The sequence below is a fragment of the Schistocerca gregaria genome, chromosome 9, assembly GCF_023897955.1.
Source record: "Schistocerca gregaria isolate iqSchGreg1 chromosome 9, iqSchGreg1.2, whole genome shotgun sequence".
Lineage (NCBI taxonomy): Eukaryota > Metazoa > Arthropoda > Insecta > Orthoptera > Acrididae > Schistocerca > Schistocerca gregaria.
In genome coordinates, this window is record NC_064928.1 from 50,311,096 (window position 1) to 50,383,184 (window position 72,089).

The window sequence follows — 72,089 nt, forward strand, 5'->3', positions numbered from 1 at the left end:
CTCATTGTAGACAATTATACAGCACCTGAGGTAACAAACACATCTCGAGAACCATTGTGCACTACATTATTTATGCCAACTCAGTGCCTCGCTCTTTACTACTGTGTACCAATCTTGTCGTCCAACTGCAAAACACTGGGCCACAACAAGTTTCCGCGTCTCCATTGCACTGCGCATACTACGAAACGCTCCCCAAACTTGGCACTCACCCTCGCAGCCGACTTTTCCGACTTTCCACGACGCTCACGCTAGTGACAGCATTATTTATAGTTCGACGTCGCGCCAAAGCGAATGAGTACATTTCGCCTACGGCTTAGGCCGCCCTCCTAGTGTGGCTGCTCGGTGTCTGCAGGCAGCGAGGGTCTGCAAGCTTCCTGTGTTCGCACCTATGTCACCTGTGCTTGCTTGTCAGAGACAGACTATCGCAAAACATACAACTCACTCCATGAATTGATTGCTACGGCATCTGTTATCAGCAGTCACAACTAGCAACACCAGTAGCAGCTGACTGCACGCAAAGAATAGGAATGTGCAGTGGGATTTACGTGAACTCGGCGCAAGGCAGATCTTTCCGACATAGGCTTGAAAATCTTACGGGAACACTTGTACTGTTTCTAAATTAAGTGTAGGCGTGGGAGGAGGGTGCTTCCTGCGCACAAATAACAGCACGCTTGTCAATTGTGGATGCTAATCATTCGCTTGTATCTTCCTAGACACATCTGCTGGTCGTGAATTATTCCACTTGCATATCAAGGTGCGCATGTAGGTGTGTTAAAAATTCTGGAGGCACTGGGTATTGATCCCAGTACCTCTCGCATACTAAGCGAGCGCTCTACCATCTGAGCTACGCCCGCCCCCCCGAAGACTAATGGTGCTACATACAGCCATATAGACGACACAGACCCTTGCACTCCCATTATTCAGCAGACAAACACTACTCTCTATGTATCCGTTAGGGTGTCTTTCAGGTTTCGTGCATTCTGTATCGAATCGTAGTTGCCAAAATGAAAGTGGCACGTATAACGTCGAAAATAGAATTCGGACACCGCTCTGAGTAAGACCAACGTGTTGTCCACCCTCTAGACTTCAATGAGGTTAAGCCGCGATACCTAAGACAGATCTGCACTCGATGACACCTCGATAACAGCCGGTCCCCACACTTACATCTTGCTCTCCTTACGTCAGTATACATCATATCAGTCTGTGACGCTGGCTTTGCAAGATCTTGCGTGCCTTTAGGTTCGCCGCGACCAACACTTACCATGCACTGACCACAAAAAATGGAGGCGCCGCGGCTTGAACCCTGGACCTTTCACATGCCAAGCAAACGCTCTACCAACTGAGCTACGCCCCATGCACGAGCAAACGGCGCTATTCCCCATTCTTTGCGACTCAGATGCGCACGGACACGATGGTTGGTTGGTTTGTAGCGGTGAAGGGAGCAGAGTACAAAGGCGTGGACCCGTTCATATACACAAAAGTTCCAAGTAGTTTCGATGCTCTGGTATTACAAATGCAAATTCCGTCTGTTTTTAACGTCTTAAATTGAAAGAGCCGTCACAAATTGCTCCGTTTTCACTCATTGTAGACAATTATACAGCACCTGAGGTAACAAACACATCTCGAGAACCATTGTGCACTACATTATTTATGCCAACTCAGTGCCTCGCTCTTTACTACTGTGTACCAATCTTGTCGTCCAACTGCAAAACACTGGGCCACAACAAGTTTCCGCGTCTCCATTGCACTGCGCATACTACGAAACGCTCCCCAAACTTGGCACTCACCCTCGCAGCCGACTTTTCCGACTTTCCACGACGCTCACGCTAGTGACAGCATTATTTATAGTTCGACGTCGCGCCAAAGCGAATGAGTACATTTCGCCTACGGCTTAGGCCGCCCTCCTAGTGTGGCTGCTCGGTGTCTGCAGGCAGCGAGGGTCTGCAAGCTTCCTGTGTTCGCACCTATGTCACCTGTGCTTGCTTGTCAGAGACAGACTATCGCAAAACATACAACTCACTCCATGAATTGATTGCTACGGCATCTGTTATCAGCAGTCACAACTAGCAACACCAGTAGCAGCTGACTGCACGCAAAGAATAGGAATGTGCAGTGGGATTTACGTGAACTCGGCGCAAGGCAGATCTTTCCGACATAGGCTTGAGAATCTTACGGGAACACTTGTACTGTTTCTAAATTAAGTGTAGGCGTGGGAGGAGGGTGCTTCCTGCGCACAAATAACAGCACGCTTGTCAATTGTGGATGCTAATCATTCGCTTGTATCTTCCTAGACACATCTGCTGGTCGTGAATTATTCCACTTGCATATCAAGGTGCGCATGTAGGTGTGTTAAAAATTCTGGAGGCACTGGGTATTGATCCCAGTACCTCTCGCATACTAAGCGAGCGCTCTACCATCTGAGCTACGCCCGCCCTCCCGAAGACTAATGGTGCTACATACAGCCATATAGACGACACAGACCCTTGCACTCCCATTATTCAGCAGACAAACACTACTCTCTATGTATCCGTTAGGGTGTCTTTCAGGTTTCGTGCATTCTGTATCGAATCGTAGTTGGCCACAATGAAAGTGGCACGTATAACGTCGAAAATAGAATTCGGACACCGCTCTGAGTAAGACCAACGTGTTGTCCACCCTCTAGACTTCAATGAGGTTAAGCCGCGATACCTAAGACAGATCTGCACTCGATGACACCTCGATAACAGCCGGTCCCCACACTTACATCTTGCTCTCCTTACGTCAGTATACATCATATCAGTCTGTGACGCTGGCTTTGCAACATCTTGCGTGCCTTTAGGTTCGCCGCGACCAACACTTACCATGCACTGACCACAAAAAATGGAGGCGCCGCGGCTTGAACCCTGGACCTTTCACATGCCAAGCGAACGCTCTACCAACTGAGCTACGCCCCATGCACGAGCAAACTGCGCTATTCCCCATTGTTTGCGACTCAGATGCGCACGGACACGATGGTTGGTTGGTTTGTAGCGGTGAAGGGAGCAGAGTACAAAGGCGCGGACCCGTTCATATACACAAAAGTTCCAAGTAGTTTCGATGCTCTGGTATTGCAAATGCAAATTCCGTCTGTTTTTAACGTCTTAAATTGAAAGAGCCGTCACAAATTGCTCCGTTTTCACTCATTGTAGACAATTATACAGCACCTGAGGTAACAAACACATCTCGAGAACCATTGTGCACTACATTATTTATGCCAACTCAGTGCCTCGCTCTTTACTACTGTGTACCAATCTTGTCGTCCAACTGCAAAACACTGGGCCACAACAAGTTTCCGCGTCTCCATTGCACTGCGCATACTACGAAACGCTCCCCAAACTTGGCACTCACCCTCGCAGCCGACTTTTCCGACTTTCCACGACGCTCACGCAACGCTCACGCTAGTGACAGCATTATTTATAGTTCGACGTCGCGCCAAAGCGAATGAGTACATTTCGCCTACGGCTTAGGCCGCCCTCCTAGTGTGGCTGCTCGGTGTCTGCAGGCAGCGAGGGTCTGCAAGCTTCCTGTGTTCGCACCTATGTCACCTGTGCTTGCTTGTCAGAGACAGACTATCGCAAAACATACAACTCATTCCATGAATTGATTGCTACGGCATCTGTTATCAGCAGTCACAACTAGCAACACCAGTAGCAGCTGACTGCACGCAAAGAATAGGAATGTGCAGTGGGATTTACGTGAACTCGGCGCAAGGCAGATCTTTCCGACATAGGCTTGAGAATCTTACGGGAACACTTGTACTGTTTCTAAATTAAGTGTAGGCGTGGGAGGAGGGTGCTTCCTGCGCACAAATAACAGCACGCTTGTCAATTGTGGATGCTAATCATTCGCTTGTATCTTCCTAGACACATCTGCTGGTCGTGAATTATTCCACTTGCATATCAAGGTGTGCATGTAGGTGTGTTAAAAATTCTGGAGGCACTGGGTATTGATCCCAGTACCTCTCGCATACTAAGCGAGCGCTCTACCATCTGAGCTACGCCCGCCCCCCCCCAACGACTAATGGTGCTACATACAGCCATATAGACGACACAGACCCTTGCACTCCCATTATTCAGCAGACAAACACTACTCTCTATGTATCCGTTAGGGTGTCTTTCAGGTTTCGTGCATTCTGTATCGAATCGTAGTTGGCCACAATGAAAGTGGCCCGTATAACGTCGAAAATAGAATTCGGACACCGCTCTGAGTAAGACCAACGTGTTGTCCACCCTCTAGACTTCAATGAGGTTAAGCCGCGATACCTAAGACAGATCTGCACTCGATGACACCTCGATAACAGCCGGTCCCCACACTTACATCTTGCTCTCCTTACGTCAGTATACATCATATCAGTCTGTGACGCTGGCTTTGCAACATCTTGCGTGCCTTTAGGTTCGCCGCGACCAACACTTACCATGCACTGACCACAAAAAATGGAGGCGCCTCGGCTTGAACCCTGGACCTTTCACATGCCAAGCGAACGCTCTACCAACTGAGCTACGCCCCATGCACGAGCAAGCGGCGCTATTCCCCATTCTTTGCGACTCAGATGCGCACGGACACGATGGTTGGTTGGTTTGTAGCGGTGAAGGGAGCAGAGTACAAAGGCGCGGACCCGTTCATATACACAAAAGTTCCAAGTAGTTTCGATGCTCTGGTATTGCAAATGCAAATTCCGTCTGTTTTTAACGTCTTAAATTGAAAGAGCCGTCACAAATTGCTCCGTTTTCACTCATTGTAGACAATTATACAGCACCTGAGGTAACAAACACATCTCGAGAACCATTGTGCACTACATTATTTATGCCAACTCAGTGCCTCGCTCTTTACTACTGTGTACCAATCTTGTCGTCCAACTGCAAAACACTGGGCCACAAGTTTCCGCGTCTCCATTGCACTGCGCATACTACGAAACGCTCCCCAAACTTGGCACTCACCCTCGCAGCCGACTTTTCCGACTTTCCACGACGCTCACGCAACGCTCACGCTAGTGACAGCATTATTTATAGTTCGACGTCGCGCCAAAGCGAATGAGTACATTTCGCCTACGGCTTAGGCCGCCCTCCTAGTGTGGCTGCTCGGTGTCTGCAGGCAGCGAGGGTCTGCAAGCTTCCTGTGTTCGCACCTATGTCACCTGTGCTTGCTTGTCAGAGACAGACTATCGCAAAACATACAACTCACTCCATGAATTGATTGCTACGGCATCTGTTATCAGCAGTCACAACTAGCAACACCAGTAGCAGCTGACTGCACGCAAAGAATAGGAATGTGCAGTGGGATTTACGTGAACTCGGCGCAAGGCAGATCTTTCCGACATAGGCTTGAGAATCTTACGGGAACACTTGTACTGTTTCTAAATTAAGTGTAGGCGTGGGAGGAGGGTGCTTCCTGCGCACAAATAACAGCACGCTTGTCAATTGTGGATGCTAATCATTCGCTTGTATCTTCCTAGACACATCTGCTGGTCGTGAATTATTCCACTTGCATATCAAGGTGCGCATGTAGGTGTGTTAAAAATTCTGGAGGCACTGGGTATTGATCCCAGTACCTCTCGCATACTAAGCGAGCGCTCTACCATCTGAGCTACGCCCGCCCCCCCGAAGAATAATGGTGCTACATACAGCCATATGGACGACACAGACCCTTGCACTCCCATTATTCAGCAGACAAACACTACTCTCTATGTATCCGTTAGGGTGTCTTTCAGGTTTCGTGCATTCTGTATCGAATCGTAGTTGGCCACAATGAAAGTGGCACGTATAACGTCGAAAATAGAATTCGGACACCGCTCTGAGTAAGACCAACGTGTTGTCCACCCTCTAGACTTCAATGAGGTTAAGCCGCGATACCTAAGACAGATCTGCACTCGATGACACCTCGATAACAGCCGGTCCCCACACTTACATCTTGCTCTCCTTACGTCAGTATACATCATATCAGTCTGTGACGCTGGCTTTGCAACATCTTGCGTGCCTTTAGGTTCGCCGCGACCAACACTTACCATGCACTGACCACAAAAAATGGAGGCGCCGCGGCTTGAACCCTGGACCTTTCACATGCCAAGCGAACGCTCTACCAACTGAGCTACGCCCCATGCACGAGCAAGCGGCGCTATTCCCCATTCTTTGCGACTCAGATGCGCACGGACACGATGGTTGGTTGGTTTGTAGCGGTGAAGGGAGCAGAGTACAAAGGCGCGGACCCGTTCATATACACAAAAGTTCCAAGTAGTTTCGATGCTCTGGTATTGCAAATGCAAATTCCGTCTGTTTTTAACGTCTTAAATTGAAAGAGCCGTCACAAATTGCTCCGTTTTCACTCATTGTAGACAATTATACAGCACCTGAGGTAACAAACACATCTCGAGAACCATTGTGCACTACATTATTTATGCCAACTCAGTGCCTCGCTCTTTACTACTGTGTACCAATCTTGTCGTCCAACTGCAAAACACTGGGCCACAACAAGTTTCCGCGTCTCCATTGCACTGCGCATACTACGAAACGCTCCCCAAACTTGGCACTCACCCTCGCAGCCGACTTTTCCGACTTTCCACGACGCTCACGCAACGCTCACGCTAGTGACAGCATTATTTATAGTTCGACGTCGCGCCAAAGCGAATGAGTACATTTCGCCTACGGCTTAGGCCGCCCTCCTAGTGTGGCTGCTCGGTGTCTGCAGGCAGCGAGGGTCTGCAAGCTTCCTGTGTTCGCACCTATGTCACCTGTGCTTGCTTGTCAGAGACAGACTATCGCAAAACATACAACTCACTCCATGAATTGATTGCTACGGCATCTGTTATCAGCAGTCACAACTAGCAACACCAGTAGCAGCTGACTGCACGCAAAGAATAGGAATGTGCAGTGGGATTTACGTGAACTCGGCGCAAGGCAGATCTTTCCGACATAGGCTTGAGAATCTTACGGGAACACTTGTACTGTTTCTAAATTAAGTGTAGGCGTGGGAGGAGGGTGCTTCCTGCGCACAAATAACAGCACGCTTGTCAATTGTGGATGCTAATCATTCGCTTGTATCTTCCTAGACACATCTGCTGGTCGTGAATTATTCCACTTGCATATCAAGGTGCGCGTGTAGGTGTGTTAAAAATTCTGGAGGCACTGGGTATTGATCCCAGTACCTCTCGCATACTAAGCGAGCGCTCTACCATCTGAGCTACGCCCGCCCCCCCGAAGAATAATGGTGCTACATACAGCCATATAGACGACACAGACCCTTGCACTCCCATTATTCAGCAGACAAACACTACTCTCTATGTATCCGTTAGGGTGTCTTTCAGGTTTCGTGCATTCTGTATCGAATCGTAGTTGGCCACAATGAAAGTGGCACGTATAACGTCGAAAATAGAATTCGGACACCGCTCTGAGTAAGACCAACGTGTTGTCCACCCTCTAGACTTCAATGAGGTTAAGCCGCGATACCTAAGACAGATCTGCACTCGATGACACCTCGATAACAGCCGGTCCCCACACTTACATCTTGCTCTCCTTACGTCAGTATACATCATATCAGTCTGTGACGCTGGCTTTGCAACATCTTGCGTGCCTTTAGGTTCGCCGCGACCAACACTTACCATGCACTGACCACAAAAAATGGAGGCGCCGCGGCTTGAACCCTGGACCTTTCACATGCCAAGCGAACGCTCTACCAACTGAGCTACGCCCCATGCACGAGCAAGCGGCGCTATTCCCCATTCTTTGCGACTCAGATGCGCACGGACACGATGGTTGGTTGGTTTGTAGCGGTGAAGGGAGCAGAGTACAAAGGCGCGGACCCGTTCATATACACAAAAGTTCCAAGTAGTTTCGATGCTCTGGTATTGCAAATGCAAATTCCGTCTGTTTTTAACGTCTTAAATTGAAAGAGCCGTCACAAATTGCTCCGTTTTCACTCATTGTAGACAATTATACAGCACCTGAGGTAACAAACACATCTCGAGAACCATTGTGCACTACATTATTTATGCCAACTCAGTGCCTCGCTCTTTACTACTGTGTACCAATCTTGTCGTCCAACTGCAAAACACTGGGCCACAACAAGTTTCCGCGTCTCCATTGCACTGCGCATACTACGAAACGCTCCCCAAACTTGGCACTCACCCTCGCAGCCGACTTTTCCGACTTTCCACGACGCTCACGCTAGTGACAGCATTATTTATAGTTCGACGTCGCGCCAAAGCGAATGAGTACATTTCGCCTACGGCTTAGGCCGCCCTCCTAGTGTGGCTGCTCGGTGTCTGCAGGCAGCGAGGGTCTGCAAGCTTCCTGTGTTCGCACCTATGTCACCTGTGCTTGCTTGTCAGAGACAGACTATCGCAAAACATACAACTCACTCCATGAATTGATTGCTACGGCATCTGTTATCAGCAGTCACAACTAGCAACACCAGTAGCAGCTGACTGCACGCAAAGAATAGGAATGTGCAGTGGGATTTACGTGAACTCGGCGCAAGGCAGATCTTTCCGACATAGGCTTGAGAATCTTACGGGAACACTTGTACTGTTTCTAAATTAAGTGTAGGCGTGGGAGGAGGGTGCTTCCTGCGCACAAATAACAGCACGCTTGTCAATTGTGGATGCTAATCATTCGCTTGTATCTTCCTAGACACATCTGCTGGTCGTGAATTATTCCACTTGCATATCAAGGTGCGCGTGTAGGTGTGTTAAAAATTCTGGAGGCACTGGGTATTGATCCCAGTACCTCTCGCATACTAAGCGAGCGCTCTACCATCTGAGCTACGCCCGCCCCCCCGAAGAATAATGGTGCTACATACAGCCATATAGACGACACAGACCCTTGCACTCCCATTATTCAGCAGACAAACACTACTCTCTATGTATCCGTTAGGGTGTCTTTCAGGTTTCGTGCATTCTGTATCGAATCGTAGTTGGCCACAATGAAAGTGGCACGTATAACGTCGAAAATAGAATTCGGACACCGCTCTGAGTAAGACCAACGTGTTGTCCACCCTCTAGACTTCAATGAGGTTAAGCCGCGATACCTAAGACAGATCTGCACTCGATGACACCTCGATAACAGCCGGTCCCCACACTTACATCTTGCTCTCCTTACGTCAGTATACATCATATCAGTCTGTGACGCTGGCTTTGCAACATCTTGCGTGCCTTTAGGTTCGCCGCGACCAACACTTACCATGCACTGACCACAAAAAATGGAGGCGCCGCGGCTTGAACCCTGGACCTTTCACATGCCAAGCGAACGCTCTACCAACTGAGCTACGCCCCATGCACGAGCAAGCGGCGCTATTCCCCATTCTTTGCGACTCAGATGCGCACGGACATGATGGTTGGTTGGTTTGTAGCGGTGAAGGGAGCAGAGTACAAAGGCGCGGACCCGTTCATATACACAAAAGTTCCAAGTAGTTTCGATGCTCTGGTATTGCAAATGCAAATTCCGTCTGTTTTTAACGTCTTAAATTGAAAGAGCCGTCACAAATTGCTCCGTTTTCACTCATTGTAGACAATTATACAGCACCTGAGGTAACAAACACATCTCGAGAACCATTGTGCACTACATTATTTATGCCAACTCAGTGCCTCGCTCTTTACTACTGTGTACCAATCTTGTCGTCCAACTGCAAAACACTGGGCCACAACAAGTTTCCGCGTCTCCATTGCACTGCGCATACTACGAAACGCTCCCCAAACTTGGCACTCACCCTCGCAGCCGACTTTTCCGACTTTCCACGACGCTCACGCAACGCTCACGCTAGTGACAGCATTATTTATAGTTCGACGTCGCGCCAAAGCGAATGAGTACATTTCGCCTACGGCTTAGGCCGCCCTCCTAGTGTGGCTGCTCGGTGTCTGCAGGCAGCGAGGGTCTGCAAGCTTCCTGTGTTCGCACCTATGTCACCTGTGCTTGCTTGTCAGAGACAGACTATCGCAAAACATACAACTCACTCCATGAATTGATTGCTACGGCATCTGTTATCAGCAGTCACAACTAGCAACACCAGTAGCAGCTGACTGCACGCAAAGAATAGGAATGTGCAGTGGGATTTACGTGAACTCGGCGCAAGGCAGATCTTTCCGACATAGGCTTGAGAATCTTACGGGAACACTTGTACTGTTTCTAAATTAAGTGTAGGCGTGGGAGGAGGGTGCTTCCTGCGCACAAATAACAGCACGCTTGTCAATTGTGGATGCTAATCATTCGCTTGTATCTTCCTAGACACATCTGCTGGTCGTGAATTATTCCACTTGCATATCAAGGTGCGCGTGTAGGTGTGTTAAAAATTCTGGAGGCACTGGGTATTGATCCCAGTACCTCTCGCATACTAAGCGAGCGCTCTACCATCTGAGCTACGCCCGCCCCCCCGAAGAATAATGGTGCTACATACAGCCATATAGACGACACAGACCCTTGCACTCCCATTATTCAGCAGACAAACACTACTCTCTATGTATCCGTTAGGGTGTCTTTCAGGTTTCGTGCATTCTGTACCGAATCGTAGTTGGCCACAATGAAAGTGGCACGTATAACGTCGAAAATAGAATTCGGACACCGCTCTGAGTAAGACCAACGTGTTGTCCACCCTCTAGACTTCAATGAGGTTAAGCCGCGATACCTAAGACAGATCTGCACTCGATGACACCTCGATAACAGCCGGTCCCCACACTTACATCTTGCTCTCCTTACGTCAGTATACATCATATCAGTCTGTGACGCTGGCTTTGCAACATCTTGCGTGCCTTTAGGTTCGCCGCGACCAACACTTACCATGCACTGACCACAAAAAATGGAGGCGCCGCGGCTTGAACCCTGGACCTTTCACATGCCAAGCGAACGCTCTACCAACTGAGCTACGCCCCATGCACGAGCAAACGGCGCTATTCCCCATTCTTTGCGACTCAGATGCGCACGGACACGATGGTTGGTTGGTTTGTAGCGGTGAAGGGAGCAGAGTACAAAGGCGCGGACCCGTTCATATACACAAAAGTTCCAAGTAGTTTCGATGCTCTGGTATTGCAAATGCAAATTCCGTCTGTTTGTAACGTCTTAAATTGAAAGAGCCGTCACAAATTGCTCCGTTTTCACTCATTGTAGACAATTATACAGCACCTGAGGTAACAAACACATCTCGAGAACCATTGTGCACTACATTATTTATGCCAACTCAGTGCCTCGCTCTTTACTACTGTGTACCAATCTTGTCGTCCAACTGCAAAACACTGGGCCACAACAAGTTTCCGCGTCTCCATTGCACTGCGCATACTACGAAACGCTCCCCAAACTTGGCACTCACCCTCGCAGCCGACTTTTCCGACTTTCCACGACGCTCACGCAACGCTCACGCTAGTGACAGCATTATTTATAGTTCGACGTCGCGCCAAAGCGAATGAGTACATTTCGCCTACGGCTTAGGCCGCCCTCCTAGTGTGGCTGCTCGGTGTCTGCAGGCAGCGAGGGTCTGCAAGCTTCCTGTGTTCGCACCTATGTCACCTGTGCTTGCTTGTCAGAGACAGACTATCGCAAAACATACAACTCACTCCATGAATTGATTGCTACGGCATCTGTTATCAGCAGTCACAACTAGCAACACCAGTAGCAGCTGACTGCACACAAAGAATAGGAATGTGCAGTGGGATTTACGTGAACTCGGCGCAAGGCAGATCTTTCCGACATAGGCTTGAGAATCTTACGGGAACACTTGTACTGTTTCTAAATTAAGTGTAGGCGTGGGAGGAGGGTGCTTCCTGCGCACAAATAACAGCACGCTTGTCAATTGTGGATGCTAATCATTCGCTTGTATCTTCCTAGACACATCTGCTGGTCGTGAATTATTCCATTTGCATATCAAGGTGCGCATGTAGGTGTGTTAAAAATTCTGGAGGCACTGGGTATTGATCCCAGTACCTCTCGCATACTAAGCGAGCGCTCTACCATCTGAGCTACGCCCGCCCCCCCGAAGACTAATGGTGCTACATACAGCCATATAGACGACACAGACCCTTGCACTCCCATTATTCAGCAGACAAACACTACTCTCTATGTATCCGTTAGGGTGTCTTTCAGGTTTCGTGCATTCTGTATCGAATCGTAGTTGGCCACAATGAAAGTGGCACGTATAACGTCGAAAATAGAATTCGGACACCGCTCTGAGTAAGACCAACGTGTTGTCCACCCTCTAGACTTCAATGAGGTTAAGCCGCGATACCTAAGACAGATCTGCACTCGATGACACCTCGATAACAGCCGGTCCCCACACTTACATCTTGCTCTCCTTACGTCAGTATACATCATATCAGTCTGTGACGCTGGCTTTGCAACATCTTGCGTGCCTTTAGGTTCGCCGCGACCAACACTTACCATGCACTGACCACAAAAAATGGAGGCGCCGCGGCTTGAACCCTGGACCTTTCACATGCCAAGTGAACGCTCTACCAACTGAGCTACGCCCCATGCACGAGCAAACGGCGCTATTCCCCATTCTTTGCGACTCAGATGCGCACGGACACGATGGTTGGTTGGTTTGTAGCGGTGAAGGGAGCAGAGTACAAAGGCGCGGACCCGTTCATATACACAAAAGTTCCAAGTAGTTTCGATGCTCTGGTATTGCAAATGCAATTTCCGTCTGTTTTTAACGTCTTAAATTGAAAGAGCCGTCACAAATTGCTCCGTTTTCACTCATTGTAGACAATTATACAGCACCTGAGGTAACAAACACATCTCGAGAACCATTGTGCACTACATTATTTATGCCAACTCAGTGCCTCGCTCTTTACTACTGTGTACCAATCTTGTCGTCCAACTGCAAAACACTGGGCCACAACAAGTTTCCGCGTCTCCATTGCACTGCGCATACTACGAAACGCTCCCCAAACTTGGCACTCACCCTCGCAGCCGACTTTCCACGACGCTCACGCAACGCTCACGCTAGTGACAGCATTATTTATAGTTCGACGTCGCGCCAAAGCGAATGAGTACATTTCGCCTACGGCTTAGGCCGCCCTCCTAGTGTGGCTGCTCGGTGTCTGCAGGCAGCGAGGGTCTGCAAGCTTCCTGTGTTCGCACCTATGTCACCTGTGCTTGCTTGTCAGAGACAGATTATCGCAAAACATACAACTCACTCCATGAATTGATTGCTACGGCATCTGTTATCAGCAGTCACAACTAGCAACACCAGTAGCAGCTGACTGCACGCAAAGAATAGGAATGTGCAGTGGGATTTACGTGAACTCGGCGCAAGGCAGATCTTTCCGACATAGGCTTGAGAATCTTACGGGAACACTTGTACTGTTTCTAAATTAAGTGTAGGCGTGGGAGGAGGGTGCTTCCTGCGCACAAATAACAGCACGCTTGTCAATTGTGGATGAAAATCATTCGCTTCTATCTTCCTAGACACATCTGCTGGTCGTGAATTATTCCATTTGCATATCAAGGTGCGCATGTAGGTGTGTTAAAAATTCTGGAGGCACTGGGTATTGATCCCAGTACCTCTCGCATACTAAGCGAGCGCTCTACCATCTGAGCTACGCCCGCCCCCCCGAAGACTAATGGTGCTACATACAGCCATATAGACGACACAGACCCTTGCACTCCCATTATTCAGCAGACAAACACTACTCTCTATGTATCCGTTAGGGTGTCTTTCAGGTTTCGTGCATTCTGTATCGAATCGTAGTTGGCCACAATGAAAGTGGCACGTATAACGTCGAAAATAGAATTCGGACACCGCTCTGAGTAAGACCAACGTGTTGTCCACCCTCTAGACTTCAATGAGGTTAAGCCGCGATACCTAAGACAGATCTGCACTCGATGACACCTCGATAACAGCCGGTCCCCACACTTACATCTTGCTCTCCTTACGTCAGTATACATCATATCAGTCTGTGACGCTGGCTTTGCAACATCTTGCGTGCCTTTAGGTTCGCCGCGACCAACACTTACCATGCACTGACCACAAAAAATGGAGGCGCCGCGGCTTGAACCCTGGACCTTTCACATGCCAAGCGAACGCTCTACCAACTGAGCTACGCCCCATGCACGAGCAAACGGCGCTATTCCCCATTCTTTGCGACTCAGATGCGCACGGACACGATGGTTGGTTGGTTTGTAGCGGTGAAGGGAGCAGAGTACAAAGGCGCGGACCCGTTCATATACACAAAAGTTCCAAGTAGTTTCGATGCTCTGGTATTGCAAATGCAATTTCCGTCTGTTTTTAACGTCTTAAATTGAAAGAGCCGTCACAAATTGCTCCGTTTTCACTCATTGTAGACAATTATACAGCACCTGAGGTAACAAACACATCTCGAGAACCATTGTGCACTACATTATTTATGCCAACTCAGTGCCTCGCTCTTTACTACTGTGTACCAATCTTGTCGTCCAACTGCAAAACACTGGGCCACAACAAGTTTCCGCGTCTCCATTGCACTGCGCATACTACGAAACGCTCCCCAAACTTGGCACTCACCCTCGCAGCCGACTTTCCACGACGCTCACGCAACGCTCACGCTAGTGACAGCATTATTTATAGTTCGACGTCGCGCCAAAGCGAATGAGTACATTTCGCCTACGGCTTAGGCCGCCCTCCTAGTGTGGCTGCTCGGTGTCTGCAGGCAGCGAGGGTCTGCAAGCTTCCTGTGTTCGCACCTATGTCACCTGTGCTTGCTTGTCAGAGACAGACTATCGCAAAACATACAACTCACTCCATGAATTGATTGCTACGGCATCTGTTATCAGCAGTCACAACTAGCAACACCAGTAGCAGCTGACTGCACGCAAAGAATAGTAATGTGCAGTGGGATTTACGTGAACTCGGCGCAAGGCAGATCTTTCCGACATAGGCTTGAGAATCTTACGGGAACACTTGTACTGTTTCTAAATTAAGTGTAGGCGTGGGAGGAGGGTGCTTCCTGCGCACAAATAACAGCACGCTTGTCAATTGTGGATGCTAATCATTCGCTTGTATCTTCCTAGACACATCTGCTGGTCGTGAATTATTCCATTTGCATATCAAGGTGCGCATGTAGGTGTGTTAAAAATTCTGGAGGCACTGGGTATTGATCCCAGTACCTCTCGCATACTAAGCGAGCGCTCTACCATCTGAGCTACGCCCGCCCCCCCGAAGACTAATGGTGCTACATACAGCCATATAGACGACACAGACCCTTGCACTCCCATTATTCAGCAGACAAACACTACTCTCTATGTATCCGTTAGGGTGTCTTTCAGGTTTCGTGCATTCTGTATCGAATCGTAGTTGGCCACAATGAAAGTGGCACGTATAACGTCGAAAATAGAATTCGGACACCGCTCTGAGTAAGACCAACGTGTTGTCCACCCTCTAGACTTCAATGAGGTTAAGCCGCGATACCTAAGACAGATCTGCACTCGATGACACCTCGATAACAGCCGGTCCCCACACTTACATCTTGCTCTCCTTACGTCAGTATACATCATATCAGTCTGTGACGCTGGCTTTGCAACATCTTGCGTGCCTTTAGGTTCGCCGCGACCAACACTTACCATGCACTGACCACAAAAAATGGAGGCGCCGCGGCTTGAACCCTGGACCTTTCACATGCCAAGCGAACGCTCTACCAACTGAGCTACGCCCCATGCACGAGCAAACTGCGCTATTCCCCATTGTTTGCGACTCAGATGCGCACGGACACGATGGTTGGTTGGTTTGTAGCGGTGAAGGGAGCAGAGTACAAAGGCGCGAACCCGTTCATATACACAAAAGTTCCAAGTAGTTTCGATGCTCTGGTATTACAAATGCAAATTCCGTCTGTTTTTAACGTCTTAAATTGAAAGAGCCGTCACAAATTGCTCCGTTTTCACTCATTGTAGACAATTATACAGCACCTGAGGTAACAAACACATCTCGAGAACCATTGTGCACTACATTATTTATGCCAACTCAGTGCCTCGCTCTTTACTACTGTGTACCAATCTTGTCGTCCAACTGCAAAACACTGGACAACAACAAGTTTCCGCGTCTCCATTGCACTGCGCATACTACGAAACGCTCCCCAAACTTGGCACTCACCCTCGCAGCCGACTTTTCCGTCTTTCCACGACGCTCACGCTAGTGACAGCATTATTTATAGTTCGACGTCGCGCCAAAGCGAATGAGTACATTTCGCCTACGGCTTAGGCCGCCCTCCTAGTGTGGCTGCTCGGTGTCTGCAGGCAGCGAGGGTCTGCAAGCTTCCTGTGTTCGCACCTATGTCACCTGTGCTTGCTTGTCAGAGACAGACTATCGCAAAACATACAACTCACTCCATGAATTGATTGCTACGGCATCTGTTATCAGCAGTCACAACTAGCAACACCAGTAGCAGCTGACTGCACGCAAAGAATAGGAATGTGCAGTGGGATTTACGTGAACTCGGCGCAAGGCAGATCTTTCCGACATAGGCTTGAGAATCTTACGGGAACACTTGTACTGTTTCTAAATTAAGTGTAGGCGTGGGAGGAGGGTGCTTCCTGCGCACAAATAACAGCACGCTTGTCAATTGTGGATGCTAATCATTCGCTTGTATCTTCCTAGACACATCTGCTGGTCGTGAATTATTCCACTTGCATATCAAGGTGCGCATGTAGGTGTGTTAAAAATTCTGGAGGCACTGGGTATTGATCCCAGTACCTCTCGCATACTAAGCGAGCGCTCTACCATCTTTTTTTTTTTTTTTTTTTGTTTGCTATACGGCCACGACGCGCAACTGATTTCCAATATTCGACTTCTTCCTTTGAGGATGGAACTCACGGCCCTTGGTTTACTAGTCCAGTGCTCTACCACTTTTTTTTTTTTTTTTTTTTTTTTTTTTTTTTAACTCAATCCATTTCTTCTAGGTGAGTGAGGCGTTAACGGCAAAAAAAAAAAAAATGATGACACTATCAACTATGGTAAGCAGTGTCGAACTAAAGTACCTTTTCTGGTTAGGATTAATAAATAAATAAATAAGAAATAAGTGATTAAAAAGGAATCTTCTCCTTTGTTGGTGCAAAATATAAGAAAACGAAAAGTGTTTGTTTTTTTCTCTAGTGTTGTCTTCACATCTTTCGTCTGTTATTGTCCTCTGCTGCTCCTCAATGATGTAGCGAATAGTCGGTTTCGCCTTACTTCGAAAGAAGGTTAAACATGCATTCATGTCTCGTGGTATAGTTTCGGGCGTTCTTTAAATATTACGTTCCCCGTCATGGCAAGACTGACGGGTCGAGTGTCGAATCGCATATCACACAATGGTCTTGCTTAAAAAGTTGGCAAAGGTCGCCTTGTAGTTACGTTCGCGTGCGATCATGCTGTGCTGCAGGGTCAGGTATAGAACGAAATCGTCTTTGTTCTTATCGCCAGTACTAAAAATATAGTGCACTGTGTGACCTATTATCCAGTTGACAGCATTCCGCTTTGTCCTGGGAAATGGGATTGCTTCAGGGTTGAGAAAGTCAGCTGGCGTTATCGCAGATGGTGAGGTCCTCTTGATGCTCGACAGTTTCTGTCGGGCGTAACCCCATATATCTTTCGTGGTACCACAGACGAAACGGTGTTCTTCGCTGTCTATGAGATTACACGTGACACACATTGGCGAGTCCTGCAAATGAATTGCATGAAGCCTGGACTGCGTCGGGATTTTTCTATTGACGGCAGCGTACCACGTCGCCTTTACTTGCGAAGGTAAGTAGGGGCTGTGGATGTTTTGCCACGTCGCGTCCCAGTTGTAGTTTGGAAATTTTTGTTCGATAACATTCCGTGATTTAGTTGCCACAAAGGAGTTGTAGATTGCCTTAACTGTCGTCAAATTCTTTTCAGAGACTGTTGTATGGACATAACTATACTCTAAGAGAAAACTCTTGAAGTGGTAGAGCGCAGTCGGTATATGGTGCACATCAATTGGCGGTTGAAGATCAGTCGGTGCGATTTCATTCAGGACAAGAGCGGTCAGACTGGTCGGTGACTGTTTCCATAGCTTGTAAGTTTTGCAGAAATAAAGAGCTTTCGCTTTTTTGTGTACATCGGTGAGACTGAGTCCGCCATCTCGCGTTGGGAGTGTCAAGGTGTCGTATCGAACTTTAAAGATCTGGCCACGACATACAAAGTGTCCAAGCGCGGACAGCATGCATTTGGCTATATCGGTGGGGATGGGCAAAACTTGAGCCACATAATTGATTTTGGCAGTGATATAAATATTGGCCAATTCAACCTTTTGAAGCTCGTCCAATTTCCTGACGCTATGTAACTTCGCACAAGCACGAATTTTGTTGAGCAATTGCTTATAATTGGCGGCAATGGTGTGGCGGATGGTGTTCCGAAAATCGACACCGAGACACGTCATCCTAGTGATCTCTTTAAGCTGGCCATGACCGATCGCGCCTATGCCTTGCCCAACGTTCATGATCCCTGATTTCGTCCAATGCAGTTTCGCACCAGATGCCTTTTCATATTGTGAGATGATCAGGAGACCCCTCTCGACCTCATTGACATTCATAGCTAGGAAGGTAACATCATCAGCGTAAGCTCGGCACACTATCTTCTGCCCGTGTATGTGGAGTCCTTGTAAACGTTCCGTCAAGGTGACTAGCAGCGGTTCGATCGCAATGGCAAACAGCGCCATCGACATAGGGCAGCCCTGCCTAACAGAACTGTTTATCGGGACGGCGCGACTTGGCTGACCGTTAACGACAAGTTTGGATGTACTATTCCGTAACAATTTCTGTATGATGCTGATGAACTGCGGAGGAAAACCCAGAGTCTGCATTATCTGGAAAAGGTAAGGATGGTTCACTCTGTCGAAAGCCTGTGCGAAATCTAAAGTTACGATAGCACATCGGATTTTGCAAGCGTCCGCAACAGAAATCACATCTCGATAGTCTGATAATGTCTGATATATAGCTCTGTCCTTTCCAACACTCGTTTGATGTGATCCAATGACGGTATGCATCACAGTTTTCATTCTCGTTGCGAGAATGCGAGCAAAAATTTTGTAGTCGCTGTTGAGCAACGTAATGGGTCGCAAAGTTGCGACGGTGTTATTGCTCGTCCGTTTCGGGAGTAAGACCACAAGTCCTTCACTGAATGGCGGAGGAATGGGCATGTCCGGTTGGAGAAGTTCGTTGCAGAGCACCGTCAGCTTTGTCTTCAGTTGTGGCCAGAAGACTTGATAAAGTTCCACCGGGAGACCGTCACATCCGGGAGATTTGTTTTTTGGACTGTGGAACACCACATCTTCCAGTTCATCTTCCGTTACATCGGTGACGAGTTCGGCTACATCCGCAGGGCGAAGCCTGTGCGTTAAGCTGCTCCGGAACTCTGCAAGGGCTTCGTCGTCGGTAGGTTTATTGGACATCAAGTCAGTGTAATAAGTTTGAACGGCGTCTCTGATATCGTGTTGCCGAGTTAGAATCGTGCCGTCTTCGGATTGTAGTTCAGTTAAGATCTTTGTCCGTGCTCGTTTAGTTTCACGTATCAGGTGATAAATGGATGGCTGTTCGCCTTTTGCCATAGTCGAAACCCGACCTCTAATTTTGTAACCTTCCATCTGTTTTCGTTTCAAAAGTAATATTTTTGCTTGCAGTCTTTTAATGCGGGGGTAGTTGTCAATCACAGTGGCATCAAGAGTATATAAGTCTCGAAGACATTGATAATAAAACTCCATCGTTCTCTTAAACCACCAGTTCTTATTCCGGGAATATTGTATCATGGATTTACGAATTTTCGGTTTAGCGCATTCGAGCCACCATTGCAATGCCGAGCCGTACGTACTGAATTTGGCTTCACTTTCATTCCACGCTCGAGTGAAGGCTTCTCTGCATTCAGGATCGTCTAAATGTGCAACATTGAGTTTCCATAGTCCTTTGCCTCGGTAGGTTTCCTGTTTCCCCAAATTCAGCGTGCAAATATAAGCCGCATGGTCGGAGAAACTGGTTGGCCAGACCTCAGTTTGTAAAATTCGCTGTCTGAGAGTGTCCGATACGTAAATGCGGTCCAATCTACTCGCTGAATGATTCGTGACGTGAGTAAAACCAGGTGTTGTACCAAACTTGTGCTCCCACGTATCGACTAAACGTAAATCCTTGACGATCTGTTCTAATTCAATCGATTTATTGAAATGCGGCGTCTGATCTTTGGCGTTAAGTACACAGTTAAAATCTCCCGCCAATATTAGGTGGTCATATTGTGTTGCAAAAAGCGGAAGTATTTCTTCCTTGAAAAAGTCCGCTCGGCGTCGCCTATTAGTTGAGCCGGATGGTGCATACAGATTTAGGAGTCTAACATTATTGATAGTCACGCCAATTCCCCTACAACTTATGAGTCGTTCTACATTCTGGACGATAATTCCTTCTTTCGTGAGAATAGCGGTGCCTAAATCGGAACCGTGTCCCGGATTGGCCGTCACATTATAACCGGGAATGTGGTTCAAAGCAATGTCGGCGACCTCCTGAAGCAAGAGGATATCAATGTCGGCGGCGTATAAGAGGTCTACGATGTTGTCGAGTTTGAGGGAACTGCGGATTTTATTTATATTTAATGTACCAATTTTATACGCCTGCTGATCAGTCATTCACGCTCTTACGAGAGTAAGAAGGAATCGGCGCCGTTTTAAAAGAAGTCAGAGTCCTCTTCTTTGTTTGCCTGCCGTGGATCCAGTAACTTATCATCATGTGCCGGTTCTACTGCCGTAGAAGGCTGTTCGGGAAATCGGGAAGTGACTGGAATATCAGTTGCATCAGCGTCCATGTGTTCGACCTCTGGTTCCGCCGCCCAGTCTATAGTGCTGGGGTTCTTGGACGCAAGAGGATGATGTTGTCGTTGTTCTTTTAAACAATGATCAACATCGTCACTGCACATGGGAGACACCTGGCCGGTAGCATCGCGAGAGGGCTCAGTTAGCGTGATTGCACGATCTTCATCCCGCAGGTGTGCAGAAGTTAGCGCCTGTTGTCGGGAGGATTCTGGTGATTTTGCACTGACTTTGTCCATGATTTGCTGCACCTTTCCCCGCAACGACGCCGCCGCCTCTTCCGCACCCTGGCGGGCGATTCTGCGTTTCTTGTTCTTCCGCGGGGATTTAGCAGGTGGACAACGCTCATCGGAATCCGAGATTTCATGGTGGGGTTGTGGGGAACGACATTCAGCAGTCACAGTCCTGACCTGCGTCTCTGAGGAGGTGGAATTTTGTTCTGTTGACAGAGTCGGGGACTGCGCTACGGAATCAACCACGTCACTCACACTCAGGTGTTGCTCTTGTCGCTCAGAAATGTCAACAAGTTGCTCGGCCGTTGGAGGAAGGGTTGGTTGGGGGCGAATGTCTACTTCGGTATCCATGGGCAGTTGGTCGGTCGGTTGGTCGCGTGCCACCGAAGCGTAAGTGGTGGACAAAATAGTCATCTCCGCGGACTTCACCGGTTCACCTGTCGGCAGCTGCACAACACGTCTTTGAATACATTCAGAACGAATATGACCTGGAGAATTGCAAGCTGCACACGTTCGTGGTTGACCATCATAAATGACGATACCTCGATAACCGCAAACGTTAATGTAAGATGGAATATGTCGTAATAAGTCCACCTTCAACTGCCTGACACCGTTCAAAACCGGATATTTGTGAGCACCGGACCATTTTTCTGCAAAATTACTGAGGACCTTCCCAAAGGGTGCAATAACAAGATTGATCGCATCTGTAGGAACTTCAAAGGGTAGCTCAAAAATTCGAATTGTTCGAATACCAAGTCCCACATGATCGACAGTAACTTCGCCAATATTTCCATCACTGTGTTTAAACTTAAGCTTACCACCGGTATTATTGACAACTCGTTCGCATAACTCAGGGTTTTTCAGCTTCAAGTACATCACACTACTCACAATTGACAAGTGAAAACCAACAGTATCTTCAAACGGAACTTGAACAACTTCCTCTAACCAATCCTCAATTTCGAAAGATTTAGGTCGAGCAAAACGTCGATCAAAGGTAAATTTCAGAGTGTCCTTTCTACTAAGTTGAGCCATTACTGCATTTTCGAACGTTGACAGAATATCTAACTACTGCGAAGCGTCGGCGAAAACGCACAGACTTACACAGCGGATGTAAACAAAGCCAGCCGCAGAGCGAAGCACAGCACGACGAACCGCTCGCCACCGCCGCTGCAGGCAGACTTCTGAGCTACGCCCGCCCCCCCGAAGACTAATGGTGCTACATACAGCCATATAGACGACACAGACCCTTGCACTCCCATTATTCAGCAGACAAACACTACTCTCTATGTATCCGTTAGGGTGTCTTTCAGGTTTCGTGCATTCTGTATCGAATCGTAGTTGGCCACAATGAAAGTGGCACGTATAACGTCGAAAATAGAATTCGGACACCGCTCTGAGTAAGACCAACGTGTTGTCCACCCTCTAGACTTCAATGAGGTTAAGCCGCGATAAGTAAGACAGATCTGCACTCGATGACACCTCGATAACAGCCGGTCCCCACACTTACATCTTGCTCTCCTTACGTCAGTATACATCATATCAGTCAGTGACGCTGGCTTTGCAACATCTTGCGTGCCTTTAGGTTCGCCGCGACCAACACTTACCATGCACTGACCACAAAAAATGGAGGCGCCGCGGCTTGAACCCTGGACCTTTCACATGCCAAGCGAACGCTCTACCAACTGAGCTACGCCCCATGCACGAGCAAGCGGCGCTATTCCCCATTCTTTGCGACTCAGATGCGCACGGACACGATGGTTGGTTGGTTTGTAGCGGTGAAGGGAGCAGAGTACAAAGGCGCGGACCCGTTCATATACACAAAAGTTCCAAGTAGTTTCGATGCTCTGGTATTGCAAATGCAAATTCCGTCTGTTTTTAACGTCTTAAATTGAAAGAGCCGTCACAAATTGCTCCGTTTTCACGCATTGTAGACAATTATACAGCACCTGAGGTAACAAACACATCTCGAGAACCATTGTGCACTACATTATTTATGCCAACTCAGTGCCTCGCTCTTTACTACTGTGTACCAATCTTGTCGTCCAACTGCAAAACACTGGGCCACAACAAGTTTCCGCGTCTCCATTGCACTGCGCATACTACGAAACGCTCCCCAAACTTGGCACTCACCCTCGCAGCCGACTTTTCCGACTTTCCACGACGCTCACGCTAGTGACAGCATTATTTATAGTTCGACGTCGCGCCAAAGCGAATGAGTACATTTCGCCTACGGCTTAGGCCGCCCTCCTAGTGTGGCTGCTCGGTGTCTGCAGGCAGCGAGGGTCTGCAAGCTTCCTGTGTTCGCACCTATGTCACCTGTGCTTGCTTGTCAGAGACAGACTATCGCAAAACATACAACTCACTCCATGAATTGATTGCTACGGCATCTGTTATCAGCAGTCACAACTAGCAACACCAGTAGCAGCTGACTGCACGCAAAGAATAGGAATGTGCAGTGGGATTTACGTGAACTCGGCGCAAGGCAGATCTTTCCGACATAGGCTTGAGAATCTTACGGGAACACTTGTACTGTTTCTAAATTAAGTGTAGGCGTGGGAGGAGGGTGCTTCCTGCGCACAAATAACAGCACGCTTGTCAATTGTGGATGCTAATCATTCGCTTGTATCTTCCTAGACACATCTGCTGGTCGTGAATTATTCCATTTGCATATCAAGGTGCGCATGTAGGTGTGTTAAAAATTCTGGAGGCACTGGGTATTGATCCCAGTACCTCTCGCATACTAAGCGAGCGCTCTACCATCTGAGCTACGCCCGCCCCCCCGAAGACTAATGGTGCTACATACAGCCATATAGACGACACAGACCCTTGCACTCCCATTATTCAGCAGACAAACACTTCTCTCTATGTATCCGTTAGGGTGTCTTTCAGGTTTCGTGCATTCTGTATCGAATCGTAGTTGGCCACAATGAAAGTGGCGCGTATAACGTCGAAAATAGAATTCGGACACCGCTCTGAGTAAGACCAACGTGTTGTCCACCCTCTAGACTTCAATGAGGTTAAGCCGCGATACCTAAGACAGATCTGCACTCGATGACACCTCGATAACAGCCGGTCCCCACACTTACATCTTGCTCTCCTTACGTCAGTATACATCATATCAGTCTGTGACGCTGGCTTTGCAACATCTTGCGTGCCTTTAGGTTCGCCGCGACCAACACTTACCATGCACTGACCACAAAAAATGGAGGCGCCGCGGCTTGAACCCTGGACCTTTCACATGCCAAGCGAACGCTCTACCAACTGAGCTACGCCCCATGCACGAGCAAACGGCGCTATTCCCCATTCTTTGCGACTCAGATGCGCACGGACACGATGGTTGGTTGGTTTGTAGCGGTGAAGGGAGCAGAGTACAAAGGCGCGGACCCGTTCATATACACAAAAGTTCCAAGTAGTTTCGATGCTCTGGTATTGCAAATGCAATTTCCGTCTGTTTTTAACGTCTTAAATTGAAAGAGCCGTCACAAATTGCTCCGTTTTCACTCATTGTAGACAATTATACAGCACCTGAGGTAACAAACACATCTCGAGAACCATTGTGCACTACATTATTTATGCCAACTCAGTGCCTCGCTCTTTACTACTGTGTACCAATCTTGTCGTCCAACTGCAAAACACTGGGCCACAACAAGTTTCCGCGTCTCCATTGCACTGCGCATACTACGAAACGCTCCCCAAACTTGGCACTCACCCTCGCAGCCGACTTTCCACGACGCTCACGCAACGCTCACGCTAGTGACAGCATTATTTATAGTTCGACGTCGCGCCAAAGCGAATGAGTACATTTCGCCTACGGCTTAGGCCGCCCTCCTAGTGTGGCTGCTCGGTGTCTGCAGGCAGCGAGGGTCTGCAAGCTTCCTGTGTTCGCACCTATGTCACCTGTGCTTGCTTGTCAGAGACAGACTATCGCAAAACATACAACTCACTCCATGAATTGATTGCTACGGCATCTGTTATCAGCAGTCACAACTAGCAACACCAGTAGCAGCTGACTGCACACAAAGAATAGGAATGTGCAGTGGGATTTACGTGAACTCGGCGCAAGGCAGATCTTTCCGACATAGGCTTGAGAATCTTACGGGAACACTTGTACTGTTTCTAAATTAAGTGTAGGCGTGGGAGGAGGGTGCTTCCTGCTCACAAATAACAGCACGCTTGTCAATTGTGGATGCTAATCATTCGCTTGTATCTTCCTAGACACATCTGCTGGTCGTGAATTATTCCATTTGCATATCAAGGTGCGCATGTAGGTGTGTTAAAAATTCTGGAGGCACTGGGTATTGATCCCAGTACCTCTCGCATACTAAGCGAGCGCTCTACCATCTGAGCTACGCCCGCCCCCCCGAAGACTAATGGTGCTACATACAGCCATATAGACGACACAGACCCTTGCACTCCCATTATTCAGCAGACAAACACTACTCTCTATGTATCCGTTAGGGTGTCTTTCAGGTTTCGTGCATTCTGTATCGAATCGTAGTTGGCCACAATGAAAGTGGCACGTATAACGTCGAAAATAGAATTCGGACACCGCTCTGAGTAAGACCAACGTGTTGTCCACCCTCTAGACTTCAATGAGGTTAAGCCGCGATACCTAAGACAGATCTGCACTCGATGACACCTCGATAACAGCCGGTCCCCACACTTACATCTTGCTCTCCTTACGTCAGTATACATCATATCAGTCTGTGACGCTGGCTTTGCAACATCTTGCGTGCCTTTAGGTTCGCCGCGACCAACACTTACCATGCACTGACCACAAAAAATGGAGGCGCCGCGGCTTGAACCCTGGACCTTTCACATGCCAAGCGAACGCTCTACCAACTGAGCTACGCCCCATGCACGAGCAAACGGCGCTATTCCCCATTCTTTGCGACTCAGATGCGCACGGACACGATGGTTGGTTGGTTTGTAGCGGTGAAGGAAGCAGAGTACAAAGGCGCGGACCCGTTCATATACACAAAAGTTCCAAGTAGTTTCGATGCTCTGGTATTGCAAATGCAATTTCCGTCTGTTTTTAACGTCTTAAATTGAAAGAGCCGTCACAAATTGCTCCGTTTTCACTCATTGTAGACAATTATACAGCACCTGAGGTAACAAACACATCTCGAGAACCATTGTGCACTACATTATTTATGCCAACTCAGTGCCTCGCTCTTTACTACTGTGTACCAATCTTGTCGTCCAACTGCAAAACACTGGGCCACAACAAGTTTCCGCGTCTCCATTGCACTGCGCATACTACGAAACGCTCCCCAAACTTGGCACTCACCCTCGCAGCCGACTTTTCCGACTTTCCACGACGCTCACGCAACGCTCACGCTAGTGACAGCATTATTTATAGTTCGACGTCGCGCCAAAGCGAATGAGTACATTTCGCCTACGGCTTAGGCCGCCCTCCTAGTGTGGCTGCTCGGTGTCTGCAGGCAGCGAGGGTCTGCAAGCTTCCTGTGTTCGCACCTATGTCACCTGTGCTTGCTTGTCAGAGACAGACTATCGCAAAACATACAACTCACTCCATGAATTGATTGCTACGGCATCTGTTATCAGCAGTCACAACTAGCAACACCAGTAGCAGCTGACTGCACGCAAAGAATAGTAATGTGCAGTGGGATTTACGTGAACTCGGCGCAAGGCAGATCTTTCCGACATAGGCTTGAGAATCTTACGGGAACACTTGTACTGTTTCTAAATTAAGTGTAGGCGTGGGAGGAGGGTGCTTCCTGCGCACAAATAACAGCACGCTTGTCAATTGTGGATGCTAATCATTCGCTTGTATCTTCCTAGACACATCTGCTGGTCGTGAATTATTCCATTTGCATATCAAGGTGCGCATGTAGGTGTGTTAAAAATTCTGGAGGCACTGGGTATTGATCCCAGTACCTCTCGCATACTAAGCGATTGTGGATGCTAATCATTCACTTGTATCTTCCTAGACACATCTGCTGGTCGTGAATTATTCCATTTGCATATCAAGGTGCGCATGTAGGTGTGTTAAAAATTCTGGAGGCACTGGGTATTGATCCCAGTACCTCTCGCATACTAAGCGAGCGCTCTACCATCTGAGCTACGCCCGCCCCCCCGAAGACTAATGGTGCTACATACAGCCATATAGACGACACAGACCCTTGCACTCCCATTATTCAGCAGACAAACACTACTCTCTATGTATCCGTTAGGGTGTCTTTCAGGTTTCGTGCATTCTGTATCGAATCGTAGTTGGCCACAATGAAAGTGGCACGTATAACGTCGAAAATAGAATTCGGACACCGCTCTGAGTAAGACCAACGTGTTGTCCACCCTCTAGACTTCAATGAGGTTAAGCCGCGATACCTAAGACAGATCTGCACTCGATGACACCTCGATAACAGCCGGTCCCCACACTTACATCTTGCTCTCCTTACGTCAGTATACATCATATCAGTCTGTGACGCTGGCTTTGCAACATCTTGCGTGCCTTTAGGTTCGCCGCGACCAACACTTACCATGCACTGACCACAAAAAATGGAGGCGCCGCGGCTTGAACCCTGGACCTTTCACATGCCAAGCGAACGCTCTACCAACTGAGCTACGCCCCATGCACGAGCAAACTGCGCTATTCCCCATTGTTTGCGACTCAGATGCGCACGGACACGATGGTTGGTTGGTTTGTAGCGGTGAAGGGAGCAGAGTACAAAGGCGCGAACCCGTTCATATACACAAAAGTTCCAAGTAGTTTCGATGCTCTGGTATTACAAATGCAAATTCCGTCTGTTTTTAACGTCTTAAATTGAAAGAGCCGTCACAAATTGCTCCGTTTTCACTCATTGTAGACAATTATACAGCACCTGAGGTAACAAACACATCTCGAGAACCATTGTGCACTACATTATTTATGCCAACTCAGTGCCTCGCTCTTTACTACTGTGTACCAATCTTGTCGTCCAACTGCAAAACACTGGGCCACAACAAGTTTCCGCGTCTCCATTGCACTGCGCATACTACGAAACGCTCCCCAAACTTGGCACTCACCCTCGCAGCCGACTTTTCCGACTTTCCACGACGCTCACGCAACGCTCACGCTAGTGACAGCATTATTTATAGTTCGACGTCGCGCCAAAGCGAATGAGTACATTTCGCCTACGGCTTAGGCCGCCCTCCTAGTGTGGCTGCTCGGTGTCTGCAGGCAGCGAGGGTCTGCAAGCTTCCTGTGTTCGCACCTATGTCACCTGTGCTTGCTTGTCAGAGACAGACTATCGCAAAACATACAACTCACTCCATGAATTGATTGCTACGGCATCTGTTATCAGCAGTCACAACTAGCAACACCAGTAGCAGCTGACTGCACGCAAAGAATAGGAACGTGCAGTGGGATTTACGTGAACTCGGCGCAAGGCAGATCTTTCCGACATAGGCTTGAGAATCTTACGGGAACACTTGTACTGTTTCTAAATTAAGTGTAGGCGTGGGAGGAGGGTGCTTCCTGCGCACAAATAACAGCACGCTTGTCAATTGTGGATGCTAATCATTCGCTTGTATCTTCCTAGACACATCTGCTGGTCGTGAATTATTCCACTTGCATATCAAGGTGCGCATGTAGGTGTGTTAAAAATTCTGGAGGCACTGGGTATTGATCCCAGTACCTCTCGCATACTAAGCGAGCGCTCTACCATCTGAACTACGCCCGCCCCCCCGAAGACTAATAGTGCTACATACAGCCATATAGACGACACAGACCCTTGCACTCCCATTATTCAGCAGACAAACACTACTCTCTATGTATCCATTAGGGTGTCTTTCAGGTTTCGTGCATTCTGTATCGAATCGTAGTTGGCCACAATGAAAGTTGCACGTATAACGTCGAAAATAGAATTCGGACACCGCTCTGAGTAAGACCAACGTGTTGTCCACCCTCTAGACTTCAATGAGGTTAAGCCGCGATACCTAAGACAGATCTGCACTCGATGACACCTCGATAACAGCCGGTCCCCACACTTACATCTTGCTCTCCTTACGTCAGTATACATCATATCAGTCTGTGACGCTGGCTTTGCAACATCTTGCGTGCCTTTAGGTTCGCCGCGACCAACACTTACCATGCACTGACCACAAAAAATGGAGGCGCCGCGGCTTGAACCCTGGACCTTTCACATGCCAAGCGAACGCTCTACCAACTGAGCTACGCCCCATGCACGAGCAAGCGGCGCTATTCCCCATTCTTTGCGACTCAGATGCGCACGGACACGATGGTTGGTTGGTTTGTAGCGGTGAAGGGAGCAGAGTACAAAGGCGCGGACCCGTTCATATACACAAAAGTTCCAAGTAGTTTCGATGCTCTGGTATTGCAAATGCAATTTCCGTCTGTTTTTAACGTCTTAAATTGAAAGAGCCGTCACAAATTGCTCCGTTTTCACTCATTGTAGACAATTATACAGCACCTGAGGTAACAAACACATCTCGAGAACCATTGTGCACTACATTATTTATGCCAACTCAGTGCCTCGCTCTTTACTACTGTGTACCAATCTTGTCGTCCAACTGCAAAACACTGGGCCACAACAAGTTTCCGCGTCTCCATTGCACTGCGCATACTACGAAACGCTCCCCAAACTTGGCACTCACCCTCGCAGCCGACTTTTCCGACTTTCCACGACGCTCACGCTAGTGACAGCATTATTTATAGTTCGACGTCGCGCCAAAGCGAATGAGTACATTTCGCCTACGGCTTAGGCCGCCCTCCTAGTGTGGCTGCTCGGTGTCTGCAGGCAGCGAGGGTCTGCAAGCTTCCTGTGTTCGCACCTATGTCACCTGTGCTTGCTTGTCAGAGACAGACTATCGCAAAACATACAACTCACTCCATGAATTGATTGCTACGGCATCTGTTATCAGCAGTCACAACTAGCAACACCAGTAGCAGCTGACTGCACGCAAAGAATAGGAATGTGCAGTGGGATTTACGTGAACTCGGCGCAAGGCAGATCTTTCCGACATAGGCTTGAGAATCTTACGGGAACACTTGTACTGTTTCTAAATTAAGTGTAGGCGTGGGAGGAGGGTGCTTCCTGCGCACAAATAACAGCACGCTTGTCAATTGTGGATGCTAATCATTCGCTTGTATCTTCCTAGACACATCTGCTGGTCGTGAATTATTCCACTTGCATATCAAGGTGCGCATGTAGGTGTGTTAAAAATTCTGGAGGCACTGGGTATTGATCCCAGTACCTCTCGCATACTAAGCGAGCGCTCTACCATCTGAGCTACGCCCGCCCTCCCGAAGACTAATGGTGCTACATACAGCCATATAGACGACACAGACCCTTGCACTCCCATTATTCAGCAGACAAACACTACTCTCTATGTATCCGTTAGGGTGTCTTTCAGGTTTCGTGCATTCTGTATCGAATCGTAGTTGGCCACAATGAAAGTGGCACGTATAACGTCGAAAATAGAATTCGGACACCGCTCTGAGTAAGACCAACGTGTTGTCCACCCTCTAGACTTCAATGAGGTTAAGCCGCGATACCTAAGACAGATCTGCACTCGATGACACCTCGATAACAGCCGGTCCCCACACTTACATCTTGCTCTCCTTACGTCAGTATACATCATATCAGTCTGTGACGCTGGCTTTGCAACATCTTGCGTGCCTTTAGGTTCGCCGCGACCAACACTTACCATGCACTGACCACAAAAAATGGAGGCGCCGCGGCTTGAACCCTGGACCTTTCACATGCCAAGCGAACGCTCTACCAACTGAGCTACGCCCCATGCACGAGCAAGCGGCGCTATTCCCCATTCTTTGCGACTCAGATGCGCACGGACACGATGGTTGGTTGGTTTGTAGCGGTGAAGGGAGCAGAGTACAAAGGCGCGGACCCGTTCATATACACAAAAGTTCCAAGTAGTTTCGATGCTCTGGTATTGCAAATGCAAATTCCGTCTGTTTTTAACGTCTTAAATTGAAAGAGCCGTCACAAATTGCTCCGTTTTCACTCATTGTAGACAATTATACAGCACCTGAGGTAACAAACACATCTCGAGAACCATTGTGCACTACATTATTTATGCCAACTCAGTGCCTCGCTCTTTACTACTGTGTACCAATCTTGTCGTCCAACTGCAAAACACTGGGCCACAACAAGTTTCCGCGTCTCCATTGCACTGCGCATACTACGAAACGCTCCCCAAACTTGGCACTCACCCTCGCAGCCGACTTTTCCGACTTTCCACGACGCTCACGCTAGTGACAGCATTATTTATAGTTCGACGTCGCGCCAAAGCGAATGAGTACATTTCGCCTACGGCTTAGGCCGCCCTCCTAGTGTGGCTGCTCGGTGTCTGCAGGCAGCGAGGGTCTGCAAGCTTCCTGTGTTCGCACCTATGTCACCTGTGCTTGCTTGTCAGAGACAGACTATCGCAAAACATACAACTCACTCCATGAATTGATTGCTACGGCATCTGTTATCAGCAGTCACAACTAGCAACACCAGTAGCAGCTGACTGCACGCAAAGAATAGGAACGTGCAGTGGGATTTACGTGAACTCGGCGCAAGGCAGATCTTTCCGACATAGGCTTGAGAATCTTACGGGAACACTTGTACTGTTTCTAAATTAAGTGTAGGCGTGGGAGGAGGGTGCTTCCTGCGCACAAATAACAGCACGCTTGTCAATTGTGGATGCTAATCATTCGCTTGTATCTTCCTAGACACATCTGCTGGTCGTGAATTATTCCACTTGCATATCAAGGTGCGCATGTAGGTGTGTTAAAAATTCTGGAGGCACTGGGTATTGATCCCAGTACCTCTCGCATACTAAGCGAGCGCTCTACCATCTGAACTACGCCCGCCCCCCCGAAGACTAATAGTGCTACATACAGCCATATAGACGACACAGACCCTTGCACTCCCATTATTCAGCAGACAAACACTACTCTCTATGTATCCATTAGGGTGTCTTTCAGGTTTCGTGCATTCTGTATCGAATCGTAGTTGGCCACAATGAAAGTGGCGCGTATAACGTCGAAAATAGAATTCGGACACCGCTCTGAGTAAGACCAACGTGTTGTCCACCCTCTAGACTTCAATGAGGTTAAGCCGCGATAAGTAAGACAGATCTGCACTCGATGACACCTCGATAACAGCCGGTCCCCACACTTACATCTTGCTCTCCTTACGTCAGTATACATCATATCAGTCAGTGACGCTGGCTTTGCAACATCTTGCGTGCCTTTAGGTTCGCCGCGACCAACACTTACCATGCACTGACCACAAAAAATGGAGGCGCCGCGGCTTGAACCCTGGACCTTTCACATGCCAAGCGAACGCTCTACCAACTGAGCTACGCCCCATGCACGAGCAAGCGGCGCTATTCCCCATTCTTTGCGACTCAGATGCGCACGGACACGATGGTTGGTTGGTTTGTAGCGGTGAAGGGAGCAGAGTACAAAGGCGCGGACCCGTTCATATACACAAAAGTTCCAAGTAGTTTCGATGCTCTGGTATTGCAAATGCAAATTCCGTCTGTTTTTAACGTCTTAAATTGAAAGAGCCGTCACAAATTGCTCCGTTTTCACTCATTGTAGACAATTATACAGCACCTGAGGTAACAAACACATCTCGAGAACCATTGTGCACTACATTATTTATGCCAACTCAGTGCCTCGCTCTTTACTACTGTGTACCAATCTTGTCGTCCAACTGCAAAACACTGGGCCACAACAAGTTTCCGCGTCTCCATTGCACTGCGCATACTACGAAACGCTCCCCAAACTTGGCACTCACCCTCGCAGCCGACTTTTCCGACTTTCCACGACGCTCACGCAACGCTCACGCTAGTGACAGCATTATTTATAGTTCGACGTCGCGCCAAAGCGAATGAGTACATTTCGCCTACGGCTTAGGCCGCCCTCCTAGTGTGGCTGCTCGGTGTCTGCAGGCAGCGAGGGTCTGCAAGCTTCCTGTGTTCGCACCTATGTCACCTGTGCTTGCTTGTCAGAGACAGACTATCGCAAAACATACAACTCACTCCATGAATTGATTGCTACGGCATCTGTTATCAGCAGTCACAACTAGCAACACCAGTAGCAGCTGACTGCACGCAAAGAATAGGAATGTGCAGTGGGATTTACGTGAACTCGGCGCAAGGCAGATCTTTCCGACATAGGCTTGAGAATCTTACGGGAACACTTGTACTGTTTCTAAATTAAGTGTAGGCGTTGGAGGAGGGTGCTTCCTGCGCACAAATAACAGCACGCTTGTCAATTGTGGATGCTAATCATTCGCTTGTATCTTCCTAGACACATCTGCTGGTCGTGAATTATTCCACTTGCATATCATGGTGCGCGTGTAGGTGTGTTAAAAATTCTGGAGGCACTGGGTATTGATCCCAGTACCTCTCGCATACTAAGCGAGCGCTCTACCATCTGAGCTACGCCCGCCCCCCCGAAGAATAATGGTGCTACATACAGGCATATAGACGACACAGACCCTTGCACTCCCATTATTCAGCAGACAAACACTACTCTCTATGTATCCGTTAGGGTGTCTTTCAGGTTTCGTGCATTCTGTATCGAATCGTAGTTGGCCACAATGAAAGTTGCACGTATAACGTCGAAAATAGAATTCGGACACCGCTCTGAGTAAGACCAACGTGTTGTCCACCCTCTAGACTTCAATGAGGTTAAGCCGCGATACCTAAGACAGATCTGCACTCGATGACACCTCGATAACAGCCGGTCCCCACACTTACATCTTGCTCTCCTTACGTCAGTATACATCATATCAGTCTGTGACGCTGGCTTTGCAACATCTTGCGTGCCTTTAGGTTCGCCGCGACCAACACTTACCATGCACTGACCACAAAAAATGGAGGCGCCGCGGCTTGAACCCTGGACCTTTCACATGCCAAGCGAACGCTCTACCAACTGAGCTACGCCCCATGCACGAGCAAACGGCGCTATTCCCCATTCTTTGCGACTCAGATGCGCACGGACACGATGGTTGGTTGGTTTGTAGCGGTGAAGGGAGCAGAGTACAAAGGCGCGGACCCGTTCATATACACAAAAGTTCCAAGTAGTTTCGATGCTCTGGTATTGCAAATGCAAATTCCGTCTGTTTTTAACGTCTTAAATTGAAAGAGCCGTCACAAATTGCTCCGTTTTCACTCATTGTAGACAATTATACAGCACCTGAGGTAACAAACACATCTCGAGAACCATTGTGCACTACATTATTTATGCCAACTCAGTGCCTCGCTCTTTACTACTGTGTACCAATCTTGTCGTCCAACTGCAAAACACTGGGCTACAACAAGTTTCCGCGTCTCCATTGCACTGCGCATACTACGAAACGCTCCCCAAACTTGGCACTCACCCTCGCAGCCGACTTTTCCGACTTTCCACGACGCTCACGCAACGCTCACGCTAGTGACAGCACTATTTATAGTTCGACGTCGCGCCAAAGCGAATGAGTACATTTCGCCTACGGCTTAGGCCGCCCTCCTAGTGTGGCTGCTCGGTGTCTGCAGGCAGCGAGGGTCTGCAAGCTTCCTGTGTTCGCACCTATGTCACCTGTGCTTGCTTGTCAGAGACAGACTATCGCAAAACATACAACTCACTCCATGAATTGATTGCTACGGCATCTGTTATCAGCAGTCACAACTAGCAACACCAGTAGCAGCTGACTGCACACAAAGAATAGGAATGTGCAGTGGGATTTACGTGAACTCGGCGCAAGGCAGATCTTTCCGACATAGGCTTGAGAATCTTACGGGAACACTTGTACTGTTTCTAAATTAAGTGTAGGCGTGGGAGGAGGGTGCTTCCTGCGCACAAATAACAGCACGCTTGTCAATTGTGGATGCTAATCATTCGCTTGTATCTTCCTAGACACATCTGCTGGTCGTGAATTATTCCATTTGCATATCAAGGTGCGCATGTAGGTGTGTTAAAAATTCTGGAGGCACTGGGTATTGATCCCAGTACCTCTCGCATACTAAGCGAGCGCTCTACCATCTGAGCTACGCCCGCCCCCCCGAAGACTAATGGTGCTACATACAGCCATATAGACGACACAGACCCTTGCACTCCCATTATTCAGCAGACAAACACTACTCTCTATGTATCCGTTAGGGTGTCTTTCAGGTTTCGTGCATTCTGTATCGAATCGTAGTTGGCCACAATGAAAGTGGCACGTATAACGTCGAAAATAGAATTCGGACACCGCTCTGAGTAAGACCAACGTGTTGTCCACCCTCTAGACTTCAATGAGGTTAAGCCGCGATACCTAAGACAGATCTGCACTCGATGACACCTCGATAACAGCCGGTCCCCACACTTACATCTTGCTCTCCTTACGTCAGTATACATCATATCAGTCTGTGACGCTGGCTTTGCAACATCTTGCGTGCCTTTAGGTTCGCCGCGACCAACACTTACCATGCACTGACCACAAAAAATGGAGGCGCCGCGGCTTGAACCCTGGACCTTTCACATGCCAAGCGAACGCTCTACCAACTGAGCTACGCCCCATGCACGAGCAAACGGCGCTATTCCCCATTCTTTGCGACTCAGATGCGCACGGACACGATGGTTGGTTGGTTTGTAGCGGTGAAGGGAGCAGAGTACAAAGGCGCGGACCCGTTCATATACACAAAAGTTCCAAGTAGTTTCGATGCTCTGGTATTGCAAATGCAATTTCCGTCTGTTTTTAACGTCTTAAATTGAAAGAGCCGTCACAAATTGCTCCGTTTTCACTCATTGTAGACAATTATACAGCACCTGAGGTAACAAACACATCTCGAGAACCATTGTGCACTACATTATTTATGCCAACTCAGTGCCTCGCTCTTTACTACTGTGTACCAATCTTGTCGTCCAACTGCAAAACACTGGGCCACAACAAGTTTCCGCGTCTCCATTGCACTGCGCATACTACGAAACGCTCCCCAAACTTGGCACTCACCCTCGCAGCCGACTTTTCCGACTTTCCACGACGCTCACGCTAGTGACAGCATTATTTATAGTTCGACGTCGCGCCAAAGCGAATGAGTACATTTCGCCTACGGCTTAGGCCGCCCTCCTAGTGTGGCTGCTCGGTGTCTGCAGGCAGCGAGGGTCTGCAAGCTTCCTGTGTTCGCACCTATGTCACCTGTGCTTGCTTGTCAGAGACAGACTATCGCAAAACATACAACTCACTCCATGAATTGATTGCTACGGCATCTGTTATCAGCAGTCACAACTAGCAACACCAGTAGCAGCTGACTGCACGCAAAGAATAGGAACGTGCAGTGGGATTTACGTGAACTCGGCGCAAGGCAGATCTTTCCGACATAGGCTTGAGAATCTTATGGGAACACTTGTACTGTTTCTAAATTAAGTGTAGGCGTGGGAGGAGGGTGCTTCCTGCGCACAAATAACAGCACGCTTGTCAATTGTGGATGCTAATCATTTGCTTGTATCTTCCTAGACACATCTGCTGGTCGTGAATTATTCCACTTGCATATCAAGGTGCGCATGTAGGTGCGTTAAAAATTCTGGAGGCACTGGGTATTGATCCCAGTACCTCTCGCATACTAAGCGAGCGCTCTACCATCTGAGCTACGCCCGCCCCCCCGAAGACTAATGGTGCTACATACAGCCATATAGACGACACAGACCCTTGCACTGCCATTATTCAGCAGACAAACACTACTCTCTATGTATCCGTTAGGGTGTCTTTCAGGTTTCGTGCATTCTGTATCGAATCGTAGTTGGCCACAATGAAAGTGGCACGTATAACGTCGAAAATAGAATTCGGACACCGCTCTGAGTAAGACCAACGTGTTGTCCACCCTCTAGACTTCAATGAGGTTAAGCCGCGATAAGTAAGACAGATCTGCACTCGATGACACCTCGATAACAGCCGGTCCCCACACTTACATCTTGCTCTCCTTACGTCAGTATACATCATATCAGTCAGTGACGCTGGCTTTGCAACATCTTGCGTGCCTTTAGGTTCGCCGCGACCAACACTTACCATGCACTGACCACAAAAAATGGAGGCGCCGCGGCTTGAACCCTGGACCTTTCACATGCCAAGCGAACGCTCTACCAACTGAGCTACGCCCCATGCACGAGCAAACGGCGCTATTCCCCATTCTTTGCGACTCAGATGCGCACGGACACGATGGTTGGTTGGTTTGTAGCGGTGAAGGGAGCAGAGTACAAAGGCGCGGACCCGTTCATATACACAAAAGTTCCAAGTAGTTTCGATGCTCTGGTATTGCAAATGCAAATTCCGTCTGTTTTTAACGTCTTAAATTGAAAGAGCCGTCACAAATTGCTCCGTTTTCACTCATTGTAGACAATTATACAGCACCTGAGGTAACAAACACATCTCGAGAACCATTGTGCACTACATTATTTATGCCAACTCAGTGCCTCGCTCTTTACTACTGTGTACCAATCTTGTCGTCCAACTGCAAAACACTGGGCCACAACAAGTTTCCGCGTCTCCATTGCACTGCGCATATTACGAAACGCTCCCCAAACTTGGCACTCACCCTCGCAGCCGACTTTTCCGACTTTCCACGACGCTCACGCTAGTGACAGCATTATTTATAGTTCGACGTCGCGCCAAAGCGAATGAGTACATTTCGCCTACGGCTTAGGCCGCCCTCCTAGTGTGGCTGCTCGGTGTCTGCAGGCAGCGAGGGTCTGCAAGCTTCCTGTGTTCGCACCTATGTCACCTGTGCTTGCTTGTCAGAGACAGACTATCGCAAAACATACAACTCACTCCATGAATTGATTGCTACGGCATCTGTTATCAGCAGTCACAACTAGCAACACCAGTAGCAGCTGACTGCACGCAAAGAATAGGAACGTGCAGTGGGATTTACGTGAACTCGGCGCAAGGCAGATCTTTCCGACATAGGCTTGAGAATCTTACGGGAACACTTGTACTGTTTCTAAATTAAGTGTAGGCGTGGGAGGAGGGTGCTTCCTGCGCACAAATAACAGCACGCTTGTCAATTGTGGATGCTAATCATTCGCTTGTATCTTCCTAGACACATCTGCTGGTCGTGAATTATTCCACTTGCATATCAAGGTGCGCATGTAGGTGTGTTAAAAATTCTGGAGGCACTGGGTATTGATCCCAGTACCTCTCGCATACTAAGCGAGCGCTCTACCATCTGAACTACGCCCGCCGCCCCGAAGACTAATAGTGCTACATACAGCCATATAGACGACACAGACCCTTGCACTCCCATTATTCAGCAGACAAACACTACTCTCTATGTATCCGTTAGGGTGTCTTTCAGGTTTCGTGCATTCTGTATCGAATCGTAGTTGGCCACAATGAAAGTGGCACGTATAACGTCGAAAATAGAATTCGGACACCGCTCTGAGTAAGACCAACGTGTTGTCCACCCTCTAGACTTCAATGAGGTTAAGCCGCGATAAGTAAGACAGATCTGCACTCGATGACACCTCGATAACAGCCGGTCCCCACACTTACATCTTGCTCTCCTTACGTCAGTATACATCATATCAGTCAGTGACGCTGGCTTTGCAACATCTTGCGTGCCTTTAGGTTCGCCGCGACCAACACTTACCATGCACTGACCACAAAAAATGGAGGCGCCGCGGCTTGAACCCTGGACCTTTCACATGCCAAGCGAACGCTCTACCAACTGAGCTACGCCCCATGCACGAGCAAGCGGCGCTATTCCCCATTCTTTGCGACTCAGATGCGCACGGACACGATGGTTGGTTGGTTTGTAGCGGTGAAGGGAGCAGAGTACAAAGGCGCGGACCCGTTCATATACACAAAAGTTCCAAGTAGTTTCGATGCTCTGGTATTGCAAATGCAAATTCCGTCTGTTTTTAACGTCTTAAATTGAAAGAGCCGTCACAAATTGCTCCGTTTTCACTCATTGTAGACAATTATACAGCACCTGAGGTAACAAACACATCTCGAGAACCATTGTGCACTACATTATTTATGCCAACTCAGTGCCTCGCTCTTTACTACTGTGTACCAATCTTGTCGTCCAACTGCAAAACACTGGGCCACAACAAGTTTCCGCGTCTCCATTGCACTGCGCATACTACGAATCGCTCCCCAAACTTGGCACTCACCCTCGCAGCCGACTTTTCCGACTTTCCACGACGCTCACGCTAGTGACAGCATTATTTATAGTTCGACGTCGCGCCAAAGCGAATGAGTACATTTCGCCTACGGCTTAGGCCGCCCTCCTAGTGTGGCTGCTCGGTGTCTGCAGGCAGCGAGGGTCTGCAAGCTTCCTGTGTTCGCACCTATGTCACCTGTGCTTGCTTGTCAGAGACAGACTATCGCAAAACATACAACTCACTCCATGAATTGATTGCTACGGCATCTGTTATCAGCAGTCACAACTAGCAACACCAGTAGCAGCTGACTGCACGCAAAGAATAGGAATGTGCAGTGGGATTTACGTGAACTCGGCGCAAGGCAGATCTTTCCGACATAGGCTTGAGAATCTTACGGGAACACTTGTACTGTTTCTAAATTAAGTGTAGGCGTGGGAGGAGGGTGCTTCCTGCGCACAAATAACAGCACGCTTGTCAATTGTGGATGCTAATCATTCGCTTGTATCTTCCTAGACACATCTGCTGGTCGTGAATTATTCCACTTGCATATCAAGGTGCGCATGTAGGTGTGTTAAAAATTCTGGAGGCACTGGGTATAGATCCCAGTACCTCTCGCATACTAAGCGAGCGCTCTACCATCTGAGCTACGCCCGCCCTCCCGAAGACTAATGGTGCTACATACAGCCATATAGACGACACAGACCCTTGCACTCCCATTATTCAGCAGACAAACACTACTCTCTATGTATCCGTTAGGGTGTCTTTCAGGTTTCGTGCATTCTGTATCGAATCGTAGTTGGCCACAATGAAAGTGGCACGTATAACGTCGAAAATAGAATTCGGACACCGCTCTGAGTAAGACCAACGTGTTGTCCACCCTCTAGACTTCAATGAGGTTAAGCCGCGATAAGTAAGACAGATCTGCACTCGATGACACCTCGATAACAGCCGGTCCCCACACTTACATCTTGCTCTCCTTACGTCAGTATACATCATATCAGTCAGTGACGCTGGCTTTGCAACATCTTGCGTGCCTTTAGGTTCGCCGCGACCAACACTTACCATGCACTGACCACAAAAAATGGAGGCGCCGCGGCTTGAACCCTGGACCTTTCACATGCCAAGCGAACGCTCTACCAACTGAGCTACGCCCCATGCACGAGCAAGCGGCGCTATTCCCCATTCTTTGCGACTCAGATGCGCACGGACACGATGGATGGTTGGTTTGTAGCGGTGAAGGGAGCAGAGTACAAAGGCGCGGACCCGTTCATATACACAAAAGTTCCAAGTAGTTTCGATGCTCTGGTATTGCAAATGCAAATTCCGTCTGTTTTTAACGTCTTAAATTGAAAGAGCCGTCACAAATTGCTCCGTTTTCACTCATTGTAGACAATTATACATCACCTGAGGTAACAAACACATCTCGAGAACCATTGTGCACTACATTATTTATGCCAACTCAGTGCCTCGCTCTTTACTACTGTGTACCAATCTTGTCGTCCAACTGCAAAACACTGGGCCACAACAAGTTTCCGCGTCTCCATTGCACTGCGCATACTACGAAACGCTCCCCAAACTTGGCACTCACCCTCGCAGCCGACTTTTCCGACTTTCCACGACGCTCACGCAACGCTCACGCTAGTGACAGCATTATTTATAGTTCGACGTCGCGCCAAAGCGAATGAGTACATTTCGCCTACGGCTTAGGCCGCCCTCCAAGTGTGGCTGCTCGGTGTCTGCAGGCAGCGAGGGTCTGCAAGCTTCCTGTGTTCGCACCTATGTCACCTGTGCTTGCTTGTCAGAGACAGACTATCGCAAAACATACAACTCACTCCATGAATTGATTGCTACGGCATCTGTTATCAGCAGTCACAACTAGCAACACCAGTAGCAGCTGACTGCACGCAAAGAATAGGAATGTGCAGTGGGATTTACGTGAACTCGGCGCAAGGCAGATCTTTCCGACATAGGCTTGAGAATCTTACGGGAACACTTGTACTGTTTCTAAATTAAGTGTAGGCGTGGGAGGAGGGTGCTTCCTGCGCACAAATAACAGCACGCTTGTCAATTGTGGATGCTAATCATTCGCTTGTATCTTCCTAGACACATCTGCTGGTCGTGAATTATTCCACTTGCATATCATGGTGCGCGTGTAGGTGTGTTAAAAATTCTGGAGGCACTGGGTATTGATCCCAGTACCTCTCGCATACTAAGCGAGCGCTCTACCATCTGAGCTACGCCCGCCCCCCCGAAGAATAATGGTGCTACATACAGGCATATAGACGACACAGACCCTTGCACTCCCATTATTCAGCAGACAAACACTACTCTCTATGTATCCGTTAGGGTGTCTTTCAGGTTTCGTGCATTCTGTATCGAATCGTAGTTGGCCACAATGAAAGTGGCACGTATAACGTCGAAAATAGAATTCGGACACCGCTCTGAGTAAGACCAACGTGTTGTCCACCCTCTAGACTTCAATGAGGTTAAGCCGCGATACCTAAGACAGATCTGCACTCGATGACACCTCGATAACAGCCGGTCCCCACACTTACATCTTGCTCTCCTTACGTCAGTATACATCATATCAGTCTGTGACGCTGGCTTTGCAACATCTTGCGTGCCTTTAGGTTCGCCGCGACCAACACTTACCATGCACTGACCACAAAAAATGGAGGCGCCGCGGCTTGAACCCTGGACCTTTCACATGCCAAGCGAACGCTCTACCAACTGAGCTACGCCCCATGCACGAGCAAACGGCGCTATTCCCCATTCTTTGCGACTCAGATGCGCACGGACACGATGGTTGGTTGGTTTGTAGCGGTGAAGGGAGCAGAGTACAAAGGCGCGGACCCGTTCATATACACAAAAGTTCCAAGTAGTTTCGATGCTCTGGTATTGCAAATGCAAATTCCGTCTGTTTTTAACGTCTTAAATTGAAAGAGCCGTCACAAATTGCTCCGTTTTCACTCATTGTAGACAATTATACAGCACCTGAGGTAACAAACACATCTCGAGAACCATTGTGCACTACATTATTTATGCCAACTCAGTGCCTCGCTCTTTACTACTGTGTACCAATCTTGTCGTCCAACTGCAAAACACTGGGCCACAACAAGTTTCCGCGTCTCCATTGCACTGCGCATACTGCGAAACGCTCCCCAAACTTGGCACTCACCCTCGCAGCCGACTTTTCCGACTTTCCACGACGCTCACGCAACGCTCACGCTAGTGACAGCATTATTTATAGTTCGACGTCGCGCCAAAGCGAATGAGTACATTTCGCCTACGGCTTAGGCCGCCCTCCTAGTGTGGCTGCTCGGTGTCTGCAGGCAGCGAGGGTCTGCAAGCTTCCTGTGTTCGCACCTATGTCACCTGTGCTTGCTTGTCAGAGACAGACTATCGCAAAACATACAACTCACTCCATGAATTGATTGCTACGGCATCTGTTATCAGCAGTCACAACTAGCAACACCAGTAGCAGCTGACTGCACACAAAGAATAGGAATGTGCAGTGGGATTTACGTGAACTCGGCGCAAGGCAGATCTTTCCGACATAGGCTTGAGAATCTTACGGGAACACTTGTACTGTTTCTAAATTAAGTGTAGGCGTGGGAGGAGGGTGCTTCCTGCGCACAAATAACAGCACGCTTGTCAATTGTGGATGCTAATCATTCGCTTGTATCTTCCTAGACACATCTGCTGGTCGTGAATTATTCCATTTGCATATCAAGGTGCGCATGTAGGTGTGTTAAAAATTCTGGAGGCACTGGGTATTGATCCCAGTACCTCTCGCATACTAAGCGAGCGCTCTACCATCTGAGCTACGCCCGCCCCCCCGAAGACTAATGGTGCTACATACAGCCATATAGACGACACAGACCCTTGCACTCCCATTATTCAGCAGACAAACACTACTCTCTATGTATCCGTTAGGGTGTCTTTCAGGTTTCGTGCATTCTGTATCGAATCGTAGTTGGCCACAATGAAAGTGGCACGTATAACGTCGAAAATAGAATTCGGACACCGCTCTGAGTAAGACCAACGTGTTGTCCACCCTCTAGACTTCAATGAGGTTAAGCCGCGATACCTAAGACAGATCTGCACTCGATGACACCTCGATAACAGCCGGTCCCCACACTTACATCTTGCTCTCCTTACGTCAGTATACATCATATCAGTCTGTGACGCTGGCTTTGCAACATCTTGCGTGCCTTTAGGTTCGCCGCGACCAACACTTACCATGCACTGACCACAAAAAATGGAGGCGCCGCGGCTTGAACCCTGGACCTTTCACATGCCAAGCGAACGCTCTACCAACTGAGCTACGCCCCATGCACGAGCAAACGGCGCTATTCCCCATTCTTTGCGACTCAGATGCGCACGGACACGATGGTTGGTTGGTTTGTAGCGGTGAAGGGAGCAGAGTACAAAGGCGCGGACCCGTTCATATACACAAAAGTTCCAAGTAGTTTCGATGCTCTGGTATTGCAAATGCAAATTCCGTCTGTTTTTAACGTCTTAAATTGAAAGAGCCGTCACAAATTGCTCCGTTTTCACTCATTGTAGACAATTATACAGCACCTGAGGTAACAAACACATCTCGAGAACCATTGTGCACTACATTATTTATGCCAACTCAGTGCCTCGCTCTTTACTACTGTGTACCAATCTTGTCGTCCAACTGCAAAACACTGGGCCACAACAAGTTTCCGCGTCTCCATTGCACTGCGCATACTACGAAACGCTCCCCAAACTTGGCACTCACCCTCGCAGCCGACTTTTCCGACTTTCCACGACGCTCACGCAACGCTCACGCTAGTGACAGCAATATTTATAGTTCGACGTCGCGCCAAAGCGAATGAGTACATTTCGCCTACGGCTTAGGCCGCCCTCCTAGTGTGGCTGCTCGGTGTCTGCAGGCAGCGAGGGTCTGCAAGCTTCCTGTGTTCGCACCTATGTCACCTGTGCTTGCTTGTCAGAGACAGACTATCGCAAAACATACAACTCACTCCATGAATTGATTGCTACGGCATCTGTTATCAGCAGTCACAACTAGCAACACCAGTAGCAGCTGACTGCACGCAAAGAATAGGAATGTGCAGTGGGATTTACGTGAACTCGGCGCAAGGCAGATCTTTCCGACATAGGCTTGAGAATCTTACGGGAACACTTGTACTGTTTCTAAATTAAGTGTAGGCGTGGGAGGAGGGTGCTTCCTGCGCACAAATAACAGCACGCTTGTCAATTGTGGATGCTAATCATTCGCTTGTATCTTCCTAGACACATCTGCTGGTCGTGAATTATTCCACTTGCATATCAAGGTGCGCATGTAGGTGTGTTAAAAATTCTGGAGGCACTGGGTATTGATCCCAGTACCTCTCGCATACTAAGCGAGCGCTCTACCATCTGAGCTACGCCCGCCCTCCCGAAGACTAATGGTGCTACATACAGCCATATAGACGACACAGACCCTTGCACTCCCATTATTCAGCAGACAAACACTACTCTCTATGTATCCGTTAGGGTGTCTTTCAGGTTTCGTGCATTCTGTATCGAATCGTAGTTGGCCACAATGAAAGTGGCACGTATAACGTCGAAAATAGAATTCGGACACCGCTCTGAGTAAGACCAACGTGTTGTCCACCCTCTAGACTTCAATGAGGTTAAGCCGCGATAAGTAAGACAGATCTGCACTCGATGACACCTCGATAACAGCCGGTCCCCACACTTACATCTTGCTCTCCTTACGTCAGTATACATCATATCAGTCAGTGACGCTGGCTTTGCAACATCTTGCGTGCCTTTAGGTTCGCCGCGACCAACACTTACCATGCACTGACCACAAAAAATGGAGGCGCCGCGGCTTGAACCCTGGACCTTTCACATGCCAAGCGAACGCTCTACCAACTGAGCTACGCCCCATGCACGAGCAAACGGCGCTATTCCCCATTCTTTGCGACTCAGATGCGCACGGACACGATGGTTGGTTGGTTTGTAGCGGTGAAGGGAGCAGAGTACAAAGGCGCGGACCCGTTCATATACACAAAAGTTCCAAGTAGTTTCGATGCTCTGGTATTGCAAATGCAAATTCCGTCTGTTTTTAACGTCTTAAATTGAAAGAGCCGTCACAAATTGCTCCGTTTTCACTCATTGTAGACAATTATACAGCACCTGAGGTAACAAACACATCTCGAGAACCATTGTGCACTACATTATTTATGCCAACTCAGTGCCTCGCTCTTTACTACTGTGTACCAATCTTGTCGTCCAACTGCAAAACACTGGGCCACAACAAGTTTCCGCGTCTCCATTGCAATGCGCATACTACGAAACGCTCCCCAAACTTGGCACTCACCCTCGCAGCCGACTTTTCCGACTTTCCACGACGCTCACGCTAGTGACAGCATTATTTATAGTTCGACGTCGCGCCAAAGCGAATGAGTACATTTCGCCTACGGCTTAGGCCGCCCTCCTAGTGTGGCTGCTCGGTGTCTGCAGGCAGCGAGGGTCTGCAAGCTTCCTGTGTTCGCACCTATGTCACCTGTGCTTGCTTGTCAGAGACAGACTATCGCAAAACATACAACTCACTCCATGAATTGATTGCTACGGCATCTGTTATCAGCAGTCACAACTAGCAACACCAGTAGCAGCTGACTGCACGCAAAGAATAGGAATGTGCAGTGGGATTTACGTGAACTCGGCGCAAGGCAGATCTTTCCGACATAGGCTTGAGAATCTTGCGGGAACACTTGTACTGTTTCTAAATTAAGTGTAGGCGTGGGAGGAGGGTGCTTCCTGCGCACAAATAACAGCACGCTTGTCAATTGTGGATGCTAATCATTCGCTTGTATCTTCCTAGACACATCTGCTGGTCGTGAATTATTCCACTTGCATATCAAGGTGCGCATGTAGGTGTGTTAAAAATTCTGGAGGCACTGGGTATTGATCCCAGTACCTCTCGCATACTAAGCGAGCGCTCTACCATCTGAGCTACGCCCGCCCCCCCGAAGACTAATGGTGCTACATACAGCCATATAGACGACACAGACCCTTGCACTCCCATTATTCAGCAGACAAACACTACTCTCTATGTATCCGTTAGGGTGTCTTTCAGGTTTCGTGCATTCTGTATCGAATCGAAGTTGGCCACAATGAAAGTGGCACGTATAACGTCGAAAATAGAATTCGGACACCGCTCTGAGTAAGACCAACGTGTTGTCCACCCTCTAGACTTCAATGAGGTTAAGCCGCGATAAGTAAGACAGATCTGCACTCGATGACACCTCGATAACAGCCGGTCCCCACACTTACATCTTGCTCTCCTTACGTCAGTATACATCATATCAGTCTGTGACGCTGGCTTTGCAACATCTTGCGTGCCTTTAGGTTCGCCGCGACCAACACTTACCATGCACTGACCACAAAATATGGAGGCGCCGCGGCTTGAACCCTGGACCTTTCACATGCCAAGCGAACGCTCTATCAACTGAGCTACGCCCCATGCACGAGCAAACGGCGCTATTCCCCATTCTTTGCGACTCAGATGCGCACGGACACGATGGTTGGTTGGTTTGTAGCGGTGAAGGGAGCAGAGTACAAAGGCGCGGACCCGTTCATATACACAAAAGTTCCAAGTAGTTTCGATGCTCTGGTATTGCAAATGCAAATTCCGTCTGTTTTTAACGTCTTAAATTGAAAGAGCCGTCACAAATTGCTCCGTTTTCACTCATTGTAGACAATTATACAGCACCTGAGGTAACAAACACATCTCGAGAACCATTGTGCACTACATTATTTATGCCAACTCAGTGCCTCGCTCTTTACTACTGTGTACCAATCTTGTCGTCCAACTGCAAAACACTGGGCCACAACAAGTTTCCGCGTCTCCATTGCACTGCGCATACTACGAAACGCTCCCCAAACTTGGCACTCACCCTCGCAGCCGACTTTTCCGACTTTCCACGACGCTCACGCTAGTGACAGCATTATTTATAGTTCGACGTCGCGCCAAAGCGAATGAGTACATTTCGCCTACGGCTTAGGCCGCCCTCCTAGTGTGGCTGCTCGGTGTCTGCAGGCAGCGAGGGTCTGCAAGCTTCCTGTGTTCGCACCTATGTCACCTGTGCTTGCTTGTCAGAGACAGACTATCGCAAAACATACAACTCACTCCATGAATTGATTGCTACGGCATCTGTTATCAGCAGTCACAACTAGCAACACCAGTAGCAGCTGACTGCACACAAAGAATAGGAATGTGCAGTGGGATTTACGTGAACTCGGCGCAAGGCAGATCTTTCCGACATAGGCTTGAGAATCTTACGGGAACACTTGTACTGTTTCTAAATTAAGTGTAGGCGTGGGAGGAGGGTGCTTCCTGCGCACAAATAACAGCACGCTTGTCAATTGTGGATGCTAATCATTCGCTTGTATCTTCCTAGACACATCTGCTGGTCGTGAATTATTCCATTTGCATATCAAGGTGCGCATGTAGGTGTGTTAAAAATTCTGGAGGCACTGGGTATTGATCCCAGTACCTCTCGCATACTAAGCGAGCGCTCTACCATCTGAGCTACGCCCGCCCCCCCGAAGACTAATGGTGCTACATACAGCCATATAGACGACACAGACCCTTGCACTCCCATTATTCAGCAGACAAACACTACTCTCTATGTATCCGTTAGGGTGTCTTTCAGGTTTCGTGCATTCTGTATCGAATCGTAGTTGGCCACAATGAAAGTGGCACGTATAACGTCGAAAATAGAATTCGGACACCGCTCTGAGTAAGACCAACGTGTTGTCCACCCTCTAGACTTCAATGAGGTTAAGCCGCGATACCTAAGACAGATCTGCACTCGATGACACCTCGATAACAGCCGGTCCCCACACTTACATCTTGCTCTCCTTACGTCAGTATACATCATATCAGTCTGTGACGCTGGCTTTGCAACATCTTGCGTGCCTTTAGGTTCGCCGCGACCAACACTTACCATGCACTGACCACAAAAAATGGAGGCGCCGCGGCTTGAACCCTGGACCTTTCACATGCCAAGCGAACGCTCTACCAACTGAGCTACGCCCCATGCACGAGCAAACGGCGCTATTCCCCATTCTTTGCGACTCAGATGCGCACGGACACGATGGTTGGTTGGTTTGTAGCGGTGAAGGGAGCAGAGTACAAAGGCGCGGACCCGTTCATATACACAAAAGTTCCAAGTAGTTTCGATGCTCTGGTATTGCAAATGCAAATTCCGTCTGTTTTTAACGTCTTAAATTGAAAGAGCCGTCACAAATTGCTCCGTTTTCACTCATTGTAGACAATTATACAGCACCTGAGGTAACAAACACATCTCGAGAACCATTGTGCACTACATTATTTATGCCAACTCAGTGCCTCGCTCTTTACTACTGTGTACCAATCTTGTCGTCCAACTGCAAAACACTGGGCCACAACAAGTTTCCGCGTCTCCATTGCACTGCGCATACTACGAAACGCTCCCCAAACTTGGCACTCACCCTCGCAGCCGACTTTTCCGACTTTCCACGACGCTCACGCAACGCTCACGCTAGTGACAGCAATATTTATAGTTCGACGTCGCGCCAAAGCGAATGAGTACATTTCGCCTACGGCTTAGGCCGCCCTCCTAGTGTGGCTGCTCGGTGTCTGCAGGCAGCGAGGGTCTGCAAGCTTCCTGTGTTCGCACCTATGTCACCTGTGCTTGCTTGTCAGAGACAGACTATCGCAAAACATACAACTCACTCCATGAATTGATTGCTACGGCATCTGTTATCAGCAGTCACAACTAGCAACACCAGTAGCAGCTGACTGCACGCAAAGAATAGGAATGTGCAGTGGGATTTACGTGAACTCGGCGCAAGGCAGATCTTTCCGACATAGGCTTGAGAATCTTACGGGAACACTTGTACTGTTTCTAAATTAAGTGTAGGCGTGGGAGGAGGGTGCTTCCTGCGCACAAATAACAGCACGCTTGTCAATTGTGGATGCTAATCATTCGCTTGTATCTTCCTAGACACATCTGCTGGTCGTGAATTATTCCACTTGCATATCAAGGTGCGCATGTAGGTGTGTTAAAAATTCTGGAGGCACTGGGTATTGATCCCAGTACCTCTCGCATACTAAGCGAGCGCTCTACCATCTGAGCTACGCCCGCCCTCCCGAAGACTAATGGTGCTACATACAGCCATATAGACGACACAGACCCTTGCACTCCCATTATTCAGCAGACAAACACTACTCTCTATGTATCCGTTAGGGTGTCTTTCAGGTTTCGTGCATTCTGTATCGAATCGTAGTTGGCCACAATGAAAGTGGCACGTATAACGTCGAAAATAGAATTCGGACACCGCTCTGAGTAAGACCAACGTGTTGTCCACCCTCTAGACTTCAATGAGGTTAAGCCGCGATAAGTAAGACAGATCTGCACTCGATGACACCTCGATAACAGCCGGTCCCCACACTTACATCTTGCTCTCCTTACGTCAGTATACATCATATCAGTCAGTGACGCTGGCTTTGCAACATCTTGCGTGCCTTTAGGTTCGCCGCGACCAACACTTACCATGCACTGACCACAAAAAATGGAGGCGCAGCGGCTTGAACCCTGGACCTTTCACATGCCAAGCGAACGCTCTACCAACTGAGCTACGCCCCATGCACGAGCAAACGGCGCTATTCCCCATTCTTTGCGACTCAGATGCGCACGGACACGATGGTTGGTTGGTTTGTAGCGGTGAAGGGAGCAGAGTACAAAGGCGCGGACCCGTTCATATACACAAAAGTTCCAAGTAGTTTCGATGCTCTGGTATTGCAAATGCAAATTCCGTCTGTTTTTAACGTCTTAAATTGAAAGAGCCGTCACAAATTGCTCCGTTTTCACTCATTGTAGACAATTATACAGCACCTGAGGTAACAAACACATCTCGAGAACCATTGTGCACTACATTATTTATGCCAACTCAGTGCCTCGCTCTTTACTACTGTGTACCAATCTTGTCGTCCAACTGCAAAACACTGGGCCACAACAAGTTTCCGCGTCTCCATTGCAATGCGCATACTACGAAACGCTCCCCAAACTTGGCACTCACCCTCGCAGCCGACTTTTCCGACTTTCCACGACGCTCACGCTAGTGACAGCATTATTTATAGTTCGACGTCGCGCCAAAGCGAATGAGTACATTTCGCCTACGGCTTAGGCCGCCCTCCTAGTGTGGCTGCTCGGTGTCTGCAGGCAGCGAGGGTCTGCAAGCTTCCTGTGTTCGCACCTATGTCACCTGTGCTTGCTTGTCAGAGACAGACTATCGCAAAACATACAACTCACTCCATGAATTGATTGCTACGGCATCTGTTATCAGCAGTCACAACTAGCAACACCAGTAGCAGCTGACTGCACGCAAAGAATAGGAATGTGCAGTGGGATTTACGTGAACTCGGCGCAAGGCAGATCTTTCCGACATAGGCTTGAGAATCTTGCGGGAACACTTGTACTGTTTCTAAATTAAGTGTAGGCGTGGGAGGAGGGTGCTTCCTGCGCACAAATAACAGCACGCTTGTCAATTGTGGATGCTAATCATTCGCTTGTATCTTCCTAGACACATCTGCTGGTCGTGAATTATTCCACTTGCATATCAAGGTGCGCATGTAGGTGTGTTAAAAATTCTGGAGGCACTGGGTATTGATCCCAGTACCTCTCGCATACTAAGCGAGCGCTCTACCATCTGAGCTACGCCCGCCCCCCCGAAGACTAATGGTGCTACATACAGCCATATAGACGACACAGACCCTTGCACTCCCATTATTCAGCAGACAAACACTACTCTCTATGTATCCGTTAGGGTGTCTTTCAGGTTTCGTGCATTCTGTATCGAATCGAAGTTGGCCACAATGAAAGTGGCACGTATAACGTCGAAAATAGAATTCGGACACCGCTCTGAGTAAGACCAACGTGTTGTCCACCCTCTAGACTTCAATGAGGTTAAGCCGCGATAAGTAAGACAGATCTGCACTCGATGACACCTCGATAACAGCCGGTCCCCACACTTACATCTTGCTCTCCTTACGTCAGTATACATCATATCAGTCTGTGACGCTGGCTTTGCAACATCTTGCGTGCCTTTAGGTTCGCCGCGACCAACACTTACCATGCACTGACCACAAAATATGGAGGCGCCGCGGCTTGAACCCTGGACCTTTCACATGCCAAGCGAACGCTCTATCAACTGAGCTACGCCCCATGCACGAGCAAACGGCGCTATTCCCCATTCTTTGCGACTCAGATGCGCACGGACACGATGGTTGGTTGGTTTGTAGCGGTGAAGGGAGCAGAGTACAAAGGCGCGGACCCGTTCATATACACAAAAGTTCCAAGTAGTTTCGATGCTCTGGTATTGCAAATGCAAATTCCGTCTGTTTTTAACGTCTTAAATTGAAAGAGCCGTCACAAATTGCTCCGTTTTCACTCATTGTAGACAATTATACAGCACCTGAGGTAACAAACACATCTCGAGAACCATTGTGCACTACATTATTTATGCCAACTCAGTGCCTCGCTCTTTACTACTGTGTACCAATCTTGTCGTCCAACTGCAAAACACTGGGCCACAACAAGTTTCCGCGTCTCCATTGCACTGCGCATACTACGAAACGCTCCCCAAACTTGGCACTCACCCTCGCAGCCGACTTTTCCGACTTTCCACGACGCTCACGCTAGTGACAGCATTATTTATAGTTCGACGTCGCGCCAAAGCGAATGAGTACATTTCGCCTACGGCTTAGGCCGCCCTCCTAGTGTGGCTGCTCGGTGTCTGCAGGCAGCGAGGGTCTGCAAGCTTCCTGTGTTCGCACCTATGTCACCTGTGCTTGCTTGTCAGAGACAGACTATCGCAAAACATACAACTCACTCCATGAATTGATTGCTACGGCATCTGTTATCAGCAGTCACAACTAGCAACACCAGTAGCAGCTGACTGCACGCAAAGAATAGGAATGTGCAGTGGGATTTACGTGAACTCGGCGCAAGGCAGATCTTTCCGACATAGGCTTGAGAATCTTACGGGAACACTTGTACTGTTTCTAAATTAAGTGTAGGCGTGGGAGGAGGGTGCTTCCTGCGCACAAATAACAGCACGCTTGTCAATTGTGGATGCTAATCATTCGCTTGTATCTTCCTAGACACATCTGCTGGTCGTGAATTATTCCACTTGCATATCAAGGTGCGCATGTAGGTGTGTTAAAAATTCTGGAGGCACTGGGTACTGATCCCAGTACCTCTCGCATACTAAGCGAGCGCTCTACCATCTGAGCTACGCCCGCCCCCCCGAAGACTAATGGTGCTACATACAGCCATATAGACGACACAGACCCTTGCACTCCCATTATTCAGCAGACAAACACTACTCTCTATGTATCCGTTAGGGTGTCTTTCAGGTTTCGTGCATTCTGTATCGAATCGTAGTTGGCCACAATGAAAGTGGCACGTATAACGTCGAAAATAGAATTCGGACACCGCTCTGAGTAAGACCAACGTGTTGTCCACCCTCTAGACTTCAATGAGGTTAAGCCGCGATAAGTAAGACAGATCTGCACTCGATGACACCTCGATAACAGCCGGTCCCCACACTTACATCTTGCTCTCCTTACGTCAGTATACATCATATCAGTCTGTGACGCTGGCTTTGCAACATCTTGCGTGCCTTTAGGTTCGCCGCGACCAACACTTACCATGCACTGACCACAAAATTTGGAGGCGCCGCGGCTTGAACCCTGGACCTTTCACATGCCAAGCGAACGCTCTATCAACTGAGCTACGCCCCATGCACGAGCAAACTGCGCTATTCCCCATTCTTTGCGACTCAGATGCGCACGGACACGATGGTTGGTTGGTTTGTAGCGGTGAAGGGAGCAGAGTACAAAGGCGCGGACCCGTTCATATACACAAAAGTTCCAAGTAGTTTCGATGCTCTGGTATTGCAAATGCAAATTCCGTCTGTTTTTAACGTCTTAAATTGAAAGAGCCGTCACAAATTGCTCCGTTTTCACTCATTGTAGACAATTATACAGCACCTGAGGTAACAAACACATCTCGAGAACCATTGTGCACTACATTATTTATGCCAACTCAGTGCCTCGCTCTTTACTACTGTGTACCAATCTTGTCGTCCAACTGCAAAACACTGGGCCACAACAAGTTTCCGCGTCTCCATTGCACTGCGCATACTGCGAAACGCTCCCCAAACTTGGCACTCACCCTCGCAGCCGACTTTTCCGACTTTCCACGACGCTCACGCAACGCTCACGCTAGTGACAGCATTATTTATAGTTCGACGTCGCGCCAAAGCGAATGAGTACATTTCGCCTACGGCTTAGGCCGCCCTCCTAGTGTGGCTGCTCGGTGTCTGCAGGCAGCGAGGGTCTGCAAGCTTCCTGTGTTCGCACCTATGTCACCTGTGCTTGCTTGTCAGAGACAGACTATCGCAAAACATACAACTCACTCCATGAATTGATTGCTACGGCATCTGTTATCAGCAGTCACAACTAGCAACACCAGTAGCAGCTGACTGCACGCAAAGAATAGGAATGTGCAGTGGGATTTACGTGAACTCGGCGCAAGGCAGATCTTTCCGACATAGGCTTGAGAATCTTACGGGAACACTTGTACTGTTTCTAAATTAAGTGTAGGCGTGGGAGGAGGGTGCTTCCTGCGCACAAATAACAGCACGCTTGTCAATTGTGGATGCTAATCATTCGCTTGTATCTTCCTAGACACATCTGCTGGTCGTGAATTATTCCATTTGCATATCAAGGTGCGCATGTAGGTGTGTTAAAAATTCTGGAGGCACTGGGTATTGATCCCAGCACTAATGGTGCTACATACAGCCATATAGACGACACAGACCCTTGCACTCCCATTATTCAGCAGACAAACACTACTCTCTATGTATCCGTTAGGGTGTCTTTGAGGTTTCGTGCATTCTGTGTCGAATCGTAGTTGGCCACAATGAAAGTGGCACGTATAACGTCGAAAATAGAATTCGGACACCGCTCTGAGTAAGACCAACGTGTTGTCCACCCTCTAGACTTCAATGAGGTTAAGCCGCGATACCTAAGACAGATCTGCACTCGATGACACCTCGATAACAGCCGGTCCCCACACTTACATCTTGCTCTCCTTACGTCAGTATACATCATATCAGTCTGTGACGCTGGCTTTGCAACATCTTGCGTGCCTTTAGGTTCGCCGCGACCAACACTTACCATGCACTGACCACAAAAAATGGAGGCGCCGCGGCTTGAACCCTGGACCTTTCACATGCCAAGCGAACGCTCTACCAACTGAGCTACGCCCCATGCACGAGCAAACGGCGCTATTCCCCATTCTTTGCGACTCAGATGCGCACGGACACGATGGTTGGTTGGTTTGTAGCGGTGAAGGGAGCAGAGTACAAAGGCGCGGACCCGTTCATATACACAAAAGTTCCAAGTAGTTTCGATGCTCTGGTATTGCAAATGCAAATTCCGTCTGTTTTTAACGTCTTAAATTGAAAGAGCCGTCACAAATTGCTCCGTTTTCACTCATTGTAGACAATTATACAGCACCTGAGGTAACAAACACATCTCGAGAACCATTGTGCACTACATTATTTATGCCAACTCAGTGCCTCGCTCTTTACTACTGTGTACCAATCTTGTCGTCCAACTGCAAAACACTGGGCCACAACAAGTTTCCGCGTCTCCATTGCACTGCGCATACTACGAAACGCTCCCCAAACTTGGCACTCACCCTCGCAGCCGACTTTTCCGACTTTCCACGACGCTCACGCTAGTGACAGCATTATTTATAGTTCGACGTCGCGCCAAAGCGAATGAGTACATTTCGCCTACGGCTTAGGCCGCCCTCCTAGTGTGGCTGCTCGGTGTCTGCAGGCAGCGAGGGTCTGCAAGCTTCCTGTGTTCGCACCTATGTCACCTGTGCTTGCTTGTCAGAGACAGACTATCGCAAAACATACAACTCACTCCATGAATTGATTGCTACGGCATCTGTTATCAGCAGTCACAACTAGCAACACCAGTAGCAGCTGACTGCACGCAAAGAATAGGAATGTGCAGTGGGATTTACGTGAACTCGGCGCAAGGCAGATCTTTCCGACATAGGCTTGAGAATCTTACGGGAACACTTGTACTGTTTCTAAATTAAGTGTAGGCGTGGGAGGAGGGTGCTTCCTGCGCACAAATAACAGCACGCTTGTCAATTGTGGATGCTAATCATTCGCTTGTATCTTCCTAGACACATCTGCTGGTCGTGAATTATTCCATTTGCATATCAAGGTGCGCATGTAGGTGTGTTAAAAATTCTGGAGGCACTGGGTATTGATCCCAGTACCTCTCGCATACTAAGCGAGCGCTCTACCATCTGAGCTACGCCCGCCCCCCCGAAGACTGATGGTGCTACATACAGCCATATAGACGACACAGACCCTTGCACTCCCATTATTCAGCAGACAAACACTACTCTCTATGTATCCGTTAGGGTGTCTTTCAGGTTTCGTGCATTCTGTATCGAATCGTAGTTGGCCACAATGAAAGTGGCACGTATAACGTCGAAAATAGAATTCGGACACCGCTCTGAGTAAGACCAACGTGTTGTCCACCCTCTAGACTTCAATGAGGTTAAGCCGCGATACCTAAGACAGATCTGCACTCGATGACACCTCGATAACAGCCGGTCCCCACACTTACATCTTGCTCTCCTTACGTCAGTATACATCATATCAGTCTGTGACGCTGGCTTTGCAACATCTTGCGTGCCTTTAGGTTCGCCGCGACCAACACTTACCATGCACTGACCACAAAAAATGGAGGCGCCGCGGCTTGAACCCTGGACCTTTCACATGCCAAGCGAACGCTCTACCAACTGAGCTACGCCCCATGCACGAGCAAACGGCGCTATTCCCCATTCTTTGCGACTCAGATGCGCACGGACACGATGGTTGGTTGGTTTGTAGCGGTGAAGGGAGCAGAGTACAAAGGCGCGGACCCGTTCATATACACAAAAGTTCCAAGTAGTTTCGATGCTCTGGTATTGCAAATGCAATTTCCGTCTGTTTTTAACGTCTTAAATTGAAAGAGCCGTCACAAATTGCTCCGTTTTCACTCATTGTAGACAATTATACAGCACCTGAGGTAACAAACACATCTCGAGAACCATTGTGCACTACATTATTTATGCCAACTCAGTGCCTCGCTCTTTACTACTGTGTACCAATCTTGTCGTCCAACTGCAAAACACTGGGCCACAACAAGTTTCCGCGTCTCCATTGCACTGCGCATACTACGAAACGCTCCCCAAACTTGGCACTCACCCTCGCAGCCGACTTTTCCGACTTTCCACGACGCTCACGCTAGTGACAGCATTATTTATAGTTCTACGTCGCGCCAAAGCGAATGAGTACATTTCGCCTACGGCTTAGGCCGCCCTCCTAGTGTGGCTGCTCGGTGTCTGCAGGCAGCGAGGGTCTGCAAGCTTCCTGTGTTCGCACCTATGTCACCTGTGCTTGCTTGTCAGAGACAGACTATCGCAAAACATACAACTCACTCCATGAATTGATTGCTACGGCATCTGTTATCAGCAGTCACAACTAGCAACACCAGTAGCAGCTGACTGCACGCAAAGAATAGGAATGTGCAGTGGGATTTACGTGAACTCGGCGCAAGGCAGATCTTTCCGACATAGGCTTGAGAATCTTACGGGAACACTTGTACTGTTTCTAAATTAAGTGTAGGCGTGGGAGGAGGGTGCTTCCTGCGCACAAATAACAGCACGCTTGTCAATTGTGGATGCTAATCATTCGCTTGTATCTTCCTAGACACATCTGCTGGTCGTGAATTATTCCACTTGCATATCAAGGTGCGCATGTAGGTGTGTTAAAAATTCTGGAGGCACTGGGTATTGATCCCAGTACCTCTCGCATACTAAGCGAGCGCTCTACCATCCGAGCTACGCCCGCCCCCCCGAAGACTAATGGTGCTACATACAGCCATATAGACGACACAGACCCTTGCACTCCCATTATTCAGCAGACAAACACTACTCTCTATGTATCCGTTAGGGTGTCTTTCAGGTTTCGTGCATTCTGTATCGAATCGTAGTTGGCCACAATGAAAGTGGCACGTATAACGTCGAAAATAGAATTCGGACACCGCTCTGAGTAAGACCAACGTGTTGTCCACCCTCTAGACTTCAATGAGGTTAAGCCGCGATACCTAAGACAGATCTGCACTCGATGACACCTCGATAACAGCCGGTCCCCACACTTACATCTTGCTCTCCTTACGTCAGTATACATCATATCAGTCTGTGACGCTGGCTTTGCAACACCTTGCGTGCCTTTAGGTTCGCCGCGACCAACACTTACCATGCACTGACCACAAAAAATGGAGGCGCCGCGGCTTGAACCCTGGACCTTTCACATGCCAAGCGAACGCTCTATCAACTGAGCTACGCCCCATGCACGAGCAAACGGCGCTATTCCCCATTCTTTGCGACTCAGATGCGCACGGACACGATGGTTGGTTGGTTTGTAGCGGTGAAGGGAGCAGAGTACAAAGGCGCGGACCCGTTCATATACACAAAAGTTCCAAGTAGTTTCGATGCTCTGGTATTACAAATGCAAATTCCGTCTGTTTTTAACGTCTTAAATTGAAAGAGCCGTCACAAATTGCTCCGTTTTCACTCATTGTAGACAATTATACAGCACCTGAGGTAACAAACACATCTCGAGAACCATTGTGCACTACTTTATTTATGCCAACTCAGTGCCTCGCTCTTTACTACTGTGTACCAATCTTGTCGTCCAACTGCAAAACACTGGGCCACAACAAGTTTCCGCGTCTCCATTGCACTGCGCATACTACGAAACGCTCGCCAAACTTGGCACTCACCCTCGCAGCCGACTTTTCCGACTTTCCACGACGCTCACGCAACGCTCACGCTAGTGACAGCATTATTTATAGTTCGACGTCGCGCCAAAGCGAATGAGTACATTTCGCCTACGGCTTAGGCCGCCCTCCTAGTGTGGCTGCTCGGTGTCTGCAGGCAGCGAGGGTCTGCAAGCTTCCTGTGTTCGCACCTATGTCACCTGTGCTTGCTTGTCAGAGACAGACTATCGCAAAACATACAACTCACTCCATGAATTGATTGCTACGGCATCTGTTATCAGCAGTCACAACTAGCAACACCAGTAGCAGCTGACTGCACGCAAAGAATAGGAATGTGCAGTGGGATTTACGTGAACTCGGCGCAAGGCAGATCTTTCCGACATAGGCTTGAGAATCTTACGGGAACACTTGTACTGTTTCTAAATTAAGTGTAGGCGTGGGAGGAGGGTGCTTCCTGCGCACAAATAACAGCACGCTTGTCAATTGTGGATGCTAATCATTCGCTTGTATCTTCCTAGACACATCTGCTGGTCGTGAATTATTCCATTTGCATATCAAGGTGCGCATGTAGGTGTGTTAAAAATTCTGGAGGCACTGGGTATTGATCCCAGTACCTCTCGCATACTAAGCGAGCGCTCTACCATCTGAGCTACGCCCGCCCCCCCGAAGACTAATGGTGCTACATACAGCCATATAGACGACACAGACCCTTGCACTCCCATTATTCAGCAGACAAACACTACTCTCTATGTATCCGTTAGGGTGTCTTTCAGGTTTCGTGCATTCTGTATCGAATCGTAGTTGGCCACAATGAAAGTGGCACGTATAACGTCGAAAATAGAATTCGGACACCGCTCTGAGTAAGACCAACGTGTTGTCCACCCTCTAGACTTCAATGAGGTTAAGCCGCGATACCTAAGACAGATCTGCACTCGATGACACCTCGATAACAGCCGGTCCCCACACTTACATCTTGCTCTCCTTACGTCAGTATACATCATATCAGTCTGTGACGCTGGCTTTGCAACATCTTGCGTGCCTTTAGGTTCGCCGCGACCAACACTTACCATGCACTGACCACAAAAAATGGAGGCGCCGCGGCTTGAACCCTGGACCTTTCACATGCCAAGCGAACGCTCTACCAACTGAGCTACGCCCCATGCACGAGCAAACGGCGCTATTCCCCATTCTTTGCGACTCAGATGCGCACGGACACGATGGTTGGTTGGTTTGTAGCGGTGAAGGGAGCAGAGTACAAAGGCGCGGACCCGTTCATATACACAAAAGTTCCAAGTAGTTTCGATGCTCTGGTATTGCAAATGCAAATTCCGTCTGTTTTTAACGTCTTAAATTGAAAGAGCCGTCACAAATTGCTCCGTTTTCACTCATTGTAGACAATTATACAGCACCTGAGGTAACAAACACATCTCGAGAACCATTGTGCACTACATTATTTATGCCAACTCAGTGCCTCGCTCTTTACTACTGTGTACCAATCTTGTCGTCCAACTGCAAAACACTGGGCCACAACAAGTTTCCGCGTCTCCATTGCACTGCGCATACTACGAAACGCTCCCCAAACTTGGCACTCACCCTCGCAGCCGACTTTTCCGACTTTCCACGACGCTCACGCTAGTGACAGCATTATTTATAGTTCGACGTCGCGCCAAAGCGAATGAGTACATTTCGCCTACGGCTTAGGCCGCCCTCCTAGTGTGGCTGCTCGGTGTCTGCAGGCAGCGAGGGTCTGCAAGCTTCCTGTGTTCGCACCTATGTCACCTGTGCTTGCTTGTCAGAGACAGACTATCGCAAAACATACAACTCACTCCATGAATTGATTGCTACGGCATCTGTTATCAGCAGTCACAACTAGCAACACCAGTAGCAGCTGACTGCACGCAAAGAATAGGAATGTGCAGTGGGATTTACGTGAACTCGGCGCAAGGCAGATCTTTCCGACATAGGCTTGAGAATCTTACGGGAACACTTGTACTGTTTCTAAATTAAGTGTAGGCGTGGGAGGAGGGTGCTTCCTGCGCACAAATAACAGCACGCTTGTCAATTGTGGATGCTAATCATTCGCTTGTATCTTCCTAGACACATCTGCTGGTCGTGAATTATTCCACTTGCATATCAAGGTGCGCATGTAGGTGTGTTAAAAATTCTGGAGGCACTGGGTATTGATCCCAGTACCTCTCGCATACTAAGCGAGCGCTCTACCATCTGAGCTACGCCCGCCCCCCCGAAGACTAATGGTGCTACATACAGCCATATAGACGACACAGACCCTTGCACTCCCATTATTCAGCAGACAAACACTACTCTCTATGTATCCGTTAGGGTGTCTTTCAGGTTTCGTGCATTCTGTATCGAATCGTAGTTGGCCACAATGAAAGTGGCACGTATAACGTCGAAAATAGAATTCGGACACCGCTCTGAGTAAGACCAACGTGTTGTCCACCCTCTAGACTTCAATGAGGTTAAGCCGCGATAAGTAAGACAGATCTGCACTCGATGACACCTCGATAACAGCCGGTCCCCACACTTACATCTTGCTCTCCTTACGTCAGTATACATCATATCAGTCTGTGACGCTGGCTTTGCAACATCTTGCGTGCCTTTAGGTTCGCCGCGACCAACACTTACCATGCACTGACCACAAAAAATGGAGGCGCCGCGGCTTGAACCCTGGACCTTTCACATGCCAAGCGAACGCTCTACCAACTGAGCTACGCCCCATGCACGAGCAAACAGCGCTATTCCCCATTCTTTGCGACTCAGATGCGCACGGACACGATGGTTGGTTGGTTTGTAGCGGTGAAGGGAGCAGAGTACAAAGGCGCGGACCCGTTCATATACACAAAAGTTCCAAGTAGTTTCGATGCTCTGGTATTGCAAATGCAAATTCCGTCTGTTTTTAACGTCTTAAATTGAAAGAGCCGTCACAAATTGCTCCGTTTTCACTCATTGTAGACAATTATACAGCACCTGAGGTAACAAACACATCTCGAGAACCATTGTGCACTACATTATTTATGCCAACTCAGTGCCTCGCTCTTTACTACTGTGTACCAATCTTGTCGTCCAACTGCAAAACACTGGGCCACAACAAGTTTCCGCGTCTCCATTGCACTGCGCATACTACGAAACGCTCCCCAAACTTGGCACTCACCCTCGCAGCCGACTTTTCCGACTTTCCACGACGCTCACGCTAGTGACAGCATTATTTATAGTTCGACGTCGCGCCAAAGCGAATGAGTACATTTCGCCTACGGCTTAGGCCGCCCTCCTAGTGTGGCTGCTCGGTGTCTGCAGGAAGCGAGGGTCTGCAAGCTTCCTGTGTTCGCACCTATGTCACCTGTGCTTGCTTGTCAGAGACAGACTATCGCAAAACATACAACTCACTCCATGAATTGATTGCTACGGCATCTGTTATCAGCAGTCACAACTAGCAACACCAGTAGCAGCTGACTGCACGCAAAGAATAGGAATGTGCAGTGGGATTTACGTGAACTCGGCGCAAGGCAGATCTTTCCGACATAGGCTTGAGAATCTTACGGGAACACTTGTACTGTTTCTAAATTAAGTGTAGGCGTGGGAGGAGGGTGCTTCCTGCGCACAAATAACAGCACGCTTGTCAATTGTGAATGCTAATCATTCGCTTGTATCTTCCTAGACACATCTGCTGGTCGTGAATTATTCCATTTGCATATCAAGGTGCGCATGTAGGTGTGTTAAAAATTCTGGAGGCACTGGGTATTGATCCCAGTACCTCTCGCATACTAAGCGAGCGCTCTACCATCTGAGCTACGCCCGCCCCCCCGAAGACTAATGGTGCTACATACAGCCATATAGACGACACAGACCCTTGCACTCCCATTATTCAGCAGACAAACACTACTCTCTATGTATCCGTTAGGGTGTCTTTCAGGTTTCGTGCATTCTGTATCGAATCGTAGTTGGCCACAATGAAAGTGGCACGTATAACGTCGAAAATAGAATTCGGACACCGCTCTGAGTAAGACCAACGTGTTGTCCACCCTCTAGACTTCAATGAGGTTAAGCCGCGATACCTAAGACAGATCTGCACTCGATGACACCTCGATAACAGCCGGTCCCCACACTTACATCTTGCTCTCCTTACGTCAGTATACATCATATCAGTCTGTGACGCTGGCTTTGCAACATCTTGCGTGCCTTTAGGTTCGCCGCGACCAACACTTACCATGCACTGACCACAAAAAATGGAGGCGCCGCGGCTTGAACCCTGGACCTTTCACATGCCAAGCGAACGCTCTACCAACTGAGCTACGCCCCATGCACGAGCAAACGGCGCTATTCCCCATTCTTTGCGACTCAGATGCGCACGGACACGATGGTTGGTTGGTTTGTAGCGGTGAAGGGAGCAGAGTACAAAGGCGCGGACCCGTTCATATACACAAAAGTTCCAAGTAGTTTCGATGCTCTGGTATTGCAAATGCAAATTCCGTCTGTTTTTAACGTCTTAAATTGAAAGAGCCGTCACAAATTGCTCCGTTTTCACTCATTGTAGACAATTATACAGCACCTGAGGTAACAAACACATCTCGAGAACCATTGTGCACTACATTATTTATGCCAACTCAGTGCCTCGCTCTTTACTACTGTGTACCAATCTTGTCGTCCAACTGCAAAACACTGGGCCACAACAAGTTTCCGCGTCTCCATTGCACTGCGCATACTACGAAACGCTCCCCAAACTTGGCACTCACCCTCGCAGCCGACTTTTCCGACTTTCCACGACGCTCACGCAACGCTCACGCTAGTGACAGCATTATTTATAGTTCGACGTCGCGCCAAAGCGAATGAGTACATTTCGCCTACGGCTTAGGCCGCCCTCCTAGTGTGGCTGCTCGGTGTCTGCAGGCAGCGAGGGTCTGCAAGCTTCCTGTGTTCGCACCTATGTCACCTGTGCTTGCTTGTCAGAGACAGACTATCGCAAAACATACAACTCACTCCATGAATTGATTGCTACGGCATCTGTTATCAGCAGTCACAACTAGCAACACCAGTAGCAGCTGACTGCACGCAAAGAATAGGAATGTGCAGTGGGATTTACGTGAACTCGGCGCAAGGCAGATCATTCCGACATAGGCTTGAGAATCTTACGGGAACACTTGTACTGTTTCTAAATTAAGTGTAGGCGTGGGAGGAGGGTGCTTCCTGCGCACAAATAACAGCACGCTTGTCAATTGTGGATGCTAATCATTCGCTTGTATCTTCCTAGACACATCTGCTGGTCGTGAATTATTCCACTTGCATATCAAGGTGCGCATGTAGGTGTGTTAAAAATTCTGGAGGCACTGGGTATTGATCCCAGTACCTCTCGCATACTAAGCGAGCGCTCTACCATCTGAGCTACGCCCGCCCCCCCGAAGACTAATGGTGCTACATACAGCCATATAGACGACACAGACCCTTGCACTCCCATTATTCAGCAGACAAACACTACTCTCTATGTATCCGTTAGGGTGTCTTTCAGGTTTCGTGCATTCTGTATCGAATCGTAGTTGGCCACAATGAAAGTGGCACGTATAACGTCGAAAATAGAATTCGGACACCGCTCTGAGTAAGACCAACGTGTTGTCCACCCTCTAGACTTCAATGAGGTTAAGCCGCGATAAGTAAGACAGATCTGCACTCGATGACACCTCGATAACAGCCGGTCCCCACACTTACATCTTGCTCTCCTTACGTCAGTATACATCATATCAGTCTGTGACGCTGGCTTTGCAACATCTTGCGTGCCTTTAGGTTCGCCGCGACCAACACTTACCATGCACTGACCACAAAAAATGGAGGCGCCGCGGCTTGAACCCTGGACCTTTCACATGCCAAGCGAACGCTCTACCAACTGAGCTACGCCCCATGCACGAGCAAACGGCGCTATTCCCCATTCTTTGCGACTCAGATGCGCACGGACACGATGGTTGGTTGGTTTGTAGCGGTGAAGGGAGCAGAGTACAAAGGCGCGGACCCGTTCATATACACAAAAGTTCCAAGTAGTTTCGATGCTCTGGTATTGCAAATGCAAATTCCGTCTGTTTTTAACGTCTTAAATTGAAAGAGCCGTCACAAATTGCTCCGTTTTCACTCATTGTAGACAATTATACAGCACCTGAGGTAACAAACACATCTCGAGAACCATTGTGCACTACATTATTTATGCCAACTCAGTGCCTCGCTCTTTACTACTGTGTACCAATCTTGTCGTCCAACTGCAAAACACTGGGCCACAACAAGTTTCCGCGTCTCCATTGCACTGCGCATACTACGAAACGCTCCCCAAACTTGGCACTCACCCTCGCAGCCGACTTTTCCGACTTTCCACGACGCTCACGCTAGTGACAGCATTATTTATAGTTCGACGTCGCGCCAAAGCGAATGAGTACATTTCGCCTACGGCTTAGGCCGCCCTCCTAGTGTGGCTGCTCGGTGTCTGCAGGCAGCGAGGGTCTGCAAGCTTCCTGTGTTCGCACCTATGTCACCTGTGCTTGCTTGTCAGAGACAGACTATCGCAAAACATACAACTCACTCCATGAATTGATTGCTACGGCATCTGTTATCAGCAGTCACAACTAGCAACACCAGTAGCAGCTGACTGCACGCAAAGAATAGGAATGTGCAGTGGGATTTACGTGAACTCGGCGCAAGGCAGATCTTTCCGACATAGGCTTGAGAATCTTACGGGAACACTTGTACTGTTTCTAAATTAAGTGTAGGCGTGGGAGGAGGGTGCTTCCTGCGCACAAATAACAGCACGCTTGTCAATTGTGGATGCTAATCATTCGCTTGTATCTTCCTAGACACATCTGCTGGTCGTGAATTATTCCACTTGCATATCAAGGTGCGCATGTAGGTGTGTTAAAAATACTGGAGGCACTGGGTATTGATCCCAGTACCTCTCGCATACTAAGCGAGCGCTCTACCATCTGAGCTACGCCCGCCCCCCCGAAAACTAATGGTGCTACATACAGCCATATAGACGACACAGACCCTTGCACTCCCATTATTCAGCAGACAAACACTACTCTCTATGTATCCGTTAGGGTGTCTTTCAGGTTTCGTGCATTCTGTATCGAATCGTAGTTGGCCACAATGAAAGTGGCACGTATAACGTCGAAAATAGAATTCGGACACCGCTCTGAGTAAGACCAACGTGTTGTCCACCCTCTAGACTTCAATGAGGTTAAGCCGCGATAAGTAAGACAGATCTGCACTCGATGACACCTCGATAACAGCCGGTCCCCACACTTACATCTTGCTCTCCTTACGTCAGTATACATCATATCAGTCAGTGACGCTGGCTTTGCAACATCTTGCGTGCCTTTAGGTTCGCCGCGACCAACACTTACCATGCACTGACCACAAAAAATGGAGGCGCCGCGGCTTGAACCCTGGACCTTTCACATGCCAAGCGAACGCTCTACCAACTGAGCTACGCCCCATGCACGAGCAAACTGCGCTATTCCACATTCTTTGCGACTCAGATGCGCACGGACACGATGGTTGGTTGGTTTGTAGCGGTGAAGGGAGCAGAGTACAAAGGCGCGGACCCGTTCATATTCACAAAAGTTCCAAGTAGTTTCGATGCTCTGGTATTACAAATGCAAATTCCGTCTGTTTTTAACGTCTTAAATTGAAAGAGCCGTCACAAATTGCTCCGTTTTCACTCATTGTAGACAATTATACAGCACCTGAGGTAACAAACACATCTCGAGAACCATTGTGCACTACATTATTTATGCCAACTCAGTGCCTCGCTCTTTACTACTGTGTACCAATCTTGTCGTTCAACTGCAAAACACTGGGCCACAACAAGTTTCCGCGTCTCCATTGCACTGCGCATACTACGAAACGCTCCCCAAACTTGGCACTCACCCTCGCAGCCGACTTTTCCGACTTTCCACGACGCTCACGCAACGCTCACGCTAGTGACAGCATTATTTATAGTTCGACGTCGCGCCAAAGCGAATGAGTACATTTCGCCTACGGCTTAGGCCGCCCTCCTAGTGTGGCTGCTCGGTGTCTGCAGGCAGCGAGGGTCTGCAAGCTTCCTGTGTTCGCACCTATGTCACCTGTGCTTGCTTGTCAGAGACAGACTATCGCAAAACATACAACTCACTCCATGAATTGATTGCTACGGCATCTGTTATCAGCAGTCACAACTAGCAACACCAGTAGCAGCTGACTGCACGCAAAGAATAGGAATGTGCAGTGGGATTTACGTGAACTCGGCGCAAGGCAGATCTTTCCGACATAGGCTTGAGAATCTTACGGGAACACTTGTACTGTTTCTAAATTAAGTGTAGGCGTGGGAGGAGGGTGCTTCCTGCGCACAAATAACAGCACGCTTGTCAATTGTGGATGCTAATCATTCGCTTGTATCTTCCTAGACACATCTGCTGGTCGTGAATTATTCCACTTGCATATCAAGGTGCGCATGTAGGTGTGTTAAAAATTCTGGAGGCACTGGGTATTGATCCCAGTACCTCTCGCATACTAAGCGAGCGCTCTACCATCTGAGCTACGCCCGCCCCCCCGAAGACTAATGGTGCTACATACAGCCATATAGACGACACAGACCCTTGCACTCCCATTATTCAGCAGACAAACACTACTCTCTATGTATCCGTTAGGGTGTCTTTCAGGTTTCGTGCATTCTGTATCGAATCGTAGTTGGCCACAATGAAAGTGGCACGTATAACGTCGAAAATAGAATTCGGACACCGCTCTGAGTAAGACCAACGTGTTGTCCACCCTCTAGACTTCAATGAGGTTAAGCCGCGATAAGTAAGACAGATCTGCACTCGATGACACCTCGATAACAGCCGGTCCCCACACTTACATCTTGCTCTCCTTACGTCAGTATACATCATATCAGTCTGTGACGCTGGCTTTGCAACATCTTGCGTGCCTTTAGGTTCGCCGCGACCAACACTTACCATGCACTGACCACAAAAAATGGAGGCGCCGCGGCTTGAACCCTGGACCTTTCACATGCCAAGCGAACGCTCTACCAACTGAGCTACGCCCCATGCACGAGCAAACAGCGCTATTCCCCATTCTTTGCGACTCAGATGCGCACGGACACGATGGTTGGTTGGTTTGTAGCGGTGAAGGGAGCAGAGTACAAAGGCGCGGACCCGTTCATATACACAAAAGTTCCAAGTAGTTTCGATGCTCTGGTATTGCAAATGCAAATTCCGTCTGTTTTTAACGTCTTAAATTGAAAGAGCCGTCACAAATTGCTCCGTTTTCACTCATTGTAGACAATTATACAGCACCTGAGGTAACAAACACATCTCGAGAACCATTGTGCACTACATTATTTATGCCAACTCAGTGCCTCGCTCTTTACTACTGTGTACCAATCTTGTCGTCCAACTGCAAAACACTGGGCCACAACAAGTTTCCGCGTCTCCATTGCACTGCGCATACTACGAAACGCTCCCCAAACTTGGCACTCACCCTCGCAGCCGACTTTTCCGACTTTCCACGACGCTCACGCTAGTGACAGCATTATTTATAGTTCGACGTCGCGCCAAAGCGAATGAGTACATTTCGCCTACGGCTTAGGCCGCCCTCCTAGTGTGGCTGCTCGGTGTCTGCAGGAAGCGAGGGTCTGCAAGCTTCCTGTGTTCGCACCTATGTCACCTGTGCTTGCTTGTCAGAGACAGACTATCGCAAAACATACAACTCACTCCATGAATTGATTGCTACGGCATCTGTTATCAGCAGTCACAACTAGCAACACCAGTAGCAGCTGACTGCACGCAAAGAATAGGAATGTGCAGTGGGATTTACGTGAACTCGGCGCAAGGCAGATCTTTCCGACATAGGCTTGAGAATCTTACGGGAACACTTGTACTGTTTCTAAATTAAGTGTAGGCGTGGGAGGAGGGTGCTTCCTGCGCACAAATAACAGCACGCTTGTCAATTGTGGATGCTAATCATTCGCTTGTATCTTCCTAGACACATCTGCTGGTCGTGAATTATTCCATTTGCATATCAAGGTGCGCATGTAGGTGTGTTAAAAATTCTGGAGGCACTGGGTATTGATCCCAGTACCTCTCGCATACTAAGCGAGCGCTCTACCATCTGAGCTACGCCCGCCCCCCCGAAGACTAATGGTGCTACATACAGCCATATAGACGACACAGACCCTTGCACTCCCATTATTCAGCAGACAAACACTACTCTCTATGTATCCGTTAGGGTGTCTTTCAGGTTTCGTGCATTCTGTATCGAATCGTAGTTGGCCACAATGAAAGTGGCACGTATAACGTCGAAAATAGAATTCGGACACCGCTCTGAGTAAGACCAACGTGTTGTCCACCCTCTAGACTTCAATGAGGTTAAGCCGCGATAAGTAAGACAGATCTGCACTCGATGACACCTCGATAACAGCCGGTCCCCACATTTACATCTTGCTCTCCTTACGTCAGTATACATCATATCAGTCTGTGACGCTGGCTTTGCAACATCTTGCGTGCCTTTAGGTTCGCCGCGACCAACACTTACCATGCACTGACCACAAAAAATGGAGGCGCCGCGGCTTGAACCCTGGACCTTTCACATGCCAAGCGAACGCTCTACCAACTGAGCTACGCCCCATGCACGAGCAAACAGCGCTATTCCCCATTCTTTGCGACTCAGATGCGCACGGACACGATGGTTGGTTGGTTTGTAGCGGTGAAGGGAGCAGAGTACAAAGGCGCGGACCCGTTCATATACACAAAAGTTCCAAGTAGTTTCGATGCTCTGGTATTGCAAATGCAAATTCCGTCTGTTTTTAACGTCTTAAATTGAAAGAGCCGTCACAAATTGCTCCGTTTTCACTCATTGTAGACAATTATACAGCACCTGAGGTAACAAACACATCTCGAGAACCATTGTGCACTACATTATTTATGCCAACTCAGTGCCTCGCTCTTTACTACTGTGTACCAATCTTGTCGTCCAACTGCAAAACACTGGGCCACAACAAGTTTCCGCGTCTCCATTGCACTGCGCATACTACGAAACGCTCCCCAAACTTGGCACTCACCCTCGCAGCCGACTTTTCCGACTTTCCACGACGCTCACGCTAGTGACAGCATTATTTATAGTTCGACGTCGCGCCAAAGCGAATGAGTACATTTCGCCTACGGCTTAGGCCGCCCTCCTAGTGTGGCTGCTCGGTGTCTGCAGGAAGCGAGGGTCTGCAAGCTTCCTGTGTTCGCACCTATGTCACCTGTGCTTGCTTGTCAGAGACAGACTATCGCAAAACATACAACTCACTCCATGAATTGATTGCTACGGCATCTGTTATCAGCAGTCACAACTAGCAACACCAGTAGCAGCTGACTGCACGCAAAGAATAGGAATGTGCAGTGGGATTTACGTGAACTCGGCGCAAGGCAGATCTTTCCGACATAGGCTTGAGAATCTTACGGGAACACTTGTACTGTTTCTAAATTAAGTGTAGGCGTGGGAGGAGGGTGCTTCCTGCGCACAAATAACAGCACGCTTGTCAATTGTGAATGCTAATCATTCGCTTGTATCTTCCTAGACACATCTGCTGGTCGTGAATTATTCCATTTGCATATCAAGGTGCGCATGTAGGTGTGTTAAAAATTCTGGAGGCACTGGGTATTGATCCCAGTACCTCTCGCATACTAAGCGAGCGCTCTACCATCTGAGCTACGCCCGCCCCCCCGAAGACTAATGGTGCTACATACAGCCATATAGACGACACAGACCCTTGCACTCCCATTATTCAGCAGACAAACACTACTCTCTATGTATCCGTTAGGGTGTCTTTCAGGTTTCGTGCATTCTGTATCGAATCGTAGTTGGCCACAATGAAAGTGGCACGTATAACGTCGAAAATAGAATTCGGACACCGCTCTGAGTAAGACCAACGTGTTGTCCACCCTCTAGACTTCAATGAGGTTAAGCCGCGATACCTAAGACAGATCTGCACTCGATGACACCTCGATAACAGCCGGTCCCCACACTTACATCTTGCTCTCCTTACGTCAGTATACATCATATCAGTCTGTGACGCTGGCTTTGCAACATCTTGCGTGCCTTTAGGTTCGCCGCGACCAACACTTACCATGCACTGACCACAAAAAATGGAGGCGCCGCGGCTTGAACCCTGGACCTTTCACATGCCAAGCGAACGCTCTACCAACTGAGCTACGCCCCATGCACGAGCAAACGGCGCTATTCCCCATTCTTTGCGACTCAGATGCGCACGGACACGATGGTTGGTTGGTTTGTAGCGGTGAAGGGAGCAGAGTACAAAGGCGCGGACCCGTTCATATACACAAAAGTTCCAAGTAGTTTCGATGCTCTGGTATTGCAAATGCAAATTCCGTCTGTTTTTAACGTCTTAAATTGAAAGAGCCGTCACAAATTGCTCCGTTTTCACTCATTGTAGACAATTATACAGCACCTGAGGTAACAAACACATCTCGAGAACCATTGTGCACTACATTATTTATGCCAACTCAGTGCCTCGCTCTTTACTACTGTGTACCAATCTTGTCGTCCAACTGCAAAACACTGGGCCACAACAAGTTTCCGCGTCTCCATTGCACTGCGCATACTACGAAACGCTCCCCAAACTTGGCACTCACCCTCGCAGCCGACTTTCCACGACGCTCACGCAACGCTCACGCTAGTGACAGCATTATTTATAGTTCGACGTCGCGCCAAAGCGAATGAGTACATTTCGCCTACGGCTTAGGCCGCCCTCCTAGTGTGGCTGCTCGGTGTCTGCAGGCAGCGAGGGTCTGCAAGCTTCCTGTGTTCGCACCTATGTCACCTGTGCTTGCTTGTCAGAGACAGACTATCGCAAAACATACAACTCACTCCATGAATTGATTGCTACGGCATCTGTTATCAGCAGTCACAACTAGCAACACCAGTAGCAGCTGACTGCACGCAAAGAATAGGAATGTGCAGTGGGATTTACGTGAACTCGGCGCAAGGCAGATCATTCCGACATAGGCTTGAGAATCTTACGGGAACACTTGTACTGTTTCTAAATTAAGTGTAGGCGTGGGAGGAGGGTGCTTCCTGCGCACAAATAACAGCACGCTTGTCAATTGTGGATGCTAATCATTCGCTTGTATCTTCCTAGACACATCTGCTGGTCGTGAATTATTCCACTTGCATATCAAGGTGCGCATGTAGGTGTGTTAAAAATTCTGGAGGCACTGGGTATTGATCCCAGTACCTCTCGCATACTAAGCGAGCGCTCTACCATCTGAGCTACGCCCGCCCCCCCGAAGACTAATGGTGCTACATACAGCCATATAGACGACACAGACCCTTGCACTCCCATTATTCAGCAGACAAACACTACTCTCTATGTATCCGTTAGGGTGTCTTTCAGGTTTCGTGCATTCTGTATCGAATCGTAGTTGGCCACAATGAAAGTGGCACGTATAACGTCGAAAATAGAATTCGGACACCGCTCTGAGTAAGACCAACGTGTTGTCCACCCTCTAGACTTCAATGAGGTTAAGCCGCGATAAGTAAGACAGATCTGCACTCGATGACACCTCGATAACAGCCGGTCCCCACACTTACATCTTGCTCTCCTTACGTCAGTATACATCATATCAGTCTGTGACGCTGGCTTTGCAACATCTTGCGTGCCTTTAGGTTCGCCGCGACCAACACTTACCATGCACTGACCACAAAAAATGGAGGCGCCGCGGCTTGAACCCTGGACCTTTCACATGCCAAGCGAACGCTCTACCAACTGAGCTACGCCCCATGCACGAGCAAACGGCGCTATTCCCCATTCTTTGCGACTCAGATGCGCACGGACACGATGGTTGGTTGGTTTGTAGCGGTGAAGGGAGCAGAGTACAAAGGCGCGGACCCGTTCATATACACAAAAGTTCCAAGTAGTTTCGATGCTCTGGTATTGCAAATGCAAATTCCGTCTGTTTTTAACGTCTTAAATTGAAAGAGCCGTCACAAATTGCTCCGTTTTCACTCATTGTA